This window comes from Diceros bicornis, chromosome 31 (assembly GCF_020826845.1).
Source record: "Diceros bicornis minor isolate mBicDic1 chromosome 31, mDicBic1.mat.cur, whole genome shotgun sequence".
Taxonomy (NCBI): Eukaryota; Metazoa; Chordata; class Mammalia; order Perissodactyla; family Rhinocerotidae; genus Diceros; species Diceros bicornis.
The window spans coordinates 17,028,790-17,100,878 of record NC_080770.1 but is presented as its reverse complement, the minus strand read 5'-3'; the positions used below and the strand labels follow the sequence as shown (position 1 = coordinate 17,100,878).

General features: G+C 39.9%; 1 protein-coding gene across 1 annotated transcript; it reads left to right on the top strand.

Moving 5' to 3' along the window:
• Window positions 1-33,756: 33,756 nt before the first annotated feature.
• LOC131395072 (fatty acid desaturase 2-like protein FADS2B) lies at window positions 33,757-66,911 on the top strand. Its single transcript, XM_058526877.1, has 12 exons — window positions 33,757-34,161; window positions 43,190-43,300; window positions 45,894-46,091; window positions 47,995-48,096; window positions 54,249-54,374; window positions 57,028-57,088; window positions 60,046-60,122; window positions 60,318-60,415; window positions 61,183-61,279; window positions 63,349-63,428; window positions 64,681-64,806; window positions 66,322-66,911. Exons 1-12 carry the CDS (start codon window positions 33,835-33,837, stop codon window positions 66,398-66,400), a joined length of 1,482 nt encoding a protein of 493 aa, XP_058382860.1. The 5' UTR covers window positions 33,757-33,834; the 3' UTR covers window positions 66,401-66,911.
• Window positions 66,912-72,089: the final 5,178 nt, after the last annotated feature.

Below are 72,089 nucleotides of genomic sequence, written 5' to 3'. Positions count from 1 at the left end.
TTTAATAGCTTTCTCTTTATGAAAAGAGAGAACAGATTCTTTAAGTCTCAATCCTGAATGAAAGTTCTCAAAGTTTCCTTTTTAAGTCAAAAAAAGAGTTTAATTTTGGCAGAAGTTTATCAAAAATATTAAAAGATTTTAAAACACTTGGTCAAATAGGAAACAATGCCTAGTTATTCATTTAATCAAGGTGACAACAGAAACAAAGGCAAACAGAGAGTTAAAACAGTCAAAAAACAAAAACAAAAACCTTAATAGAGAGACCTCAGTACTTGTGAAGATAGATTATTGTAACAAAACATAGATGTTCTTTCTTGTGCATAGACTTACTCAAAGGAACACCTTTTTAACCTCTATATAAAGAACAGACCAAAGTTTAAGAAAGTTACCTTTATAAGAGAAAGCCAAATCCTAATTTTCCACCAGCTTACTTCAGCCAACTTGACCATGTACAAAACTCCTTAGGGTTTTACTTCCATGAACCTTCTGTCACTTACTTGTTACGTTCAGAATTTGTCACATGCTTTCTTCCCTTTTTCTTTCCTAGTCCTTTAGGACAAATTTATCTTTCTTAACAAAACAACCAAAAATATCTCTATTCTTTATACCTTCTTTATGGACAACATGCATTTTACTTTCCTTGTATACAGACTTTCCAGAAATATGTACTTTCTCAGAAAATTTCTCAACATATACAAAACATGTTTATCAATAAACCCAAGCATCTTTCAGTTTCTCTAAGATAAGAAACCAAAGGCAGACAAATCTATGCTTAGTACCCAATTTTTTATGTTTTATCTTATGTGGAAATGACGCAGATACTCAACAAATTTTTATCAACTTAATTTAGCAAAACTCTAAAGTTTCAAGTTATCCAAAAGATTTTGAAAGCTGTTTTTCAAGCGTATATAACACAAAACATAATTATTGTTAAAAAGGTTCCTCAAAAAACTTTCGTCCTTTTCACATCTATTTTATTTGTTCCCAATGATTATATGTAGATTGCCTATACAAACCTTATGAGACATCAGACAGAAAGAGTTATTATTCTGTTACTACTTTTGCTGACTAATTTCGCAACAGAGCTAACATATTTGCATCATACCCAATGTTGATAACTCTGAAAACATATTTATTTCAATTAGACCAATAAACTTAAACAAGCTTTTCATTCACCAAAGATGATTTTATATCATGTTAACTTGAAAGACATCTGGGCTAGCTCTATTACATTTAGAAATAACTTGTAAAAATGTTTACTCCAAGCCAATTAAATAGAGCTCCTTTAGAAACTGTACCATCCAGAGGCAGACAAATACACACAGAGACAGATAAACACAAACAGAGATCCTCAAAATTTTAGCCAGGTCTCAGGTACAAAACTCAGAAGAACAGTTAGATCCAAACTATTTTTCTCGCAGGTGGATCTGCTCAGATGGCTAGAAATATTTACAAAAGATTCTTTTCTTTTTGCCATAAGAACTTTTTACAGCTGTTTTTGAAACAACTTTGTCTTTTAGAAGATTCTGTATATTAATTAAAGATTGCATCCCATCGTGAGAGCTTTTGAATCCTCTCTTTTAAGAGTGACCCTTAAGGTGGACTCATCTGAAACAGAATTTCTCCAGAATGGCCATTACAATTCCAAATTATCTCAAAAGTTTACTTATTTTCACTTGCTGAATTTTAGATGGAATTCCAAGGGAGTTGAAGTGGGGAAGCTCAGCAAGAGAGGAGACAGGGGCAGCAGATTTAGCTTCAGCTGCTGGCATGTTTAATTATTTAATTATTTTCTTTTAAAGAGGCAGTAAAGTATTCCTGATTTCATTTGGAAGCCTCAGAAGATTAAAATAGGCTTTCCATTGGTTGGTTAACTTTTTAGCTGGCTTTTCCAATTGCATAAGCAAATACACCAGTTTGGGTAAACTGAAATTGCCCCATTTTGGCGATTTTCTCTCTGGAGTCTATGGAATATTGTGGCCATGTGGTGTTACAAAAGAAAACTATTTTCTTCTTGGACATGGGCTCATAGCTGAAGTCAGCCTATTTAGCCAAGAGGTGGCCCAGTGGGCTTTTCTTGGGGACAAATGGAGTTCCCCCCCTTTCAGAATTACAACACACAGAACAGACAGCCAGGACGGGGTCTCAAACAGAAGAGACAGGTGCACCCAACAGATTCCGGGTAAAAGTCCTATGACTACTCCCACTCTGGTAGGGTGCCTTATTAAACAGATGGCCCTGCCTCTCAAAGAGATAGGACCCCAGATGGAGGGGAAGGAAATTCTCGGTGTACATCCGAGTGTGACTTACCCTACTCCAGATTGAGTCCAACTCACCAGAAGCAAAAACAAGCAAAGAAACAGTTCTAGAGCCTGTTACCTTGCCATAAGAAAATGTACCTAGGGTCAGCCGTGCCGGGTCAGACGGAAAGTACTGGGAGCAGTCCCTAGGGTAAATCACCCAGGCAGCTGGGGGACTGCTTCCAAGAAATCCCAGTCGGCCCGGGGCTGAGGAGCCATGGGCAAAGAACCTCCTGGCTGGCTCGCCAAATTGTTACCGGATACATACCCAGGTCCTTTACCCACCACACAAGAGGGGCCAAATAAAACTAGAACACCAGGCTTATGGCAAGGAAAGAGTTTTTATTTCAGTTGATGTCAGCTAGGAGACGAGAGCTCTCAAATTTGTCCAGTCTCCCCATAAGACGGGAGGCGAGGGTTTTTAAAGGTTGTGAGGGAGAGCATGTGTTGGGATTTTAGGTAAGGGGGGGTGGAGCATGTGGATGTGCTGGCTGGCACCTTCCCACCAGCTTGCATTTTACCATGAAAACTGAATTTCTATTCGTTGACTGTCTGGACTTGTTTGTTTTCATCTTCAGCCTGTGTTTGGGCTTTGTGAGGCTGAATCTTGATGTCTGGACCTTGATTTCCTGGGAAAGACAGCTCACTCATATACTAAGGAGGCACAGAAAGCCCTGGTTAGTTTGAAACAACAATTGATTATGCTGAATATGCACAGCTGCAGTTAACAAAGCTTATCCCAAAGTTGTTGCTCTCTTCCAGCGCAAGTAAGATTTTTTAACCTCTTCTGTCTCACATTGAATTGCTGGTACAAACAATGAATAACATTGTGCATATTCCATTGTGTGGAGGAGGTTCAAAGTACTTGATAAAGGTTGCTGTATTGTCTTCCTTTGGAGTAATAGACTTCTGCAGTGATCGGTACTTCCTTGAATATGTAAAAGATCCTTGGAGCATGGTTTATGAACTTTTGGCTTTTTACACATTTCATAGGTGAGAAAATTAATTTTTGAATTCATGTTTGCTGCAGTAGTTCTCTTCATGTTACAAAAATTGATCTTTTGTCAGAGACACAAATTGCAATTGTTTTCTCCATTTGTCATCTGCCTTTTGAATTTACTTATGAGGAGAGCCCTTTTGCCACATGGAAGCCTTAATTTAGCATTTTCTTATGCTTCTGTATGTTAAGGTGATCAAATGTATCATTACTTTTCTGGTGATGTATAGACACTTCTGTCCTAGTTACAAAGTCTTTCTCCAGTTAAAGATTATAAAAATTCACCCATAGATATTTCAAGTGCTATTTTGCTTCTAATTATATACAGCCTTATCATTCCACCATGCAGAGTCAGTCCTTTTGTATGATAATGTGGTATGGCTCTAACTTCTACGACTGGGATATGACTTCAGATCTGCCTACGCTCTCAGGCTGTACCCTGAAGTGCAGCAGTAGCCTCAACAAATCTACCGCTATGCTAAAATACGAATCTGATCCATTCAAAATTAGTTCAGTAGCCCTAAGTGTCACGTGTTTCTGCAGGGTTCCCAGCAGGCCTCTTTTCAGTGGCCCAGTTGTTCTCTAGCCAGAAGGCCTCTCACTCCAGCCCCACCACTACATACTTCAGCTATCTCTTTCATATCTTGGTTCCTCATACAGATTGATTTGAACCAAGGGCGCTATCACTGGGAAAAGTTAAAAACACACTGCAGCCCAACCACGTCACTTGATCTGAAAGGACACCAAAATCTCAGACACAATAAGTGGCTAGCACAAAGCCACATTTGGATAAGGAGAGACCCATTGAAGGAACGCCCGCCTCCTGATCCCATGCCATGGCTCTTTCGAGTATGCGATATGATACCCACCCCTGATCTCCAATCAATTCTCTTAGTTGATATTCTTTTAAAATGCAGCTTCATTGGAAGATGATTTCCAGAAACTTCTGTGCTCTACCCATCTAAGGAGACAAAGATAGTGACCTGCAGAACTTGCTCAGGGGAATAAATTCTCCATTTGCCTCAGTGGAAGCTGAGAAGGGAAAGGTAAATCTGTTACAGCTAGAATTCTAGCAACTGGAGCTTCCACTAGGAATAGTACTTCTCTGTACCTCAACAAGAGAGTTGAGGGATGATGCACGTGGTTGCAGTGAAAAGGCTAGGAGATGTCAGCCACCTCTGCCCTCCATTCCCACCACCCGCATCACTTTTCCAGTCCTCATTACCTCTTACCCTAGGCCATGGCAGGAATCATCTCATTGTTCTCTCTGCCTCCAGTCTTTCCCCATTCCACTCTGCCCTAATTACTCTTGTCTATTTCATCATCTTTCAAGTAAAGCTCTTATCAAAACACCCTCCTTCGCTACAGTCTGAGACTCTCCTACCAAGTAAAATGGTAACAATTCCAGAACGTTCAAGAATGTTGAGATCTTTGGCTTCCGTCTGATATGGAACAAAATCAGAGTGAGCTTGTAATAAGCTTGGGAGAAGAGCCCAAGTCTCACTAAATAAGAAGGGTCAATCTGGGGAGCAGGAGAATGACCTTTTTCTCAGGAAGACATTGGATTTTATTTAATTCTTGCTTGAAATGCGATCCACGTAAGTTGTCTTGCTGTTATGGTTAAGCAGAGAAAGATATTCTCACGCAGTAGGATTTGGATGTCTGAAGTGGGGAAATCATGCCCAGCATAGCCTGATCCCTGATATGTAGCCCATGAGAGAAAGAGCAAAAATCAACTAAGCCTCTTCTATGCATCTTGCATTGGGTACTAACAGTCATTCATTCGAAAAATATGTCAGACTTGAGGCGTGGTTCTGGGTTATTGGGATTCAACTATGATAGCAGCAGACAGTGCCCTCTTCTCATGATGTTCATAATGAAGGAGACCCAAAATATTATGGGGGCCAGCCTGGTGGCCTAGTGGTTGAGTACAGCGCACTGTGCCTCGGTGGTCCAGTTTCTTGGATCCTGGGCACAGACCTGCACCCTTTGTCAGCCATGGTCTGGTGGCGATGCCCGTACAAAGTAGAGGAAGATTGGCACAGATGTTAGCTCAAGGCAAATCTCCTTTTGCAAAAAAGAAACAAAAATGAGAAAACCGTTAAGTTAAAAAGAAATCAGAGAGAGAGCGTGTGTGCAGCATAGCTAATGATAACGTTATGAGGAAAATAAAAGAGAAAATTTAGCCAGAGGCTAAGTAGTGCAGCAGTGACTCTTTTACACAGAGTGGCCACTGAAGGATTTTCTGAGGAGGAAATTGACATTACAGCTAAGTGCGGGAAGGTCAAATACAGGTGTTCTCCAAAACCCCAATGATGGCACACTTCGCAGAGAAGGCAGAGAAGTGGAAGTGACTTGAGTCAAGAGTGAAGTGGATTTGTGCAAACAACTGAAAGAAGGCCTTAAGTCAATGCTGTTTTCCCCCGTTCTACAGGGGAGAAATTTGAGGCTCATAAGTTTAAACGACTGGCCCAAAGTACTTTACAAATATGTGCCACTGCTGGGAATTCTTTTAACTTGATTTTTATTCTGGAATAAGCAAATGGTTTACATCTCATCAAAGCTTAATACAAAGGCATACTTCGAAAGTCTCGCTTCCCCTTTTTCCATATCAAGACCATTCTGTCCCTCATCCCCATTCTCTTGTGCTAACTAAAAGTGGTTTTGTTTTAGGTTCTTAGATATCATTCAACTGTTTATTCAAATGCAAGCAAGTATAATTTTATATTCTTATCCTCCTACCTTATCCAAACACAATACACTACACAAACTTTATTGCATTTTCTTGTTAACTTTAACAATATCCTGGAGACCTTTCCATGACAGTACACAGAGAGAGCTTCTCGTTATGCCACATGCCAGTCCCCTGTAGAGGTGAACAATAGTTGATGTAATCCATCTTCTATTGATGGAAACCTAGGATCTTTGTAGCTCGTTGCTAGTACAAACAATGAATAACCTTGTGCATATTGTATTTGTGTAGGGGGTTCAGAGTAATTGATAAAAGTTGCTATGTGGTCTTCCATTGGAGTAAGAGATTTATACAGCAACGGGTACTTTGTTGAATATTTAAAAGCTCTCGCACAGAGTGTCTTATGAACTTTTGGCTTTTCACACATTGCATGCGTGAGAAATTTCGTTTTTGTATTAGGGGTTGCTTTGGTAGTTCTCTTCATGTTACCGACATTAATTTTTTGTCAGGGACACAAGTTGCAATTGTTTTCTCAATTTATCATCTGCCTTTTGATTTTACTTATGAGGAGAGTTCTTTTGCCACGTGGAAGACTTAAGCGTTTTCTTAAGCGTCTCTACTTTAAGGTGATCAACTGTATCAATCCTTGTTTCATGGCATAGAGACACTTCTGTCCTAGTTACAAAGGCTCTCTCCAGTTCAAGATTATCAAAACTCACCCATACATTTTTCAAGTGATACTTGGTTATGTTTTTATACATCCTTACCATTCCACCAGGCAGAGTCAGACCTTGTGTATGGTAATGAGGTACGGGTTTAACTTCTAAGACTGGGATATGAATTCAGATCTGCCTGTGCTCTCAGGCTATACCCTGATGTGCAGCAGTAGCCTCACCAAATCTACCCCCATGCTAAAATACGTGTCTGATCCACTCAAAATTAGTTCCTCTGCCCTAAGTGTCATGGGTTTCTGCACAGTTCCCGGCATGCCTCTTTTCGGTCGCCTGGTTCTTCTCTTGCCTGTTCTAAGGGCTAGCGCCCACATGACTGGGCTGCGTCAAAGAAAAATAAAGAAGGGACTGAACAACTGTTCCAGGCATGCCTTCTGTGGTGTATAACATATGCATGTGATGGTGTGCTTGAGAGTCCCTGCACTTTCTATCAGAAAACCTAGGTCTTAGTCCGAGCTTGGACCCTACCTAGCCAGGAGTTTAAGACAAGCCACTTCATTTCCCTTGGCCTTAGGTACATCAACTGTAGAAGCAGGAGTTTGGACCCTTTCTGCTTTGATGTTCCTAGTATTAGTAAAGTTCCCTAGGGTCTACAATGAGCCAACCAGAAGTTGAATCCAGTAAGATCTTAACTCTTTAGTCCGTTTCTAGCTGTGGTGGTGAGAATATAGTAAATAGACTTTTTCTGCATACGAGGCACTCACTGTTCTAAGCACTTTTCCCATATGTACATATTTTACCCTCACAACAGCACTGAGAAGTAGCTAGAGTTACTAGTCTCATTCTGGGGATGAGAAAACAGAGGCATGAAGTTTCAAAAGCTACTCTACATGAGGAAAAGTATGACAGGGGGAAGAGTGAGAAAAGAAGGACATAGGGGCCATAATTGCTTCTAATTGAAACATATTAATTTTCTAAAGTTCTCAGAGACATGTGATCAGGGCAGCACATTGCTGGAATCCTTCAGAAAGCCTTGGAATGAACCGAGTCAAGTCAGGAGCTTCGTGGCAAATCTGCCTCTACAAGAAGGACTCCTTGGGAACGTGTTGATTCGTACATTTAAATGATGAGACATAAGGAAATCATGCAAAAGAATGGAGAAATGATACCTTTGACAGAGTGAACCGCTGGTGCAAAGACTTCAGGCAAGAAGAAATATGAGATGTTTGCAGAAGTGAAGGAAAACCGACGTTCATAAAATGTAGCGTCTCTAACTGCTCCACCTTTCTAAAAACCACAGGAACATAAGAACGTTAAGGAAGTCGATATGTCACTTTCCTGGAAACTCACGTATCACTATGACGAGCTTAAAGGAACATCTGAGATCATCTAATAATCCACAATGCCCATTGGATTTCTAACAATGTCTCATGAAGCCCAAGAGATTGGGGTCAGGGGAATATATACACAGGCTGAGCAAGCCAGATTCAAGCTCCCTACTCCAGCCCTACACTTGAATACTTCACCTCTCTCTTTCATTTGTTGGGTTCCTCATACAGATTGATTTGAACCAAGGGCACTGTCACTGGGAAAAGTTAAAAACACACTGAAGCCCAACCACGTCACTCGATCAGAAAGGACACCAAAAGCTCAGAAACAGTAATTGGCTAGCACAAAGCCACATTTGGATAAGGAGAGACCAATTGCAGGAACGCCCACCTCCTGATTCTCATGCCTTGGCTCTTTCCAGTGTGCCATATCATACCCACCCCTCATCTCCAATCAGTTCTCTTAGTTGATATTCTTTTAAAATGCAGCTTCATTGGAAGATGATTTCCAGAAACTTCTGTGCTCTACCCATCTAAGGAGACAAAAATAGTGACCTGTAGAACTTGCTCAGGGGAATAAATTCTCCATTTGCCCCACTGGAAGCTGAGAAGGGAGAGGTAAATCTGTTACAGCTAGAATTCTAGCAACTGGAGCTTCCACTAGGAATAGTACTTCTCTGTACCTCAACAAGAGAGTTGAGGGATGATGCACGTGGTTGCAGTGAAAAGGCTAGGAGATGTCAGCCACCTCTGCCCTCCATTCCCACCACCCACATCACTTTTCCAGTCCTCATTACCTCTTACCCTAGGCCATGGCAGGAATCATCTCATTGTTCTCTCTGCCTCCAGTCTTTCCCCATTCTAGTCTGCCCTAAGCACTCTTGTCTATTTCATCATCTTTCAAGTAAAGCTCTTATCAAAACACCCTCCTTCGCTACAGTCTGAGACTCTCCTACCAAGTAAAATGGCAACAGTTCCAGAACGTTCAAGAATGTTGAGATCTTTGGTTTCCGTCTGATATGGAACAAAATCAGAGTGAGATTGTAATAAGCTTGGGAGGAGAGCCCAAGTCTCACTAAATAAGATGGGTCAATCTGGGGAGCAGGAGAATGACCTTTTTCTCAGGAAGACATTGGATTTTATTTAATTCTTGCTTGAAATGCGATCCACGTAAGTTGTCTTGCTGTTATGGTTAAGCAGAGAAAGATATTCTCACGCAGTAGGATTTGGATGTCTGAAGTGGGGAAATCATGCCCAGCATAGCCTGATCCCTGATATGTAGCCCATGAGAGAAAGAGCAAAAATCAACTAAGCCTCTTCTATGCATCTTGCATTGGGTACTAACAGTCATTCATTCGAAAAATATGTCAGACTTGAGGCGTGGTTCTGGGTTATTGGGATTCAACTATGATAGGAACAGAGAATGCCCTCTTCTCATGATGTTCATGATGAAGGAGACCCAGAATATTAAGGGGCTGGCCTCCTGGCCTTGTGGTTGTGTACAGCACTCTGTGCCTCGGTGGCCCAGTGTCTTGGGTTTGGATCCTGGGCACGGACCTGCACCCTTTGTCAGCCATGCCCTGGTGGCAATCCACGTACAAATTAGAGGAAGATTGGCACAGATGTTAGCTCAGGGCAAATCTCCCTGGGTACAAAAAAAGAAAAATATTAGGAAACTGTGAGTTAAAAAAAATTAGAGAGAGAGAGCAACATAGCTAATGATAACGATATGAGGAAAATAAAAGAGAACAATAGGCCTCAGGCTCGTAGTGGAGCCATGACTCTATTACACAGAGTAGCAACAGAAGTATTTTCTGAGGAGGAAATTGACATCAGAGCTAAGTGCGGGAAGGTGAATCACAGCTGTTCTCCAAAACCCCAATTATTGCACATTTCGCAGAGAAGGCACAGAAGTGTAAATGACTTGAGTCAAGAATGAGCTTGATTTGTGCAAACAACTGAAAGAAGGCCTTAAGTCTATGCTGTTTTTCCCCATTGTACAGGGGAGAAATTTGAGGCTCATAAGTTTAAACGACTTGCCCAAAGTTACTTTACAAATATGTGCCACTACTGCGAATTCTTTTAACTTGATACTTATTTTGAAATAATCAAATTGTTTACATCTCATCAAAGCTTTATAGAAAGGTATTCTTCGCAAGTCTCGTTGATCCTTTTTCCCTGTCAAGACCATTCTGTTACTCGTCCGCACTCTCTTGTGCTAACTAAAACTGGTTGTGTTGTAGGTTCTTAGATAACATTCAACTGTTTATTCAAATGCAAGCAAGTATAATTTTATATTCTTATCCTCCTACCTTATCCAAACACAATACACTACACAAACTTTATTGAATTTTCCTGTTACACTTAAAACTATATTCTGGAGACCTTTCCATGACAGTACAAAGAGAAAGCTTCTCGTTTTGCCACATGCCAGTACCCTGTAGAGGTGAACAAAAGTTGATGTAATCCATCTTCTATTGATGGAAACCGAGGATCTTTCTAGCTCTTTGCTAGTACAAACAATGAATAACCTTGTGCATATTGCATTTGTGTACGGAGTTCAGAGTAATTTATAAAAGTTGCTATATTGTCTTCTATTGGAGTAAAATATTTCTACACCAACTGGTACTTCGTTGAATGTTTAAAAGCTCTTGCACAGAGGGTCTTATGAACTTTTGGCTTTTCACACATTGCATGGGTGAGAAATTTCGTTTTTGTATTAGGGGTTGCTTTGGTGGTTCTCTTCATGTTACCGACATTAATCTTTTGTCAGGGACACAAGTTGCAATTGTTTTCTCAATTTGTCATCTGCCTTTTGATTTTACTTATGAGGAGAGTTCTTTTGCCACGTGGAAGACTTAATTAAGCGTTTTCTTAAGCGTCTCTACTTTAAGGTGATGAACTGTATCAATCCTTGTTTTGTGGCATATAGACACTTCTGTCCTAGTTATAAAGGCTCTCTCCAGTTCAAGATCATAAAAAATCACCCATACATTTTTCAGGCGATAATTGGTTATGTTTTTATACTTCCTTATCATTCCACCATGCAGAGGTAATCCTTGTGTATGGTAATGAGGTACGGCTCTAACTTCTAAGACTGGGATACAAATACAGATCTGCCTATGCTGTCAACAAATCTACCCTAAGGATTTTTGTCCCCTAATGTGCAGAAGTAGCGTCCACAAATCTAACCCCGTGCGTGTCACGTGTTTCTACAGGCTTCCCAGCAGGCCTCTATTGGGTTTCCCACTTCTTCTCTTGCCTGTTCTAAGGGCTAGAGCCCACATGACTGGGCTGTGTAAAAAGAGAGTAATGAAGGGACTGAACAACTGTTCCAGGCAGCCCTTCTTTGGTGTATAACATAAGCACGTGATGGTATGCTTGAGAGTCCCTTCACTTTCTATCAGAAAACCTAGGTCTTAGTCCTAGCCTGGACCTTACCTAGCCATGAGATTAGGATCAGCCACTTCATTTCCCTTGGCCTTAGTTACATCAACTATAGAAGCAGGACTTTGGACCCTTTCTGCTTTGAAGTTCTCCTTTTTTTCTTTTGTGATGAAGATCAGCCCGGAGCTAACATCCAAGCCAATCCTCCTCGTTTTGATGAGGAATACTGGCCCAGTGCTAACATCTCTGCCCATCTTCCTCCACTTCATATGGGTTGCCACCACAGCATGGCCTGACCAGTGGTGCATCGGTGCACTCGGTGTCCGAACCCGGCTGCCAGCAGCGGAGCTCGTGTACTTAACCTCTTCGCCACGGGCCCTGCCCAAATTTAACGTTCTTAATATTAGTAAGTCTCTTGGTCTAGCATGATCCAGCTTGATCTTGAATCCAGTGAGATGTTAACTCTTTAGTCAATTTCTAGGTAGAGTGATAAGAATAAACTAAATAGAGTTTTCCTGCATATAGGCCACACACTGTTCTAAGCACTTTTCACATATGTACATATTTTACCATCACAACCGCACTGAGAAGTAATTACAGTTACTAGTCTCATTTTGGGGATGAGAATACGAGGCATAAAGTTTCAAAAGCTACTCAACATGAGGAAAAGCATGACCGAGGGAAAAGTGTGATAAGAAATATATAGCAGCCATAATTGCTTGCAATTAAAATATATTAATTTTCTAAAGTTTTCAGAGACGTGTGATCATGGAAGCACATTCCTGGAGTCCTTCAGACTGCCTTGGAAACGACCGAGTCAAGTCAGTACCTTCCAGGCTAATCTTCCTCTAAAAGAAGGACGCACTGGAAACATATTCATTTAGGCATTTAAATGATGAGAAATACATAAATCATGCAAAAGTATTGAGAAATGATATCATTGACAGAATGAACCACTAGTACAAAAACTTAAAGCAAGTATAAATATGAGATGTTTGAGGCCTTGAAAGAAAGCCGTTTATCATATATAGCTTCACTAGCTGCTCCCTCTTTGTAAAAAACTGAAGAACGTAAAGATGTTTAGGAACTCCATCTGACTTTGCCTGGCAACTCATCTATCACTATTTTGAGCTTAAAGGAACATCTGAGATCATCTAATAATCCACAACGTCAATTGGATTTCTGACAGTGTCTCATGAAACCCCGGAGATTAGGGCAAGGAAAGTATACACAAATGCTGAGCAAGCAAGATTCAAACTCCTCACTTCAGCCTCACCACTACATATTTCACATTCTCTTTCATATCTTGGGTTTCTCATATGGATTGATTTGAACCAAGGGCTCTGTCAGCTCCACATTTCTGCTTTCTTTCATTCTGTGATGCAGAAGTTTTGAATGTTCCTCATTCCCAGACGATGCTCTATATTTTTACAAATGTAGATCTTTACTCCTCTTGTTACCTCTGCCTACATGTTCTCTGCTGACCAGTGGCATTGGAAAGCCAGTCTGTCTTTCATGGTCTCATTCCTTGTCATCTCCTTATGAAGGATTCCTTGATCATGTCAAGCAAGCAAAAAGTCATCCAACTTTGACACCCCATGCTGGATTGCTTTTACCACTTTCATCACAGTATTAAGATGTACCTTGTGTTATGGTTATAAGAAGTTATTTTGTTCCCATTATAGATTGAGAGCTCTCTGAAGGCAGAAATACACTATCGAACTTTATAACTCCTAAAGGTTCTAATACAGTGTCTGGGGCACAGTGAGCACTCAGTACCATATTTGATGAAAGGTCAGGGGTGAGAGATCCTCAGTATTCCATTCCTCCAGTTTAGAACCAGCCCATAGAGAATAGGTCAGAAATTGAAGAGAGATTTTCCTTTATGAAATATACAAAGGTTCTGCTCAAGCAGAGGGGAAAACATGGAGGGTCATTAGGGTGCAACTAGACAGTATATAGAGATCCAATAAAATTAGTCATAGCTGAATGACTTGCCAAAATGGAAAGAGCTTTAGCTATGAAGCCAGTTGCAACCATGTCCTAATTCCAGTGCTTTCACTTTCCAACTGTGTGACTTCGAACAGGTTCCTTCGTGTCTATTCTGAATCTCATCTGCAAAATGAGGCTAAGGGTCAGCTATAAAGACTGCTTGAGAAATTGCATTTAACAATTTGGAACATAGTCCTTATGCAGTAAAAAGGAAAAACCACAACTACAAGAATCAGAAAATCACTGTAGAGCTGAATGTTTATTACCGAACAGCAGCCTACAGAGGCATAAAACTGCCACTTACAGCCGCAAACACCTCTTACAAAAACAAACTTTGGGTCTTATCTTGTCATCTGAAGAGTTTGTTAGGCCTTCAGAAAGCATCTTTCCCCCTCCTTGAGAATTTGTTTTGCAGGCTTTGCAATTATCGTCAGATCTAAAGATGATGCAAATGACATGAGGGTGTAAACAGCACATCCAAAAAAAACAAAGTTCACCTGGAGTAAAAGACCTAAGGACACTTCTAATTAGGGTGGGAGAAAACAGTCAGGGATGCCCCTGAAATGAGTCACAGGGCCTGATACTGTAAGGTGAGAAGGGAGCTGGGGGGTTATTTTAATTGAGACTTGCACCCATCTGCCCTGCCCCCTCCATCACAGAGAACATATGACAGAGTAGAATGTGACTATTTCTGAGTCTTACTTAGCCATTGATCCATTCATTCACTCTGTAATCAAGTACTGACTGAGCACTCATTATTGCCAGGTTAGGGAAATACAGGATTAAAAAAGGCATAATCCCTGTCCTCAAACAATTCACAGTCTAGTGGAGGAGAGAGACAACAATGGTGACTGTGCACAGAAAATGTGACAAGAGCTAGAATCACATCATGCCCAATAGACAACGAGAACACAAAGAAGGAGTTCCATCTCTATCAAGGTTGATCATGAAAAAGTAAAAGTGCTACTAAAACCGAGTATCTATCGAAGAAAATAGAACAGTGTGCCTGAGCAAGGCACAGTACCCTCCTCGTGACTCCACACGTATTCTAGTGTAGAAGCACAGAAGATGCAAAAGGCTAGCAGAGAGTAAACCACTGGTGGGCAGAGATAGCACATTCCCCTTTCTTGTGTATCTTCTAAGAATGCCTAGTAGGATGTTTAGCACGTTTGTTTTCAGGAGATAAGTGTTTATTATGAAACCTCATGTTTTCTGTAGATCTACTCTCCATAGGTGATAGAGCAGAATCAGAAGTACACTTTGCTGTCGTAGGAGAAGAGGCCTGAAGAACTTATCTCATCAGGGAAATCAGACATGGCCTCCTTTCATCCAAGAGATAGAAGGTACCTCAGATATTATCTAAGGTAATTTTTCTTAACTTGGCATCCTCAATTACTCAATGAAATATTTTGTTTTCATTAAAATTGTAAAAATAATACATATATTAGGATGACCATTTTATTATCAAGTTCTGCCACGCAATCTTAGTACTCATGTTTTGTGTTTGTGACTTTGAACATCTAGACACCAAACAGTCAGCCAAAGTGATAGCTTTTGGCTTCTAATTCAGTATACTTTGGGATCCCCAAGTCCTCAAGTTCGAGAACAAGTTTATCTGATGCAATCTCTCAATGAGAGATGAGGTTATGGAGACCCAGAAGGGGGATATGGCTTTGTAATGCATCCAGGTAATCAGTAATGGGGACTAGAAACCCAGAAGCCTGGATCAATGTTTGCTTTATCACAGCTTTATCAGCCACCACTCCCTCTGAATAGGCAGTCATCAATCCCATGACTTTCAGGATCTCTAAGCACAGATAAATTTATAATTCACAATAATTTACCTTTATTGTCAGAGTTTCAGCTTCCGGTTTATCTTGGACTAGGTCTGTTCCCTACCTCTTTGACAAGCAAGCAGAAAGGGTCAGGATAAATGATTCCAGCTAGGGTAATAAAAGTGTCTTTTTAAAAAATGCACACTCTCTGATGCTCTCATATTACAGAATTCATGACTTCACACATATAGGAGGGAAGGATTATTTTTACATTTTGATGAGATGGTGTTGGTGGAGCTCATGAAGACATGACCACCAGTTTACCCATGAGCTGGTCCCAGGTGATACTCCCCACCCCTCCCCTGTCTTTGGAATGTGTGCTCTGCTTACCTTCCCCACTCCCAGAAGCTACTCCAAGGATATAGCCTTCAGATAGTAATGTGGTAATGAGACTCTCTGGACTGTTTGCATAACTGAACCCAGTTAGAGCCCCTGTGTATGTGCCTGAACCCAGTTAAGGCCCCTGTATAAACTTTAGAATTTGGCGAGTGGGTGCAGTAACCTACTCATCTTGCAGGTGCCCAAGAGAAGACTTGCGAGTAAGTTCCCTTGCTTGTTAGGCCTATCACCTACCAATCTGGAGTGGGCTGCCTCTCTTTTCAGTCTCTCCCTGCCCTTGACCTAAGGGTCCTGTGTCAGATAATACCCCAGAAGCTCTCGGGCAAGTTGCGCACCAACAGTTGGTACCCTGAGACTTCTCCCTTGCGTACAATGACATCAACTGCATCAGTGAGCATTTATGAAAAACAAGTTATGGGTTCAGCTCCAAGCCACACGTGTGTGGCCTATAGAGATATCTGAGAGAAGAACTTACTGTCTAAGAATTTTTAGTTAGGTGTGTTTGGGGAGAGGGATCAACATACAAGAAACAATAGAAGAACTGGCCCAGCAAATATTTAACACCTCCTGTATATATGCAAAACCACATGCTAGCCATCAAGTATAAAAATCCTTATTTTTTTCCTTTTTTTTATTGAGGTAACATTGATTGATAGCATTATATACATTTCAGGTTACATCATTATATTTCAACTTCTGTATAGACTGCATCATGTTCAGCACCAAAAATCTAGCTGCCTGCCATCACCATACACATGTGCCCCTTTACCCTTTTGGCCCTCCTCCCACCTCGCCATCCCGCCTGGTAACCACCAATCTGTTCTCTGTGTCTGTGTGTTTCTTTGTTGTTTTTTATTTTCCAGATGAGTGAAATCATATGGTATTTGTCTTTCTCCGTCTCACTTATTTTGTTTAGCATAATACCCTCAAGGTCCATCCGTGTTGTTTCAAGTGGCAATTTCATCTTTGTTGTAGTTGTTGTTGTGAGAAAGATTAGCCCTGAGCTAACGTTGATGCCAATCCTCCTCTTTTGCCAGGGAAGTTTGGCCCTGGCCTAACATCTGTGCCCATCTTTCTCTACTTTACATGGGATGACGCCACAGCATGGCTTGATGTGCAGTGCACCAGTCTGTGCCCGGGATCCGAACCTGTGAACCCCTATCTGCCACGAAAGTGGAGTTCATAAACTTAACCACTACACCACCGGTCCAGCCCCAATATTTACTCTTTTGTATGGATCAGTAGTATTCCGTTGAATATATATACCACTTATTCTTTATCCATTCATCCATTGATGGGCACTTAGGTTGTTTCTGGAAAGTAGGAAGCTTTGGAGGAGAAGCACAAGTCAGCGTCACAAGACCTATTCTTATGTTTTCACGTTAACAAGATGTGAATTTAGTCAAGTGTCTTCCTAAACCTATTTCCTCATCTAGAAAAGGTCACTAACGCCTAGCTCCAAATAAGATTAAATGTATGTGAAAGAGTTTTCTCAATCCATAACCCTTGATGTGACGATGATGATGATGAACAAGAGGATGAGGATGACAGGGAGGTTGTTATGGGACAAACACTGTGCTCAACATTTTAAATACATTATTTCAATTAATTCTCACCAATATATCTGTGAGTTAGATACTATAATAATCTGTATTTTACAAACTATGTTCAGAGAGCTGACAAATTTTTCCCAAGTCCACATAGCATGTTTAAGTGTGAAACTGAAATTTGAGCCCAGATCTAACTGCCTCCCTAGTTAACACTCAACTCCCATGCTATATGAACAATGAAACACCATCACCTTTGGGAAATACTTTTAGTAAAAGATCACTGACCCTAGGTTATAAACCCTAAGTACAGCCTGGGAAAATAACTTATTCCATATATGACATTGAGTAAGTCCCAATCTCTCTGTACCTCGCCTATTAAATGTGGGAGTTGAACTCTAAGCTCTCTTAGGTTAATTCCTTTTAGGTCATTTAACGTTCTATGATCTTTGTTTTAGTTGGTTTGCTAGACATAGTTCATTAGGTAATTAACAATCCAAGTCACCTTGGGTATATGCCAAATGAATGGAACAAACTATCGATACCAGAGGGTTAAAGGGGAAAGCTCGCTGAAGGCTGTAGGAGGTGGAGAAGTCTTTGTGGAGACGATGGGCATGAACCATTTGTTATTTTCCTCCATAGTGACTATATTGACAGAGGCTTTATTTTTACTTAACCTAATGTGGTGGCATGGCCTGGCAAAAGTGACCGATTACAGCCCCTTCAGTAGAGAAGAGTAATCCAGTAAGTCACAGAGAGAGTAAGGCAGGGAGACAAAGTTGGTGGTGGCATGCTTACTGCAGACCACCACAGTGTAGGGACAGCATGTTGTCATCAGCTATGAGACAGCTAGAAGTCATAGATAAATGCCCAAGAGTTGCTTGGAGTTGCCTCTTCTTTCCTATGGGAGCCTCATCCATCCCTGACGTCCTTGCCATTGTGGAAATGAGCATCTAAGGCAGTGATTCTCTACTAGTGTGATTTTATCCCATTCTGAACAATATGCAGATATCTAGAGAGCCAGTTTGAATGTCATAACTTGGCGGGGAGGAGTGTGGAGTTTGCTACCAACATCTGGTGGATAGAGGCCAGGAATGCTACTGAGCACACTACAATGCTCAGGACAACCCCCTCACCCCCAGCTCCAGCAATAAAGAATGTCTGGCCTGAAAGGTCAATAGTGCTAAGGTTGAGGAACTCTGACATAAGGGAACAGCAAATATAACAAAGAAAAAGCAGCTAAGTCACTAAGGGCAGCTCCGAATAGAAGCATCTTATTTCTCCTCTTTCCTATCCACTGCAAGATCAGAGGGAATAGAGAGGAAAGCACTTCCAGTCATGAGACCAACTCAGGCAAGGTCTTTGGGCAGGGTGGATAGAGCTTTAAACTGATTATGAGGTTGATATCTTACTAACTTGTTATTTTAAAAGAGTTTGACTGACAGGTGTTGCAAAAATTATAGTATAGAGTTCCTGTGTACCCTTCACCTAGCTTCTTCCAATGATGACATGTTACGTAACCATCCTCCATAGTCAAAGCCAGAATGTTTACTATGATACAATACTGTTAACTCAGGTGCAGACATTATTTGGATTTCTCCAGTATTTACATGCACTCTTTTTGCTCGTTTGCTTGTTTTGGTATATGGTTCTATGCAGTTTTATCATGTGTGTAGACTGGAGTAACCACCTCCATAATCAAGACACAAAACTCTTCCATCACCAGAAAGAAACTCTCTCGTGTTACCGCACAGTATTCACATCCTTCCTCTAGTACTACCCTATGATAATCACTGTCTGTTCTCCATCACTATAATTTTGTCACCTCAATAATGTTATATAAATTGAATCATACAGTCTATAGCCGTTAGAGGGTATTATTTTTCCACTTGGTATAATGCCCTTGAGAGTCATCCAAGTTGCTGTATGTTTCAATATAAATTATTCCTTTTACTGATGAATAGTGTTCTATTGTGTGGATGTTCCACAGTTGGTTTAACCATTTACTTATTGAAGGACATCGGGGTTGTTTCCACTTTCAGGCTATGGTAAATAAAGCTGCTATGAACTTTTGTGTTCAGGCTTTCATGTGAAAATAAGTTTTCATTTCTCTGGGACAAGTACCCAGGAGTGCAGTTGCTGCAGCATTCGTATGATAAGTGTATATGTACCTTTATAAGACTGTAACAAACTGTTTTCCAATGGATCTATACCATTTTATATTCCCATCAGCTATGTATGCGAGATCCATTTATGAGACAGATGTTTTAAAATGGAAACTGCTTTATCTTAATAGCCCATTGAGACTATTTTAATAACTAAAATGACTGCACACAGCTACGGTATATAACTCCAATCATATTAGTAGAACTCACTGCCCACCTGGGAAGGGAAGTCCCAAACAGCACAGGATGTAGCAGTTATTAAAGAAAATAAAACCATTTATCTTTACATCTCAACAAGTAGAGACTCCTCAATCAAACATTCTACTAGTAAATGTCATCTTCGTTGAAAGGCAATTTTCTCTGCCCAGTTTTTATTTCATAAGGACATAGCTAACTGCCACTTGCAGCTTCTGCTCACCACGTGATAACTCACAGTATTATCCAGACGTCAATGAATTCCAGCCAACTGCAAAGAACCTGACTTCTTAGTGAGTCTGGTTGACCTTATGTGAAAAATTAATACTTTTAATAAACCTGGAAACAACTGGATCTGCCAATTCATGAGTATGATATCCCATAAGGTAAGTTATTTGACTCTCCAATCTACTGCAAATTGTAACAAACAATAGTTCCCACGTCATACTTTTTGTGCAGTTTGATAGTGTACAGAAAGCAGTTAACGCAGTGCCTGAGACATAGTGAATATTTAATAAACGGTTACTAATTTTAGAAGAAAATGGTATGTAAGAGGGTGAAACAAAAGTTGAGAGAGGTTTTGGTTCCTGGTGATGAATAATGCATTAATATTAAAAAAGATGTCAGGATAACAAACTATTTTGGAATAGGGTTCAATTCGTTATCAGGAAGATTGAGGATAATTTGCTAACTGTGTTATCCAGCATATATGAGGAAATAAATATTTAGATCTGAACTTATCCAATGTGCTAGCCACTAGCCACATGTGGCTATTAACATTTAAATTTGAATTAATTAAATGAAATTAAAAGTTTAGTCTCACTAACCACATATCAACACTAGCCACATTTCAATTCCTCTGTAGCCACATGGAGATAGTGCCGACTGTCTTGGACAGCACAGCTATGGAACATTGCCATCATCGCAGAAAGTTCTATTGGAGAGAGCAGCTAGATCCTCAGACCTTTAATCATATTCCTATTTAATGGAACTTTTTTGTAATATTATAAATCTTTGTGTGTGTGTTTAAGAAAATCTATCCAGGAAGAATTCCATGGGCTTTACTAGATTGTCAAATATGATTTAGAGCCACAGTAAAAGATCAGAACTAGAGGTAGAGACCTTGAGACTCCCTCGGGGTGAAGTAATGAGAGTCAACGCTGTTGTACAAGGACAGAAGGTACATGCGAAGGAGGCAGAATCTTAGGAAATGCTCACCTGATGGGAGGAAAAGCTGATGAATAATTGGAGAAGGCAAAGAACTGAGAGAGTTCAGTGTCCAGAAGCCAGGAGAGGAAAGAGTAGGTTAGCTAACTGGGCCAGATGCTACATAAAGATCAAGAGGGTGAATACTGATCAGGAGCTCCTGGTTTGAGCAGCTAAACAGTTGTGGTAACCCAGGGAATAAGTTTCTGTGGTTGATGTGGTAGTAGCCAGCTTATGTGGAAGTAAGCAGCTCTTAGGAATGGTAGCAGGACCTGAAGACAGTTCTTTCAAGAAGTTAGCAAGGAGGAAGGAAAAAAAAGAAGGTAACTTGAGGATACACAATAAAACATTTTTTAATGGACTTTCAGAGACAAAGGAAAATGAGTTCATGGTCATGGAAATACCAAGAATGTTCTGTTAGAAGTTAGAAAGGGCAAGAAATAGCCAGCATTTCTCCACTTGCCCTTCATCTCTCTGTAGAGGAAGCCTCTGACCTCGGGGCCATCCCTGGAAGATAGATTAGGCTAGAAGGTAGTGATCCTGTCCCAGTAACAACTTTGCAGGGAAACTCTTTCATTTGGGAATCTCCACGTCCAAAAAGTCTCTTTCTGGGGCCATTTAATTCTTCAAAACCCAGCTTTGTGTCACCTCCACCAAGGCTTCTCTGATTTCCCAAAGACAGTTTTGGGCCCACTCTTTTCTTTGATATCATAGCATCCTATAAATACTTCTTTCTCACACTGAACCAAGACACTTGAGGGTTAGTGTTTTGTCTTCTTCTTATTGGTATCCTCAACATCCAGCTTATAAAAAGGATTTTGCCAAATACTTGTTGAATCAATAAAATAATGAACATTATGTCTCTATATTGCTCTCTTTAGCCTTTCAAAAAGCCTTCCTAAAAAAATGTATTCCATCTTTGCCAAGGGGAATTCCCATTACCAGTTTGGAATTACTAAGTCCAAGAAGGGGGAAACTAAGGACACTCACAACCACCTGAAATGACTGACAAATCCAATCAAACACACTAGGCATGAATATTTAATACTGTCCATACAGAATTACCTATGGTAAAGTTAACAGAGCCCCTTGGATTCATACAGACCAGGGATCCAATCCCACTTCAATCTCTCTCAAAAGATAAGATGCAGAAAGAGGTGCTTAACCTCGCAGACCTTCAATTTCCTCATCTGTAAGATGGGAGTGAAAATACTTACCTCTCTATTGTGAATAAAAAACAAAATTACAGATGTGAAGCACATAGCCAAGAGCAGAAACACCACCAGTGTTAGCTGATTGTATTTGTCAGCTTGAGTGTCCAATCCAAGAGGTACCCCTTGTGAATAATGCTGCAATGGACACAGGATTGTACATATCTTTTTGAGTTTGTGTTTTTGTGTTCTTTGATAAAATGTGGAAGTGGAATAGCCAGATCGTATTAGATTATATTATAAAGGCAGGATTTTGTCTCAGGCCTTCTGACGTTACATACTTTTCTCTTCCACAAGCGACCATGCTGCTTTTACAGTAAAGCAAATTTCTCCATGCCCTTGTTAAATAACAGAAAAAATTTAGCAGGATTTTCAAGATGTTTGTGAAAGCAAAGTAATAATCACACCTGTCCCATGTTAATACTCTTGTGGAAATAATCAGTTTTGAGAGAAGCTATGATATAAATTTATGAATAGGGTAAGGAGTAGAGATCATGGTTGAGAAGGGAATCAGAAGGCTATCAGAGGAAAATGGGAGATGCTAAAGCTAGCAAAAAGGTCAGAAAATATAGATGCTGAGGGTACGGAGGAGATGGTGGTACTTAAGATCTCTGTCCTCTGAGCTCAACATTTTGATGATCACAACTTTCTCCTTGTTGGAGAAAACCTATATTCATCTATTCATATAGATGATCTATATTCATCTTTTCCATTATTCATTCATCACATGCTATATTCCAGGCACAGCGATAGACAATAGGTATAATTGAATCAATAGTGCATGGTCCCAGTCTTCAAAAAGCTCAAAGAACACTAGAGAAGGGAGTGAATATACAGATTCATTAGAACATAATTTTAAAACTACTAGGAACAGTGTGTCAAGGGAGCCCAGAGGAGATCATGAAAAACTTTCCTGAGTGACTTAGGGGAAGCAATATTTCATCTGGATCATAAAGGGTGAGGAGCAGCTTTTATTTAGAGAAAATGGAACAGGGTAGTCAAGGCAAATGAAACGGTATGTGCACAGCTTCAGACCCATAGAGGGACATGGAATGCTTATTGAATGGAAGAGATCCAGTGGACAAGATGGTGCATAAGATGAAAGGTCAGCCCAGAGAGGTAAGTGAGAGCCAGAGGCAAAATGATTCATGTGATTAAATCCTAAGATGAGGAGACACCATTACTATATGGCCAGCAGATACATACTGATTTTTACATCATGCCAAAACAATCTGCCACCACTCCTCTCTTGAGAGGCCTTTCAGAAAAAGAATTATCCATGTGAAGGCTGGAGCGGACCTTCACAGCTTCATGGCTTTAGAATCACATAGGCCTGAGTTGATATACCGGCTCTACAATTTCCTGCGCCTTTTCTGGCCAGCTGTTTCTCCACTCTGAAACATGGTATCTTGATCTGTGCAGCACAAGTGACAGAATCTCACAGAACTAAGGTCAAGATTATGGTGGCCCATAAGGTGCCTCGTTATAGGAGGTTCTCAGTAAATGTTAGCACTATTCCTTCTTCTTTCAGCAGAAGGAATACACTTGCCCAGAATGTTAAGAGAAGCCATTCTTGCAGGTCTTTCAAGGAGATTCAACAGCATACTCAGTATCCAGACTCTACTAGGAAATTCTCTTAAACCTAATATTCTAAGGTTACCTAAATTTCTTTGTTGTATTGCCCATTCAGTAAAATGAAAAGAGTTCTGCATAGCAAGTCAATGCCTGCTATTCTGGAAAAGTCTGCAGGTCTTCAATAACCATTGTCGTAGTATTGATCTGTGGATCAAAAGAAACAATGAATCCAGAAGAATATTATGGTCATCACTCTGTTCCAGGACTCTGGATGATTGCTCAGAGTAAGATGAAATTGCAGTAGCTATCCTTTCCTCTACACTCTCACCTTCATCCATCAGACCTAATCTGATGCATTTTCCCTTCTAATCTTCTCCTAAACAACAAGGAGAACATGACTGTTCAGTATGGATCACCCTATAATTCTTTAATCACCTTCTTAATCATTGACTGACTCTCTTCCTAGTTAGGGAAACTAAGCTTTAGAATTGTACAATGTGATAATTTAAAAACACCTTTGAAATTATATACGGTTCCGTGTTTCCCAAAGATGTCAGAAGAGGTATGCAGAAGCAGAATGGACAGTAGAGCCTGGACTGGTTCTAGCAGATACAAAGCCCTTTTTACCTCATTGAATCTAAAGACCATTAGGTGAAGTGAGTTTGAAGACTGATATTGCACCCCTATAATTAACTTTGTTCCATATATAAGCACCTTCTAATGAGTAGGCTTCGATGTAATTCTTGGATATATCTAAAGTTGCCATAGGATTTGAAGATGGACGATTCATTATATTCACTAATTCAGAGCTCACTCCACATTAGGCATTGGGGTATAGGAATAAAATCTCTGAACTGCTGTATTGAAGAGAATGTAGGTAGTGAATTCTTATCACTAGCGGTATAAATATAAGAAAGGTAGGTGCCATACATTGGGAATTTGCTGCATGCCAATAAGATTCTAATTAATTCACTTAATCCTTACAGTAAATTTATGAATGGAGTTGCTATTATCATCAAGCCCATTTTGGAGAACAGAAAAAGCAAGCACGGACAGGTCAAGAGACCTGTCTAGGATTACACAGCTAATAAGTGACAAAGCAGAATTTAGATGTAGGAAGGCTGCTCCAGGGTCCACTTTCTTATTACTATGCCACACCAGCACTCCAGAGTAATGTGTATGGATTCCCTGAATTCATGTTACAATCTTGGTTATATTTCATTTTTAATCACTCTCGTCCCCAATACCATAACAGCACAAAGTCCAGCATCTTTCTCTTGGAGAATCCTTCCCAAAAATATGTTTAAATCCCTAGGAGGGAAGAGAATATCTCTACTTTCCAAAGATAAGCAGGATATAGGAACCACCACTGCTTGTTATAGCCACTTGGAGTTTTCCCCTAACGTGGGACCTGAGATGGAAAATACAGATGGTCAACTCTATTCAGTGCCTGGCTGTCACAATCCCTGACAGAGACAGCCATGGTGCTTTTCAGGAAGACTCATGAGACTCCTTCAGTGACAAACTTAGCCAAGAGTGTGCTACTTTGGACCACCACCCAGAGCTAAAGGGCTGTGCTTCCATGCTCTCTTATGCGTTTGTCTTAAGCTACTATCATCAACTTTAACCTGTCCTTCTTGAGAAAGAACTTAATTCAAAGGTCTTATTCCCCTGGGCCTTGGCCAAGAACCATGAGGGAGACTTTGGTGGGAGAGATGATTTGCATAGCCAGTCTTGGTTGCTGCATGCTCAGATAGTGTGAGAAACTTCCACACCAAGGCTGATGATGGATATTAAAGATTCATCGTGGCCCATTAATTCAAGCCAACTCTTTCTTCTGGTTCTCAGAAAAATAAGCAGCTATCTCTTCTAATGCTTGGCGATAGATTGGCTACATTGGGCTTGCCTAGTGAAGCAGTGCATTCAGTGGATCTCCAGCATGTGGTTTTCAGTGAGGGTTCCAAGGGTAATTTTGATCAACATGAAGCAACGATCTGGAGATAGGAGTGAATTCTCTATAGCAGAGTTTGTGCTGATTGCGAAGATGGGCACAGGATGAGGTAAGGAAGGGCACTAATCTATGGATAAGTATTTCTCCTGTAAGCCTCTAATAATTCTCTCTGATTTACAGGATGCCTTCAGAGCCATGCACGCAAACCTTGAAATTGTGCAGTTGTACCTTAAGCCACTGCTCATCGGAGAGCTTGCCTCAGGAGAGCCCAGCCAGGAGAGAAAGAAAAACGTGAGTGAGGACTAAGGACTCAAGAGCATGTAGAGGGACGGGGACAAGGTGTATTTCATGGCCAACTTAGCATTTTCTATGAGAAACCAGCCATCATGCCTGGGTGGACCTACACTAGCATGAATGGGTGGATTCCTCCTATTTCAAAGACAATGGCATCCTCCTTCAACCCTCAGAACCATTAAACCTCTGTAAAATAAAGGAATGGAATTTTTGGTCTTGCACCAAACAGTTATTCCATGTCTCTAAGCACATACTTCAAATCAGGCAACTTACGCCTATAATTTTTTTCCCATGATTGCTTGTCATTATTTGTTTGATATCTATATCTCTGTTCCCTGTGAAACTAAGTTCTTGAGAGCAAAAACTAGGTAGTTTTCTGTGTCTGTGTCCTCAGGGTCTGCCTGCATGAGATCAGAGATGCATTAAGAACTCTATAAATAGCTGTAGAATGAAAGATGTGAATATCTTTACTACAGCCCTTTTTACATTTGGGAAAATTATAGTTCAAGGAAAATAAATTACTTTCTGAAAGTACCACAGCTGATGTGTCAAAGAACTGGGATGCCAAGTCACTTCTTTCTGGCACAATTCTTTAGGAACTCTTTAGGAAGCCACTCTTTCTTCTCCAACACTTTGGCTACCTGAAATACTGTCTTCCAAAGGATAGGGTCTATATAAGTCTAAAAATTTACTAGGATAGTTTTACATTAAACTCAAAGGGACTTTAACAAGTATTGAATATTTCATTTTTTTGCAATGTTTTTTTAAAACAGGTGACATTTGTACAATTCTTTTTAACTAATTTGTATGAAGTGCTGATCCATATATCACTATGAGGCAGATAGAATAAGGATTATATTTCTGCTATAAGAAATGAGGAAACAAACTCACGGAAGGACTGGAGATATCTTAGGCCACAACACTGGTTACGTGGAGACCTGAGATGAACACTCAGGCTTGCTCCTTAGGTCCACCTGCATCCCGTGCATCCTGCAATGTTGTGTGTCTGGAAGCACAGCTCTGTATTTAGTAGAGTGGGCTCTTGGGTGGACAGCCTGGAAGTTTACCAGCTAATCTGCTAACCGCTCATATACTCTCTGACTTATACTCCATACTTTTCTTAGGTGTACTTTTAAAAAATATACATAATTGTGACACTTAAAAAGCCAAGATGTTTCTTAAAGTATATGCTGCAACATCAATAAATCTCACAATAATTCTGTTGAGTGGAAAAAAGTCAGACTCCTCCTCTTCCCCCCAAACAAATACATAGTTTTGGTTCCATTTATATGAAATTCTAGAAACAACACAGAAATCTGATCAGAGATTACCTGGAATTGTGATGGGGCTTCAGGCAAGGAGTAAGACAATGATTACAAGAAAGCGAGAGGAAACTTGTGAGTGATGGATATGATCACCATCTTGATTGCGGTGATGGTTTCACGGGTGTATATATATATATATATATATATATATATATATATATATATGTCAAAACTTATCAAGTTGTACACTTTATATATGTACATTTTAGTGCATGTCAATTTTACCTCAATAGAGCTGTTTGAAAAGGAAAAGAAAAAGAAGCCAAGATGACCATGCGATCTAGTCTTAGCACAATAAGCAAAAATGTTATACAACTAAAAATTAATTGTTGAAATAGTTCAAGTTCTTTGTGTTTCTTAAACCCTATAGCAATAACTCTCTTAAACAGCCCTAATCTCTCTTGTTCTCATGTCTTCTGGGTCCCTCACCTGCTCCCCCATCTCTTTATTTTATTTTATTTTATTAATTTTTTGTTTATTGCAGTAACATTGGTTTATAACATTGTATAAATTTCAGGTGTACATCATTATACTTCTATTTCTGCATAGATTACATCATGTTCACCACCCAAATACTAATTAGAACCCATCACCACACACTTGTGCCAAATTATCCTTTTCGCCCTCCTCCCTCCCTCCTTCCCCTCTGGTAACCACCAATCCAATCTCTGTCTCTATGTGTTTGTTTATTGTTGTTATTATCTACTACTTAATGAAGGAAATCATACGGTATTTGACCTTCTCCCTCTGACTGATTTCACTTTGCATAGTACCCTCAATGTCCATCCACGTTGTCACAAATGGCTGGATTTCATCGTTTCTTATGGCTGAGTAGTATTCCATTGTGTATATATACCACAGCTTCTTTATCCATTCGTCCCTTGATGGGCACTTAGGTTGCTTCCAAGTCTTGCCTATTGTGAATAATGCTGCAGTGAACACGGAGGTGCATGTATCTTTACGCATTGGTGTTTTCAAGTTCTTTGGATAATTACCCATCAGTGGAATAGCTGGATCATATGGTAGTTCTATCGTTGATTTTTTGAGGAATCTCCATACTGTTTTCCATAGTGGCTGCACAGTTTGCACTCCCACCAGCAGTGTATGAGAGTTCCCTTCTCTCCACAACCTCCCCAATATATGTTGTTTCCTGTCTTGTTAATTATAGCCATTCTGACAGGCATGAGGTGATATCTCATCTTTATTTTAAATTCCCTGAAAATTTCACCTTCAGCCACCAGTCTAAGTGAATATATCCTTTATTTTTCTAAGTTGAATTAAATCTAGTTCCAGACCCCAAATGTTGGCAAGAGTGTCCCAATTTAAGCATTTTTAGTGCTGCCCCTTGCACTTATGGTATAACAACCTCAGGGTTTCCTTGGTACTGAGGGAAATAAAATGATAGAGGATGCCACATCTTCATTTCGTGGCGGTCACCCATGTTACTGTTGAGCCTTTTGCTACACAGAACTATTTTTAGCAGTTAACATTTATCGCTACTTCCATTGAGCCATACATTGAGCTAAATGCATTTTCTTCTCATATCAACCCTAAGAAAGGTGCACAGTTTCCCCATTTCCCACCCACTTGCTGTATAACTTAGGGCTAGTCACTTGCCTTCTCTGATCATCGGTTTCCTCTTGTAAGGCAATAGGAACCTAGGTGTCTCTTCCAACTCTGACGTTGGATTTCTCTCTTTGTTTACTACAGAAAAAAATGGCAAAAAAGAGATTGTAATAAAGGAAGTAGGAGGATTCCATGCTATAAATTGGTCCCATTTTTCTCTACTGACCTTATATGGACATTTATTTGCCTAAAGTAACTTTATCATTTGTGCAACATACTGTAACCCTCTCAGGACAGATTGAGACCACAAAGAATTCTCTGGAAACATAGACACAGTCAAGTTCTTGGAGGCTTTCTGATCACTCCAAGAGCTTGGTTTCTACATACAGTTTCCTATTACCAAGAAGCAAGTGGCTGGTTCCAGGGCTGGGGCAGGAAAAATGAACCTAGTATGTCTTTGTATGGCAGGAAGTAAAGATGTGCTCAAAAGTTGATGGGGATATATCAACAGATCAAGAAGTCAGCTTCAAAGGGCTTCCTTTTGCCATGATTGGTAAAATTTGCAAGATGAATAGTGATAGGAATCGATAAAAGTCCATTTATTTAAAAAGTATCCAGGAGTCCTTCCTCGTACAAAGAAATTAGATATAGATATGGATGGATGGATGGATGGATGGATGGATGGATGGATGGATAGATAGATAGATAGATAGATAGATAGATAGATATACAGACAGACGATAGATACATAGTTAGAGATGTACTTACACATGCAGTGTGGAAGAACTAATGCAAATGTGGTAAGATTTTGACAATTGGGGAAATTGGATGATAGGTGTAGGAGTATTCATTTCCCTGCTATTGCAATTTTTATGTAGGTTCCAGACTTTAAAAAGTAAAAATTTGAGGAGAAAATTGAACCATTTAAGATTTTGTTCTTAAATGATTGTGAACTATGGACTTCGAAAACTCCCTGGAAAAAATAACATTTCATCTCTCTTTAAAGCCAAGAGATGCAACGATCGTCGATCAACAAAATCTCACCCTGATCATCCACAAGTCCATCCTGGAATTTATTCAATGCTTTTACACAGACAGCCTTCACGTTCCACTTTGTCAGAACGTTCAATTTTGCCGTCCTTAATTCTTATAAAAGGTCAGTTCTTTCGTTATGATATTTAGAAGATGGAGAGAATGTATCTTAACTAGTAAATTTACAATTCTGTGCTCAGGGCTTATATAATAGAGGTGCTGAAAATGAGGTAAAAATTGTTGAATTCAAGATAACCAGTAAATTTAATTTAATACATATTTTCAAAAAGCTCTCACATACCATATGAATCACCATAGTGGATTCCTGTCTTTACACATAAAGACCTGTCTAGACTTTGCCTGCAGAGCAGCTTACTCTGGCCAGTTAAATCTTCCTTCTTCACTGTGAAACACACACACACACACACACAGACATATTACACATGCACTTAGGGGAAGTACCTTTGAGGTCTTGAGAAACACAATGCTGGTTTTCTCTTCACCTGGAGAGACATGGTGAAGGAGACATACTGTATTAATCGCTGAAAGGTCCAGAGGAGGGATGAGAAAAAAGAAGGATGAGGAAAAGAGGGAGAAGGAGTAAAAGAAGAGAGAGGGTGAGGTGAAGAACGAGAGAAGAAAAAGGCGAGAAATAGGAGAGAAGAAGAATCAGGACTTCAGTTGTGTGATGGAGTCTGTTTCAATAAATTATGATGTTACAACAATATTTCCCACACACTTGACCCAGGCATCCACAGTGGATATGTAGGAAGGGTGTGTAAATACCTCTAAATGTGGCCTCCAAGTCCTCGAGGCCAAATGACATTGTGCAAGCTTCATCAGACCTAGAGACCATGAGCCAAGTGTCTCATGAAACCACAGTATCTTCCAAAATTGAGATGAGTCTATACTGGATATTGCTAAACAGGAATCAAAATTGCCATGAAGTTTTAAAATAAAACTGAATTAACTAGTCATTTGAAGCTACTTGAAGCATGACCACCAGCGCATGCATTTATTTTCCGTGAATATGAGAGGGTTTTTAGGAAAAAATTTTTAAGAGGCCATCTCCATCCCACCACTTTTGAGCAATCTAATCCCTGGCACAATATTTAATCTCTCTCTGAACCTGATTTCCCCTGCCTAAGAAATGGAGCTAATAACACTAATCATACACCTCTATCGTGAGAATTAAATTAAACGAAGGAAGGAAATATGACGGATGCATGCAAATGCTTGACAAATGTCTCTTCTCTTCACTCTTTCTTTCTACACATGAAGTACCTGAGAGATCGCTAAAGGTCACTGGCAAGCCTGAAACTCGGTCCCATCAGCCTGGTTGTTCATTCATGTATTTATTCACTTATTTAACAAATATTTCATGAGGACCTAATCCTAGACCAGACTCGACAAATAGAGTGATGAAATAAACAGGCAAAATCACTGCCCTCCTGGACCTTAGAATTTAATTTCCCGCTCTATCCTCTAGCCATTCTCATCTGTTCTTTGACTAGTTGAAGACAAAACATCTTGGCTGTTCATGTTTACCTTTTCCTTTCCATTTCTCCATTCTCTCCATGAGATAAGGCAGTAGCTTAGAGACCCCAAGAGTAAGTGATCATGATGAGTCTAAATATGAGGCCGTGCTGCCCCACTTGAATCCTGCTCATGGCAGGGCCAGCCAATCACACACTATCAGGAGACCAGGCTCCTGGGCCTACAGAACAATGGTCATTTAAATGACAACATTTCCTTAAAAAACAAATAAAATGAAATGAGGCCCAGGGAGCTGAAAGAATAACTATCAGATACAGGTAACAACATTCCTGAGCAATAAATGAAACGTGTACAATAATAATAATAGTGTGTGGTACATCTAGTGAGTAACTCCAGGTATTAGGTGTTAGACTAGATTCTTGCCGTATATAATATAATTTAATGCTCTCTGCAAATTTATGAGTATAGTTTTTGTTCACTTCGTTTTATAGAATAAGATAGCTGACATACAGAGATAATAAGAATCTGAGCAAGAATACTCAGCTTAGGTATTTGTGGCTAAGTTTGTGATGTTTCCATTATTGTAAACAGCCCCCCGTCCTGCAGAATATAACAAGTACAAATGTTTTAAAGGAATGAGTAGGTATATTTATAGCTTAATGTCCAAGCAGGCACAGACAGGAAACTAACAATTTCAGAGCCCCTGCTATGTACCAAGTATTTCCAATGGTAATACCAATGGAAGGATGTGAAGGTCTTTAGCTATCTTCCTCAACACACACACACACACACACACACACACACACACGCACGCACTTTCTACCAGTGTGTCTGTATTGTCTGAGAAGGCAAAATGACACTATCGCAAGATTACATAAAGTGCCAACTCTTCTGGACAAGCCCCTTACCTGCCCCAATAAATTTCTAACCAGAGTGTTGCCCTCAAACTTCACTTACACTGAAATTCTGGAGCTATCTTGAACTTATGTTTAACATACCAATTGTACCAAATGTATATATGTTGGATTTGTGAGACTCCCATACAGAAACTACTGAGGGTTTCTGTAAATACCAAAGCACTTACATTCATTTAATGTAATCCTGAGAATTGTGCTTATTCTTTTACTGTACAGATAGGAAAACAAAAGCCCAAAGAAGTAAGGTAATTTGCATGATGTTCTACAGCTAATATATGGTAGAGCTGAAATACGACCCCAGAACCACCTAGCTCCAAAATCCATGCTTTTTCTTTCTTTCTTTGTTTCTCTATTTTATTTAAATAACCCTGCTTTTTCTAAATTATATAATAACATGTATACATTTGTAGAATATTTGGAAAATATCGTAGAGAATGAAGAAGAAAATCACTTCAATAGTACTGTAATCTAAAGACAACTAATACCAACATTTTTCCTTCTAATCATATACTATTCAGTAAATAGAATATTATTGACAAATTTTTTCACGTTATATTGCAAACATGAGTCTACGCCATTAAAAATGCTATAACAACTCCTTTTTAATGGTTATATAATATTCAAAATGTACATAATAAATCAGCCTTCTTCCTTATTATTTGACATGTAAGCCATTTCTGATTTTTTACAATTAAAAATAACACTGGAAGAAAACTGTTACTACATGAATCTTGGGCTGAGTTACTGATGATTTACTTGGGACTAATTCCCAAATGTGAGAATAGGATTTTTCTATTATTTCATGCTGCCTCTTTTCTTAAAATTAAGAACCACCCCCACCACCTCCACCAAATGACCCTGTAATCTCTTCTTCTGCCTCCTTTCTAACCACTGAATCAAGTTATTAATACACGCATATGACTAGACCCTACGTTTGGAGAATAGAGTAGAAAGAGTTTGGGATTTGGAATCAGAAAATATGAATTCGTGCACCTGTTTACTTCTCACTGACAGGATGACTCTGGCACTTATCTGAGGCCTTCAGCCTGTTTTCTCACCTGGAAAATGGGACACCAATAGCACCTCCCTGAAAAGATCGATGTGAGAATTAAATAAGATAAAGCATGTGACAGGTGCTGTGTAAATCATCATGTGTTCCAGCAAATGTCAGTTGCTGTTATCTTTAGGCATGTTGATAGGTTTCATCGGCTTTCAAAGGGAGAGAGAAGAGAAAAACTGGTTTATCAGTGATTTTCTTTTTTGGTAAACCTAAACCTTTCTTTGAAAATATGTTGTAAAAACAGCTTAAAAACCCTCACATGTTGAATTAACTGATCTAGATGTCCTCATTCACACACACCTCAGAGAGCTGGTGAACCCTAACCAGAATGATGTGAATCAGGGGAGTCATGTGACCCAAGCCTAGCCCCTCCTCTCTGGGACACGCCACAGAATTCACCCTGACTGCCATTGGCCCCCAGCTCTACAATAAAAGACGTTTACTGGTGAAGGAGGATGCTGCTATGAGATCAGCCAGGAGGGAGAGGAGAAGTGAGGAGAGAAAAGTCATCTAACCTCCCAGGAAAAAAGGTGGCCCAGCCTCCATCAGGGCAGAAAAGATTCAGGACAGACAGAGAAGTTACAGGCTGGATAAACACTTCCAGGTTTGCGAGGAGACAACTAAGCTACAAGGTTTTGTGTTCGGGCATTATACTGCAGTGAAAGAAAAGGAGAGGAAAGGGTCATTTGATAAGCCACTCAGAGGTGAGAATTAGACATTTCAGGAGTCAACCCAGAAATCCCAGGGCTTCAATGATGATGAAGTTTGAAGAAAAACATGAGGGCAGTGAGCGCTTTGTAGGAAAGAGTCAGCCCTACCTAGGTGAGAAGCATCAGGCAAACTGGAAACCAGGAGCAAATGGGAAAGCCGAGGCTTCTGTAAAGCAGGAGGCAAATGGCAATTGTGACATGCCCAGGCAAAGCCTCAACACATACAGCTGGCAGGAGATCCAGAAACACAATCAGAAGGCAGACCAGTGGCTGGTGATCAATCGCAAGGTCTACGATGTTACTGCCTGGGCCAACAGGCATCCAGGTGGGCGCCGAGTCCTCAACCACTGTGCTGGGGAAGATGCCACGGTAAGGAACTCAAAGCTCTACCTCTCTCTCTTCTAGCCACTGATGGCTGGGACCTTGGTTCTCTTCCCAAAAATATTTCAAGAATGTGTTCAAGCTCCATAATCGCTCCTCTCCTCCCAAACCAAGTTTTTAAGATTCTTATTCAGCAAGAATTTGGAAGCAAATTAAGCCTCACAGTCTAGCTGTTATCTTCACCAGGTTTGGGATGAACTCAGACCTTGACAGGGGATACTATGTTTGTGTGTTCTGGGTTTTGTTTTGTTCTTGGTCTTTTGTTTTGTTTTCAAATGGAGTCACTCTCATGTAAGAAGAAAGTTACAAGGTAAATAAAATAAGTGAGTAAAATCCGGAAAGGTATGTCTGCACACAGGTAGGAATTTGTCAGACTCTTATAATTGGAGTATCTAAAGAAAAACAGCAATTCCTAAGTTAGGCATCAAACTGTTGTTAATAACAATGATGAAAACCTACAATGACATAGGCTTTTAGAGTTTGCAGAGCTCTCTTGCATCCTGTAGCTCATTGAGTGTGATACAGGTAATAATACAACCCACTTCCACAGAAGAAGAAATTAAAATCAGAGAGGTTAAATGACTGGCCCGTGGTCACCCAGCAGCAGAACTCAGATTCAAAACTTTTATCTTTCTTAAATTCTACTCTTTCCACTTTTCTTCACTGCTTCTCTTCTCTACCCTCCCCCACCAAAATGGCTAAGTAAGAAAAAGAAAACTGTAACATTTACGGGATGCCTAGAATACCCTAGACATGTTAAAATGAATCACCTCACTTAAAGCTCACCATGAGGAAGGTGAATATTATCTCCATATTACACACGAGAAAATTAGTGTTGGAAGAAGCAAATAATGTATCACAGAGCCAGCAGGTGATAGTGCCACAATTTGAAATCGGGTAGGTTTTTGACCATAAAGGCTTTTATAACTGAGATCTTAAAAATTAAAATTGCCTTTTAATATTTGATAGAGAGATCTCTCAAACCCTTAAATGCATTTAGGAAGCCCTTCTAAAGTATTTTATAGGGAAGTTTCTTTTATCCCAATTAGAAATTTTATTCTATACATTGTACAGATAAAGAAACAGTGAATAAGAAGAGCTAAATAAGTCACCCAAGATCAGAAAATTAATATGTGGTGGAGCAGACATTTAAAGCCAAACTTTTCTTGCTTTGTTGCCTTTGTTGTTTTCACTGTTTAGTATTTAAATTCTCCAACTGGTTTGAAAACATTGATTCACTAAGCACCACTCTGTATATGGTACTGTGCTAATAATAACAGAATAAGCAAGCAACTGGAAACTTTGCAAAGTAACCAAGTTTTTTCTTTTGATACTATCAACGTGTTTTTCTCCTAATTTCTCATCTCCCTTCTCTGACCGGGTTCCTCTTCTACTAACTTCCTGTCTTGATTGTGCAGTGAGATGAATTCCTTTATGAACATACCCTGCTACATTCTCACCACTTGTGTCTGACCTGATATTTGTTAAACAAATTTCAACCTTTTCTTGGGAAAATGAGCATGAGCTTGTAGCAAGGGATGGGAGTATTGTGTGTGTCAGGAAGATACCTGCTGTGTAGGAATCCAGGGAACTGAGGGTAGAAGCAGCAAGGTGGAAAGAGTTTGTGCACAAATAACAGGAGAGAGATGAACAGAAATAAAAAGAAAAAAATACTACAGATCCCTATCTAGTGCAGCCCCTCATTCCCACAACTCAGAGATAACGTGGATAATGCTTTTCTAACACAAGTCAGAGAATTAGCTCAGAGGATATGTTGGCAGAGACACAGACCTTCAACCACCATGAAAATAACTCATAGACTCACTCCTCTTGAGGCAGCTCCGGTGATAAATCTGTAATTTTATGATGACTTTTATCTCCCAGAAGTTAGGAAAAGATCGTGGTTCTGCATCCAAGATTAGCCAACAAGAAGGAATTGATTAACAAAATAGCAATCATCAGAACCTTAGGGAAAAATATCCATGCCATCTTAGGATTCGTATTTTTAGAAGGAAAATTCTCAGCATGGTCGGCCGTATACCTTAGACTTTAGGAAAGTAAACCCAATAGTGACCAGAGAAAATGTGTTCCAAAGGAAAATGGCTCAAGAAGAATGGGAAGGTGCCAGGAGAATTGTGACAGCCACCATACTCCATGGCTACTCAGAGTATGGGGAGCCAGAGCTTGAGAATCCGTTATGTGAACCTGGGAAACTTATTGAAATGCTCTGAACCTCAGCTTCATCATCTGCAAAATGGGAATGACTTACCTATCTAACTGGTTTATGGTAAATAAAACTAATGCTTACAAAGTGCTTAACACAATGTCAGACACTTAATAAAGCTTTATTAAATTGTAGTTATTGTTATTCATACCACTGGCATTCATCACCTCAGAGATGTGATTTAACTTCTTGTTTACCACCAGCTTAGAAATCTGATTATATTTGATGACATCTGATTGGGAATAGAGGAGTCCATGAGGGATGGAGAAGCATCATGCTTTCTAGTGAAGGGTAGCAGAACATAAAGTCAGAGGACCTGAGGTCCAATGCTTACTCTACAACTTAAGATGTGTTTACAGGTTGCGCCGTGAAAGGCAAATATGGACCAAAGTATGGTCTCTGTGTGCCAGCCCTGGACCCATGGTTGCACTTGCCCGGAAGGGGCACCCTTTTCTTATTTCCACAGAAACTATTCTCCAAGCCTCCATCCTCATAAAAGGTAAAAAATGGTACCTAAGTAGTCTGTCCCATAGGGTCATTATTTCATTCACTCATGTAGTCAGCCATTCTAAAACCCTTGTTAGGGTTCCAGCCTATCGATTAAGAATACTTGTTTGGGAATAAAACAGGTCTGGTTGCATCTGGGCTCCAGCGCTTACTAGGAATGTCCTGAGGAGGTTGCTGAAGCTCTTGGAGCCTTGGATCCCTTATGTGGAAAGTGGGAATAATCATACCTTCATCTTAGAATTGTTGTAACAGTCAGTGGATATAAAATAAAGTGCTCCCTGTGGTGCTTGGCCCAGATTAAATACTCAAAAGATGCAGCTCTTGTGTTTTATTATTACTTACTTCCCCTGAGATGAATTGGAATCTTCTCCAAAGAACTTTACTGAGAAAAATAAGTCCATAAAACAAAAATGGCACATCAGCTCCTATTATTGCACATGTGAGTTATCTGATTGTTTTCAAACTATATGATGTAAAACTAATGACACATTGCTAATAACTAGACTCTAGGCGAGGCCTACCCACCTGGAAGTGCTCACTCCAGGAAAGCCAGAAACAACCTATTAGTCCAAGAACTGATTAGATTGATCACAATATATCCATAAGATGGGCTATGTTGCAATCAAGAAAATGAAGATTACACTGCATTTGATGACAGGAAATGCACATGAGTAGTTAGCCACAAGATTTTTTTTCCCAGATATACTGGAACTTAAGCAAAGTTTATTTTTTATAAAGTACAATATTATAACATATACACAACAATTGCAGTTTTGTTTGAGTCACTTGCATACATATTTCTTTTGCCTTTAAATTATTTTATTGACGTCACATTGGCTTGTTATATTATGTAAATTTCAGGTGTACATTATTGTATTTCAGTTTCTGTGTGGACTGAATCATGTTCACCACCAGTAGATAAGGACAGCAGGTAGGTGGTTACAAGAGGTGAAGGGGTGGGGGGAGGGTGGAAGGGATAAAGGAGCACATGTGTAAAATAGTGAGAAGTTTGTTTTTTTTGTTAACTCTTTTTTCTTTTTTTTGTTGAGGAAGATTAGCCCTGAGCGAACATCCGTTGCCAATCCTCCTCTTTTTGCTGAGGTAGATTGGCCTTGGGCTAACACCCATGCCCAACTTTGTCTTAGCCCAATATTGGCAAATATTATGGACTCGGTTAATGTCAGTGACTGCCATGGCCTGAGGATGAGAAGTGGAGGAGGAGGAGGAGAAGATGAATGGAGGGGAGAGAAAGGAAAGAAAAGTGGAGGAGAGGGAGAAAGGATCTTGGATCCTGAGCTCAGGAATCTGCATCTTACCCTCACTGTATGTTTTCCTCTCCTTCTGCCACACATGACGCTTCTCTAGCACAGCATCCCTTCCCACCCAAAATGGTGACAACAAAATCCACCCAGGTTTATAGCTGTTAGTGAAAGGAAATTAATAATCAGTGCTAATTACGTCTCCTCAGGGTTGTCAAAATGTCTTAATTAATCCAATTCTCATTTTAACGACTATTCAGGTTGAAAAATAGGTAGGGGAGTAGAGAGAGAAATGCCAAAGTGCGGACAGGTGGAAATGGGCCATGAGGAGATGCTGCTTTTCTGAAAGCCCAGCGAGGCAGTTAAGTGAAGGATGAAATCAAGAAGAGTCCTTCAAAAGGAAGGAAGGAGTCCAGGGAACATGTTGAAGGCCTAAACAAGGCATTGAGAACAGGAATAGAGAAGAGAGGATAAGTGTTAAGGATATCTAGGAAACATAATTTATAATATTGGATAAGTGACTCGATGAGTAAACAGGATGAAGGAGTTTAAACTAACTTTTGGATATCAGGCTTCGATAACGGGGTGGTGATATCCATTACAGGATACAGGAGCCAGGACGATGAGCAGGTTTGGAAGGGAGAGTGGACAGAGAGAGTTTAGGCTGAAGCTCAGCTGAAAGTATTATAGGAAAAAAATCTCAGTATGAGGATGAGCTTTCAAATGGTGAAACTTCCCAAAGAATAGAATGAATTGCAGTGGAAAAATAACCCTCTGCTTCTCCCTGTGGGTGAAGGGGAATCTGAGTGACTTCATGTGAACATTCTCCACTCCAAAGCTGCTCTCTCCCAGGACAAGGGCAAAGACTGCATGTTCCCCACAAATGGGCCCGTTCACAACTCATGCTCTACCCAAAACATGAGAAGACTTGTTGTAGCCATTGTCTTGGAGCAGATGAGATCTGAGAAGTGTGAGCAGAAGAGAAATTACCCAAAGATGTGGGAATCGGTATCTATGATTGGGTATTGAATATACTAGTGAGCTTTCTTGAGGTGAGTAAATCAAGGGCTATGTTCCAGTTATGTTGTTTTGTGACTATATACATATATTCACTATTGATGATTTCTTTCCTGTAATTTGGGAAATTTCAACCCACCTCAGATGAACTGCTAAAAAATAATAATATTAAAATGTGGTCATTTATTGATGTCTGATTCCAAATCACAAGCTCTAAAGCACTATGCTGGATCCTCAGTAAGGTTTTAGAATGACTGAATAAATGAATGAAGGAATTAATGAACCCATAGAGTAGACTGGGTATTGTTATCTACATTTAGAAAAAAGAGAGAGGCTTGAGAAATTAAGTAATTTTACCAGTTTAAAACAGCCTTCTTGCCTGCTGCCCTATACTTTGCCTTCGTGTGATTTAGGAAGGCACATTCTGGGTGGTTGCAGCTAAAGATTTGGCAAACAGAATGCCCACTGGATTTCAGCTCATACACACCATATTGGCTGGGTACCTTCAGCCTGGACACAACTTCTATACAGTTCTTAAAAAAGTTGTAAAGGCAGGTTTTTTTCTCAGGCCTTCTGATGTTACATACTTTTCTCTTGCATGAGGGACCGTACTGCTTTTACAGCAAAGAAAATATCTCCATCCCCCGTTAAACAACAGCAAAACTTTAGCAGGATTTTCAAGATATTTGTGAAAGCAAAGTAATAATCACAACAGTCCTGTGTTGATGCACTTATGGAAATAATCAGTTTTGAGATAAGCTATGATATGAACTTATAAATGAGTTAAGGATTAGAGACGCTGTTTAGAAGGGAATCAGAAGGCTAACAGATGAAAATGGGAGGTGCTAAAGTAGCAAAAAGGTCAGAAAATAGAGATGCTGAGGATAGGGGGGAGATGGTGATACTTAAGATCTCTTTCCTCTGAGCTCAACACTTTGATGATCCCAAGTTTCTCCTTGACCAGAAAGCCCCTATTCATCTGTTCACTTACCCTTTCTCTTATCCATTAATCACATGCCGTATTCCAGGCACAAAGATAGACAGTAGGTATAATTTAATCACTAGTGCATGGTCCTAGTCTTCAAAAAACTCAAAGAATACTAGAGAAGGGGATGGATATACATATTCATTGCAACATAATTTGAAAAGTGCTAGGAACAAACTGTAATGGGAGCCCAGACAAGATCATGGAAAGCTTTCCTGAGTGACTTGGGAGAGGCAATATTTCATCTGGATCTTGAAGGGTGAGGAGGAGCTTTTATGTAGAAAAAGTGGAGAAAGGCAGTGAAGGCAAATGGAACAGTATGTGCAAAGCTTCAGAACCATAGAGGGACATGGAATGTTTATTGAATGGGGAGAGTTCCAGTGGACAAGATGGTGCATGAGATAAAAGGTAAGCCTGGAGAGGTAGGTTGGAGCCAGAAGCAAAGTGATTCACGTAATTAAAACCTAAGGTGAACAGACACTATTACTATCTGTCCAGCAGATACATACTGATTTTAACATCATGCCAAAACTATCTGCCACCACTCCTCTCTTGAGAGGCCTTTCAGAATAAGAATTATCCATGTGAAGGCTGGAATGGACCTTTACAGCTTCATAGCTTTTAGAATCACATGGCCGTGAGTTGAAATCCTTGCTCTACCATTTACTGTGGCTTTTGGGGCCAGATATTTCTTCACTCTGAAACATAATGTCTTTATCGGTGCAGCAAAGCGATGGAACCTCACAAAACTAAGGTAATGATTATGACTCGGCCCATAGAGTGCCTTGTACATAGGATACACTCAATAAATGTGGGCACTTTCCCTTCTCCTTCCTTCAGCAGGAATATACTTGCCCAAGAATGTTAAGAGAACCCATTTTTGTGGGTCTTTCAAGGAGATTTCACAACCCACGCAGTATCCTGACTCTATTAGGAAATTCTTAAAATCGAATATTCTAAGACTACCTAAATTCCTTTGTTGTACTACCCATTCAATACAGTGAAAAGAGTTCCACATAGCAAGTCAATGCCTGCTATTCTGGAAACTCTGTAGGTCTTCAGTATAGGTTGTTGTAGTGATGATCTGTGAATCTTGTTGGGGATCAGAAGAAACAATGAACCCAGAAGAATATTACTGTAATCACACTGTTCCAGGACTCTGGATTATTGACCAGAGTAGGATGAAATTGCAATAGCTTACCTTTCCTCTACACTCTGATCTTGATCCATCAGATCTGGTCTGATGGATTTTCCATTCTAATCTGCTCCAAAACAACAAGGAGAACATGATTGTTCAGTATGGATCACCCTATAATTCTTTAGTCACCTTCTTAATCACTGACTGACTCTCTTCCAGGTTAGGGAAACTAAGCGTTAGAATTGTACAATGTGATAATTTAAAAACACCTTTGAAATTATGTACAGTTCCATGTTTCCCAAAGATGTCAGAAGAAGTATGCAGAAGCAGAATGGACTGTAGAGCCTGGACTGGTTCTAGCAGATACAAAGCCCTTTTTACTTCATTGAATCTAAAGACCATTAGGTGAAGTGAGTTTGAAGACTGATATTGCACCCCTATAATTAACCTTGTTCAGTATATAAGCACCTTCTAATAAGTAGGCTCCGATGTAATTCTTGGATATATCTAAAGTTGCCATAGGATTTGAAGATGGAGGTTTCATTATATTCACTAATTCAGAGCCCACTGCACATTAGGTGTTGGGGTACAGGAATAAAATCTCTGAACTGCTGTATTTAAGAGAAGGTAGGTAGTGAATTCTTATCACTAGAGGTATAAATATAAGAAAGGTCACTGCCATATATTGAGAATTTACTATGTGCCAATCGGATTCTAATTAATTCACTTAATCCTTACAGTAAATTTATGAATTGAGTTGGTATAATCATCAACCCCATGTAGGAGAAAAGAATAAAGAAGCATGGACAGGTCAAGTGACTTATACAGGTTTACACAGCTAGTAAGTGGCAAAGCCAGAATTTAGATGTAGGAAGGCTACTCCAGGGTCTACTTCCTTAGCACTATGCAACACCAGCACTCCAGATTAATGTGTATGTCTTCCATGTATTCAAGATAGAACCGTGGTTATATTACATTTTTAATCACTCCCATCCCCAATATCGTATAGCACAAAGTCCAGCATCTTTCTCTTGGAGAATCCTCCTTCCCAAAATCTGTTTAAATCCCTAGGTGGGAAGAGAATATCTCTTCCTTCCAAATATAAGCAGGATATAGGACTACCAATGCTTCTCACAGCCACTTAAAGTTGTTAATTAACGTGGGACCTGAGATGGAAAATACAAATGATCAACTCTATTCTGTGTCTGGCTGTCACAATCCCCAGCAGACACCGCCCTGGTGCTCTTGAAGCAGAGTGATGAGACTCCTTCAGTGACAAACTTAGCCACGAGTGTGCTACTTTGGACCACCCAGAGCTAAAGGGCTGTGCTCCCCTTCTCTCTTATGCATCTGTCTTAAGCTACTATCATCAACTTTAACCTGTCTGTCTTCAGAACTTAATTCAAGAGTCTCATTACCCTGGACCTTGGCCAAGAAGCAAGAGGGAGACTTTGGTGGGAGACAGGATTTGCAGAAGCAGCCTTGGTTACTGCATGCCTCGGAAAAGGGGAGCAGCTTCCACACTAAGCCTGATGTTGGATGTTCAAGATTCATCATGGCCCATTAACTTAAGCCAACTCTTTCTTCTGCTGCTCAGTAAAATAAGCAGCAATCTCTTCTAATGCTTGGCAATAGCCTGGCTACGCTGGAGTTGCCTAGTGAAGCAGTGCATTCAGTAAGTCACTCTTCCAGCGTGAGCTTTTTCAGAGGGTGTTCACAAAGGTAATTTTGATCAACTTGAAGCATCAACCTGGAGGTAGGAGTGAATTCTCTATAACAGAGTTAGTGCTGGTTCCCAAGACGGGCACAGGATGAGGTAGGTAAGAAGATTATTTGTAATTAAGCAAGTCTCCTTTAAGCCTCTAATAATTCTTTCTGCTTTACAGGATGTCTTCAGAGCCGTGCACCCAAACCTTGACATTGTGCAATTGTACCTTAAGCCACTGCTCATCGGAGAGCTTGCCCCAGGAGAGCCCAGCCAGGAGAGAAACAAAAATGTAAGTGAGGTCTAAGAACACAAGAGCATGTGTAGCCTATAATGTTTTTCCTATGATTGCTTGTACTTATAGGTTGATGTCTATATCTATGTTCCCTGTGAAACTAAGCCCATGAGAGCAAAGAATAGGTCTATTTTGCTTATGTCTGTGTCCTCAGGATCTACCTGCACAAGATCAGACATGCATTAAGAACTCTATAAATAGCTGTTAAATGAAAGATGTGAATATCTCAACTACAGCCCTCTATACATTTGGGAAAATTATACTTCAAGGAGAATAAATTACTTTCTGCAAGTCCCAAAGCTGATGTGTCAAAGTCCTGGAATTCCAAGTCATGTATTTGTGGCCCAATTCCTTAAGTATTCTCAGGGCAGGGTGCCACTCTTTCTTTCTCTAACAATTTAGATACCTGAAATACTGTCTCCCGAAGGATAGGGTCTATAAAAGACTAAAAATTCACCAGGATAGTTTTACATTAAGTTTAAAGGGATTTCAACTACTATTGAACGTTTCATTGTTTGCCATGTATTTTTTTTAAACAGGTTACATTTGTACAATTCTTTTGAAATGATTTTTACAAACTGCTGATTCATATATCACTGAGAGGCAGATAGAATCAAGATAATATTTCTGCTTTAAGAAATGAGGAAACATACTCACAGGACAGGAGGAATCTGAGGCCACAGCACTGGTTACGTGCAGAACTGAGATCAACACTCAGGCTTGCTCCGTAGGTCCACGTGCATCGTGTGCATCCTGCAATGTTGTGTGTCAGGAAGCACAGCTCTGTATTTGAAAGAATGGGATCTTGGGTTGACAGTCTAGACTCACAACCCAGCCCTGCCACAAGTTGTATGAGTTTAAGCCAGTTACCAAACCTTTCTGTGGTTCAGTTTCTCTCTGTATAATAGAGCAAGAACAATAGCATCAACCTCATAAGAATTATTGTGAGATTATTGAAAGAGTTAAAGACATTTCAAGCATAGTATCGGAACAGAGGAAATGCTAAATAAATTTTAGGTACTATCAATAATGTGAACTCCATGGTCACACTAGTAATATGTCCCCATCATTTAGGCCAGGAAACTCCAGATTTAAAAGGGAAGATGATGCAATGCGTAATTATTTGTCCTAAAAATTTACTCTAAGGAAAAGTAAATCCCACAAAGACTGAGAGTTAAGAGATAATCATTCATTGTCAAAATGAGTGTTGTTTTCTGGCTGTTAAAGTCTTCCATAAATTTTCTTTAGTATATCTGTATGTGTGTATATATATATGTATATATATATACATTTAAATATGTATAAATATATGTGTGTATATATGTATATACTCTATATATATAGATACATATACAATATATATATTGATACTCTCTCTATATATAGATACATATAGAATATACATATCTACATTGGATATAGTTACATATACTATATATATATTGATACTTTCTCTATATATAGATACATGTAAATACAATTTCTATTTGAGCACTAAACTGGGTATCAGGAAGTATAGGTTTAAGTCCAGCATCTGTCACTGTCTTGCTGATGATTTCATACCTGTCGCTTTTCTGGGCTTTGGTGACCCTTTGCTCTTTTTACAATAAAGGGGTTGGAAAATATGATCAGGCTGGGAGGCACTCTAGAGTTGACCTCTTAAAATTATCTATGGCTATCAGAATTCCAGGGTTGATGGGGACTTGAGAGATGAGCCCATCCAGACTTTTCCCAGAAGTGAATACTTAAAATGTTGCATCAATAAAGTTTTAATAAAATTTTTGGCTTCTAGAACTATGTTCATAGCTCTTTCTTTTTTTATTTCAGATTTCTGCCCTTACTTACATCTGAACAATCCTGCTCTCTTTCTTATACCCTGGTCACTTTCTCAACTCTCCTGATTTTAAACCCATTATACTCATTAAGCTAAGAGAGATTTCTTCTCAGCCTTTGCAGTGACTCTCCACTATAATGTGGCAAGCTTGTAAACCAATGCAAGCCTTATACAGACACATACATGAATATACACACAGTACATGTACACAGGACAAGGACCCCACCAACCAGCAGGCACAAACTAATGTCACCAGAGATCATGTGTTGTTTCTGGAGATCCATATAAACAGCTGATGGCACTGAAAACACTTTTTGAACTTTACCACTAACTACAGTAATGCAGATCCATATAGACAACAGGGTTCTCGAAAACATAACCAGAGAAATCAACGTCTGATATAATACCGATGGTTTAAAAGATCACTATTAGACTTACGTCTCTCTTTACTGACCACCCCTCACTGAGAAAAAGAAACTAATACCAACTGAATTCCCTAACACTTTGAGGACAGTTTACAAGTCACTACACATCTTTCTCTACTCCAGAGGGAAAAACAATTCTCATAAACTCTTCAAAGGTTTGTTCACTGTTTATTCATTTTTAATTCTGCTCAATAAATTTATTAATGTGAAGAAATTTCTATTCATAAAATTAAGGCATTAATAAGTTAATAAACTATATTATTCATTATGTTAATTTGTCCTCCCTTACTCTTGAGGGAACTAATTCCTTGCTTGAATATTTATTTTGCAGTTCCAGTTGGTGGAGGATTTCCAAGAATTGCGGAGAAAGTTAGAGGCTATGAATATGTTCAGCACCAATCTGGGGTTCTTCTTCCTTCACCTCGCCCAGATCTTGATTTTGGAAGCCCTGGCCTGGCTAATGCTGCGGTATTTTGGCAGTGGTTGGCCTATTACAATATTTATTTCCTTTCTTCTCACAATTTCTCAGGTAAGCAGGTATCCTAAGCCCCGGGCAGGGGCTTCTGGGGAAGCCTCAGAATTTTTTCTTCTCTCTTTGGATTGGTGTCAGCTGCTCCCTGACACTTCTTGGCAAGCTGCTCATCAGTGACTCACGAAAGCAAGTTGCCAATCCTCACTGGGCCCCAGTTCTCTGGTCTGCAAAATGTGGATAAAAAAATTTTTCATGGAAATATTCTGAGGAGGGTGAAGCAAGTTAAGGTGTAAAACACCTAGGATATATGGTCAATATTTAGTTTGTGACAGTTGTTACTCTTTGCCCAATTTTACCCATACAACTTCAGTAACTGAAGTTCTGTTCTCAGCCAGGTAACATTCATTGTTATCTTTCATTCATTTACCAACCAACATTTATCAATGCATCAAACCACGAATTCTTCAAGAGTGGAGACTACACCTTATTATATGAGGATTAAGAATGTATGGATTTGCCATAAGTGACAAGCAGCAACTGACACATATCAGGGCATTTGATAAATCCTTGTTGAATAAAGTATGAATCTCTGAGCATGGCCTTCTGTGAACATGATACTGTGTTGTAGACATAAAGACAAATGCATCTGGTCCCTGCCCTTGGAAAGTGAGTCATCCACTGGAGGAGACTGTCATTCAAATATCTAAATGTACTGTAAGACAGAATGACACTGATGCTGAGGAGAGGAACAAGCATGCACTGTTGGAGCAGAAAGAAGCATTTAATTCTAATTGGAAGAGTTGGGGAAGGTTTTATGAGAATTAACATCACTGTTAATTCTCGAATTTTATACGTTAATTTTTTTCTTGAAACGCTAACTTGCTTTATTCCTTAAAAAGCAACTTTTGGAAACAAGAAAGAAAACAAACGTTTGTTTGGTATTGAAGGGGAGGAAGACTATCCTCTACCCACTCTGGGTCCTTTCTGTCTGGGCTACAAATTAAATTGACATGAGATCGAATAGCAGGAGAAAATCAAACAAAGCTTTATAACATGTATACATGGGAGAGGCCCACTGGGTAACTGAGTATCTTGACAAAATGGCAGATGTGCTCTTTTTAAATAGATTCAGGTAAGGACAAAGGAGGATGTTGGGGGTGGGGGAAGTCAGCTAGGAGAGATTACCAGAAAGCACAGTAAACAAGAGTATGCAGATTTAAGTCCTCACCTTCATCACTGATAAGAGTTTCTAGAGATAAGGTCATCCCCCTTTCTTCCTGGTACAGAGAGGGAGATATCTGTACAAATGGAGATTTCCCTTATAAATGTAAATGTCTCTTACAAAGAATAACTTCTACTTTTACATGGAATGGGCATAGCAAGGACCCTCCCAGTCTATCCATACCTAGAGTCAAAGTCTTGTAGGCTGTTAGTGGGGGAGGAGGTCAAAGTTTCTTTCAGAGAAAATAATCAAGGTAAAGAGACACATTTTGAAGTAGCCAATTCTGATCTATCACAGTATTTAGCATAAGCCAGATGCTTTACATTTATTTAAGTTGTGTAACAGCTCCATGAGTAAGGTGTATTATCCCTGCTTCTCAGGTGAAGAACTGAGGTTCAGAGCTACTGATAATTTGCCAAGAGTCGTGCAACTCGTTAGTAGTGAAGAACAGTTTAGAACCCAAATCTGCCTGACCTCACAGCTATGCTCTTTCCACCCCGCACTGCAAGATTAGAGAGTGGTAAGGAGAGCATGCTAGGTTTAGAGAACCACCTTTACAAAAGTACAGAAGTGGGAAAGAACGCAACATGTGTGGGAAATAGAAAGTAAACTTAGCTTGAGGTCAGACGAGATTTCCCACTGTTCTTCTCAAATGGGCTCCTGAATCTACTAGCAGGCTAATTTATTAATTTATTATTGACTTCCCAATTTCTCTAACAAAAACTTTGTCTTTTGTAGGCTCAAAGTTCCTTTTTGCAGCATGACGCGGGCCATCTATCCATATTTAAGCAATCCAAGTGGAACCACCTGATGCACAAATTTGTGATGGGTCATCTCAAGGTACGGGATGTTCAGGAAGTACGATGAGATTCTTGAATGGCATTTCCTAAGGTAGTGGTTTCCAAGTTTTTTGACTGGGCACTTGTATCAACACAATATTTATACAACCCCACAAATAAATGTAAATATACTAGCAATGTAGATATTACGTATATACTAATATGTAACGTTATAATATATATGCTAAAATTAGAATTTTATGAGGAAAATATTTATTTTTCTTTAAGAAGTTTTACCCCAATAAACTATTTCACCCAATCCCTGGCACCACATTAAGGAATCACCTCACGAGAGAAGGATTGTGTCTTTAGGAATGAAGATGTATCCTGTAAAATCATGAGAGGGAATATTCTTAGAAGGGGTCTGGACATTTATCATTGGAAAACTAGGGGAATCCAGCAAGCCTGATTAGTTCTGGAAGGGTGGAGCTATGAAGAAATAAAGGAGAAAATGAAGGAAGATATATACAAGTGAAGAGAAAGAGAAAAAATGGGCAAGGTCAGATGGCTCTATTCAAGAGTCGAGGTTGCAATACCTAGACTACTGGAAAAACCAGGTGAGGATTATGGTAGTTGATCTTATTCTCCCGTGATTTAAGCTCCAATAGGGCAGGGACACTGTCCTATAGACAACTGCAATGCAGTACCTAGCAGAGTGTCTGGCACACAGTAGGCCTTCAATAAGTATTTGTTGAATGAATGAATAAAACAAGGTAACACTACAGGACTGCGCCAGAGTGGCTTCTACCCCCGGCTCTGATGATGCTCACTATGTGACCATGAGTAAGTCACATACTATCTCTGGCCCTCAATGTTCTCATCTCTAATATTAGGAATTAAATTGGATCTCTGCTTTTTCTATGACATTCTAGGACTTGGTGACTGTATACTCTGGCCCAGACAGGGGTGGAGTGGGGGATGAATACCTCTGAGCCTTCCAGTAAGCCAAATCCTTACATTCAATCCAGACTGTCTTAGGAAAACTCATAAGCACTGACTCAGAATATATTTGATTTTCCTTAATGTGCTGGTTTCATAGTGAATTGGAAGACTCTTTGAATCACCTAGTCTCATCTACCCTGTTTCCAGTTGAGCAAATTGAGGCTTAAATAGATTAAATAACACAGAGTTGGATCTAGATTCAGATTTGAAATATGTCTGTCCCTCAAATGGGTAGAATGGATAATATATTGTCATTTTATGTGAGAAGTTTCATTTAAGGAGAAAATAGATATATTCATGGTTATCTGGTTCCCTAGCCTCTAGTGACTTGAAAGTGGCCAACTAATAAGAGAGTGAAGGAAATGCTGGAGTCAGACCAACAGAACAGTGAGCAGAAACTACTGACAGCAAGTGATGAGGAAGGCAGACGGGAATTCACAGTAGACGAGAGCCTGCCAAGTGCCAGGTTCAGAACCAGCCCCTTTAGGCAATTGTCTCATATGATGCTCATGAGATGAGGGATTGTAGCACCCACATTTTACAGCCAAGACTGATGCTCAAAGGAGTTAATTAACTATTTAAGCCAATGTCCATACGCTGATGAGTGGGAGAAATCAGAGCACAGTATTAAATCGCCAGGCTCCAGAGCAGTCATTCTGGCTTCTCAATTCTGGTTGTCATTTACAGTCATTGGAAGAGCTTTTAGAAAACACTGCTGCCAGGGTACCACCTCTAGAGGTTCTGATTTAATACATCAGTGGTGGGTTCTGGACGTCAACACTGTTTTGAAGCTCCTCAGGTGATTCTAACCTGCAGCCAGGATTGCGACGTGTTGTTCTAATGACAGACCTGCTTTCTGTGGGAACTCAGCCACTAATTAGCTGGGTCACTTGCAAGAAGTTACTTAATGTCTATGAACCTCAGTTTCTTTAGCTCTACAATGGAGACAGATGATGGCTTCAACTCGATAGGGATGTTGTTAGGATTATATGTGTTATTCATGTGTTGTGCTGAACACAAAGCCTGACATATGGGAAATGCTCAATAACTGTTAGATGTTACCGCTACTAGGAACAATCTTTCCCTAATTAAAATGAGGACCCAGAATTATTCAGAAAAATGTTCAGTTGTGTTCTTTCTAAGAAGATAGGTAAGTAGACCATAAATCACAGCATCATTAAATTGGAAATATCTTAGAATCACCTAGTCGTCTTATCTACTCTTTTTGCAGTTGAGCAAACTGAAGCTTAAGTAGATTAAATAACACAGGGTTGGATCTGGATTCATATTAGAAATATGTCTGTCACTCAAAATGGTTAAAATGAATAATACATTGTCTTTATACGTGACAAGATTCATTTAACCAGAAAATTTCTGCAGGCACACTATTCTGCCCTCTATCCACCAGTGTTGGATAGATGAAGCATGTCTGGATTCACTCGGAAATCATTATCAAAGAAATAAAGCAGAGAGGGTTTCTTATGTCATTGTGAGATTCAGATAATGGACACTTCTAACCTCCCTCCCCTGTTCTGAGGAAGTCAGTGAGATTCATCTGCCCTAGAGATAATTGGCAGTTGTTTGGGACCAGTGTATAGAATATTTCAAATCAGCTCTACCCTTGCTGATGCTGTTTAAAAAAATCAGTTTTGCTACTGGTTCAAATTTGTACACAGCCCTATCTATACAAATTGTGTCTCTAGAAATAATTTTGCACTAGTTGAAATAAATATAACTTTAATGACTTGTGAACAGAATAAATAAATGGGAAATAGCTCTGAAAGCAAATCAAGTAAACTCTGCCTTTTGCAGACACAACCAGTAATTCGTGAGCAAAATTAATATAAGCTTCAGCTATGTGCAGGAGAGAAAATTACCTGTGGGAAGGAAAAGTGAGCAGGAGGAAGGTAACAAAGAAAATTAAGACATAAAGATCAATATCTCCACCTTATACATGCATCTCAATTGTAAATTCCAAAACTTGATTTCGTGTCAATTTACTCTCGCCCCAAAAAGGCACAGATATTGGGATTCTTTAGAATTTTCATTCACTAGTGGTCCAAAAATACGTGTTCTGATCTTTGCAATGTTTGCACAATAAAAGAGCCCTTCTGAAAATCAACTACAAAATATCATACATTTTGGACCTGTGTGCCATGTGAAAATCAAAATGGACTCCCTGTAGCATATTTATCAAGCTCCCCCCCAGTGTGTATATTTCAAAAACTGTAAGAATCAAGTGTTATCATAGGGATAAAGAGGAGAGTAGTTGAAATTAAGCCTTTCCGTGTACATCTGGCCAATACTGTTTCCATGACTACATCTTAAAACATTTTTGGGGGGAGGAGTGTCAAGAATATTATTTCCCATAATCCTTCCAGTAACCTCATCCATTTTACAGATAAGGAAATTGCCCAAGGCCACACACCTAGTAGCAGGGATTTATTTTTTTGTAAATTATTGTTTTAGTCACTTACTCTTCTTTTTTTTTTTTTTTTTTTTGGTGAGGAAGATCAACCCTGAGCTAACGTCTCTGCCAATCCTCCTCTTTTTGCTGAGGAAGACCCGCCCTGAGCTAACATCTATTGCCAATCCTCCTCCTTTTTTTTTCCCCCTTTTTCTCCCCAAAGCTCCAGTAGATAGTTGTATGTCGTAGTTGCACATCCTGCTAGTTGCTGTATGTGGGACACCGCCTCAGCATGGCCAGACAAGTGGTGCATCAGTGCGCGCCTGGGATCCGAACCCGGGCTGCCAGTAGCAGAGTGCGTGCACTTAACCACCAAGCCACAGGGCCGGCCCCAGTAGCAGGGATTTAAATTCAGGATGGTTTCAGTCTAGAGTCTGGGATTCTTTATACTGAGCCAAGAAAGGACCTACTGTGGAAATAAGGAATGACTTAGGGTAATTTCTGTATGGAACTTGGTGCAGGGGCGGCCTAATTTGCATGTAGCTGATAATCCATACTTCCTTGTAGATCACTCTCTCTCTGGTCTCCAGTAATAGTGGCTTCCAGAGAGAGGGGCCATGGTGGAGCCAGTGGCTTTAGATCATACCGATAATTACTCTGACCACTATTCTAAGCTTCAAGATCGTGACCTGTCAAGATCTGCTCCCCAACCTATCATGAATCAAAACCTGGCGCTCACATTAGCAATTTCCACAGTTAGTCATTAGCAAAAAGGGTCCTGTCAGCTGGTGGAAGAGGCCAAATGATGGCTCTCAGAGGATTTAATTGAAAAAGAGAATCACTGCTTATTACAGTGTCCTTGTTTAATTGCCTACTACTCCCATTAGATTGTATGTTTCATAAGAGTGGGAACACCATTTTATCATGTCTATCTCTATATTCCAAATGCCTAGCTCAGTGTCTGACACATGGGATAGAATTCAAAATAAATAATGAATGGGTGAATAAATGAGTGAATACACAATTTTAAGAGTGAGTGGGTGGTATGCAATTTGATTGGAGAAGTACAGAGTGTGGAGTGCGGAGCCCCAGAAGGGGGAATAGAAATTGAGTAGCACATGTTGAGTTTGAAATATCATGAGACATCCAAAAGGAAATGTTTGGAAAGCGACTGCCCATTCAAGCATAAGATTCAAGAGAGAGATCTTGGATGGAGACAGATTCCACTGTAAGGATATTAGGGTGTGCTGGATGTGAGAAGATACCTCTCCTGATGGACTGGGGTAGGAGTGTGGGTGCTAAGTGAAGACTGTGGAAAGTGAAGACTATGGAAAGGTAATACTTATAGATTTTCAAACATACTCATTACCCCTCTACCATAGATGAATAAGTCAACATAGTCCAACAGAAATATAATGCAAACCACATTTAAATGACGTTAAGTCACTTTAAATTTTCTAATAGCCACATTTTACAAGGTAACTTTATTAACCTTTATAGATTCAAATATTATTTCAACGTGTAGTCAGCATAAAAATTATTAATAAGATATTTTATATTCTCTTTTCATCCAGAGTATTCACAATCTAGTACATATTATACACTTATAACCCATCTTAATTTAGTCACATTTCAAGGGCTCAATAGCCAGATGTGGGTAGTGGCTACTGTTTGGGACAGTGTGGATCTAAAACATGTATAGGCCAGTTATTGAGAGATGCTAAATACTCAGTAAAAAACTACTACTGGTACTTATTCTTCTGTAAATGATTAACATAATTGGAGAACGGAGGGGGAATTAAATATTTCAATGTGCCAACATTTAACATAAGCCTCTCATGTGTCCCCAAACGACCCATGGAGGTATATGTCCTTATACTATATTTACTGGAGATGAAATGGAGCCTCAAAGAGGGTGGATAATTTGTCCAAACCACACAGTAGTATTTACACATCTACTATATGAAATTGGGATGATGTGCCTCTAAATCATTTGCTCTATTAAGACCTTCAGACTTTCCTTAAGAGAAATAAAACCACAAACAATCTCATCAGAGATGATTCAAGCTTGGCATCAGCTGAAATATTTATATTCTCATTTATTTTTTTTTCATAGTTGTATATCATAGTTGTAGAGTTGTAGCTCTTCTATGTGTGATGCCACCTCAGCATGGCTTGATGAGCGGGTAGTAGGTCTGCACCCAGGATCCCAACCTGCGAACCCCAGGCCTCCATAGCGGAATGCATGAATTTAACTGCTACACCACCGGGCTGGCCCCTCATTTATTTTTATATGAGAGCATTGAAGCCTTTTCATGCAATGATCTGAGCCAAGCCCCCATAGGAGATCACTTCAGATGTATAATTCTTTGAAATATTCATTGAAGTAGGATTTTTAAATATTACGAGTCAATTTTTTTCTCCGGAACTAATTAAAGTCTTGGAGCTGAGGTTTCTTTATGTGTAAAATAGGAAGAATACTCTCTGCCCCACCTACCTTCAGATTTTTTAAAAAATGAGAATCAAAAAACAGAAGGATGGAAAAGCATTTTATTTCAACAGGTTTTAATGATTTTTCATTATCAAGAGTTGTTTTAGGTTGAATTTATCTTCCTGAATCAGATAATTATTTGTTTGTACACTTTGAAAGCCTCCATCCAGTGAGTCATTCTGTGACCCGGCTGTGGGGACAAGTTTGAGAAGCTCAAATATCTTATTTTGACTCTGGAGATGCACGCAGAAAACTCTGAGAGTGGAGGAGATTTCAGGAGAAACTGTGAAGCTAATGATCCCTCTCTTCTCAGGGCATGTCAAGAAACTTGTGGAATCACGAACACTTCCAGCATCATGTAAAACCGAACATTGACTCCAAAGACCCAGATGTTGATTTGAGCCCACTTTTTCTGCTTGGAGATGTGCAACCTATCGAGGTACATTTAGAAATCATGGGCAGCAGAGAAATGTTCCTGGAAGTGGTTCTTGGAATAGCCTACAGCCTTGTCTTAGAAAGATCAAGCTGGAGATTCCAGCGTCAAGCATATTCTGAGGGCACCGCTCCTTCTTTTAAGCCCAGGTTACAGATTTGAAATAACTGAATCTGGAGTTGTAAGAATAGAAGGAGATGTGGATTGCATGTCTCTATGACCTTAAAGGTCACTTAGTCGAACCTCCTACAGTAGGAAATAGGATAACCCATCACTCTGCTTGAGCTATCCTGGTGACAGAGGGATCCCTGCACAGTGCCTGCCACTACCTCTGAGACAACCCAAGCTAATGTTAGATAGTGAAACTAGGTGACTGAGGTTGGCAATGACTCTCCAAAGTTTAACAAGCATATGGAGACACTCACTCAGAGAACACAGGTCAGTATATTCAATAAGTGCTAAACCAGAAACAACTAAATATCTAGTTATCTCAACTAATTCCAGCTCGGTTAGAAGAGACTGTGCTCTTATAGTTCATGTACATTTTGGTTTATTTATACACGAACCACAGCCCAAATGCCTTGTAAGTCACTTAGAGACCCCACCTCCAATTTGTACTTCTGAAACAAGAGAAAATGAAGGGGAAAAGTCAACTCCAGAAATTTTCACTTTTTGATTGTTTTTAAAACCTCAACTTAAAGTCATCACGTAAAGGACAATCACCAAGTTTCTTAGGAGGGAGAATTCTCAAACAAAGGAGGTATAAGGACAGCCACAGAAGTGTCTCTCCTCAAAGGGAAATGATGAATCTTGAGAATCAGGTACTTAGGAAGAGGCTGCTGTCTCTTTCTAGAAGAATTTAGGAGTCTCATAAAAATAAAAGAATGTAGTTTTGTTAGTTGCTGCCCAAGCCTTATGGTACAGTAACCAAAAATTGTGCAACTTTTTGAAAATAGGTTGTGCCAGATTTGAGGAATTCACCCTCTTCCTCAGCTGAATTAGGAAACAAAATGTCTTGCCTAGATTTAAAAATAAAGTCTTTGGCTGTGATCACAAATCACTTGCTTTAGACAGTGGTTCCACACACAACTTGGACCTCTCTGATTTCTGTGGACTGCTGTGCCCATCTCTAAAACTACGATGTTTTGATTTCTCTGATCATTCCCCCGGAGCAAGGGAGATTTGTGTCCCTGAAGTTCATGAAGCAGCCTGACAGTCTCCAGGAGTGCCTTCTTTAGAGCCATGTTCAATATGATGCTGTCTCTTCACAAATGATGGAGGCCACCTCAGCCAAGTTTTACAGCTGCTCTTGGCGTGTATCCCTAGAACCTTAGAGTTTTATATAATATAGTTTCAAAACAACCATACAAGACATTACTTAAAATTACTTAAACTCTAAAATTGCGTTATTTCCCATCAAAAATAGTTCTGGTGAGTCCTGAACTTTTCCTTTCTTCTCATTTTACTGCCAGTAGTTCTATCACTTTCTTCAAACATTCGTTCCTTTGACAAGCATGAATTAAATCTTCTACGTGCAAGATCTTGGGAAACTGGAAGACTCAGAGTCCTCCTTTGCAGTGATACTCAAAGTCAGTTCTTCACCTAGGTTTGTCAACTCCCAAGCATTTTCTGCCTACTCTGTCTTCCATGTTTCCCACTACTTCAGTATTTGGAAGTTTGAAGTAACTGCAAATAGCTATTATTAATTTGTCACCATGATATCTTTTTATTTATGACAATAAGAGAAAGAAGGAAAAACACTACTATCCAAATAAGAGATTAAATCTATATGTAGGAGAGAAGGCATCAAAGGAATGAGGAAAGCAAGAGTCAGACACCACCCATGGTGTTGTAACTGAGTGAACACAGCAAAAGTACAGAGCAAATGTGAATTACTATTTATTCATTCATTCCTTCAATTAAACATTGATTGAGTGTCTGCTAGTTACTGAAGATATGATCATTACTTCGATGCTTTCTCTCAGGATATTTGCTGCTGTCTTTGCGTACTAAGCACAAACTGAATTAACTAAGGAGACCCCTAGAAAATGAATCAAATTCCCAGTAGTGAGATTATATATAATATCATCATGCCTTATAAATAGTAAATCACAGCATGAGATCCATGATGAGAATATAAAGGAGGAAAGATGAGACAGATAGGAGGGGCCATGCCTGTATATTTTATCACATGACCATACAATAATATCTGTTGAACAAGTGAATATAGATGGAGACTGAGCTTCAGGCAGAATTCTAAACACCACAGTTAAGAAGAGTTAGAACATCACCAGAAATATTTCTTCTCCATCACCACTGCACTCCACATGAGGACAAAAAATTTCAAAATGGTTTTCATGGGAATAAAAAAAAAAATGATTGCAATCCGCCTAGTCAAATGGAGTAAACCATCCATGCAAGAATTTTCCACATTTAATTAAAATGAAAAGATGTCACAATATTTCCTCCAATTCCAGTTCTGGTTCATCTAGTGCCAGAAATTTGACTGCCAGTGAACTCTGATCAGATAGCTCTTTCCATAGAGATTTTAGACACTCACACACACACACACACATACAAACACACACAAACAGATGTCCTTATGTGTAATAGCCCGAAGTATTGTCTGTTATCCAACTTTTATTCTTTCTCCATTCAGTATGGCAAGAAGAAAATCAAATTCATCAACTATGAAAAGCAGCACCTGTACTTCTACATGAGTAAGTCTCCTTGGAGCCACATTCTTTGTCATCCCATTTCCTTTTGTCAAGCCAGAAGGCAGACTGGAACACTCCCACAGACACCAGCCCATGTCTTATTGTGACCAAGAAAAGCAATATCTCTTATTTCAGACTTCCTGGGGTGAACATCTGAAAAGGAAAATGGAAAAGCTAATAGGAATTTTGAATAGGAACCGCATCACTCTGGGTACTGGGCATGGAAGGAGATGCTCCAAGAAGGGTGGAAGGCAGGATGCCAATCAAGAGGTTTTGCATCTGGGACTCTAATCCTGGAAAGACTGAACACCTGTCAAGAAGGAAAGAATAGTAGTATTTGAGTCAGGAGGAAAGAGAGATTGAAAAAGAATGCCAAAGCATTGACAGTATGATGCCAGAAAAAGTAGAGGCCCAGGAATAAAAGGCACCTATAGAGCTTCCATGTGGAAGAAAGCTGGCTGTTCCCATGGCTTACATGCAGATGTAGAAGATATTTTGGTATATATATAATAGGTCTGATATATAGATAGATAGATAAGGTATATACCTGTTATATATCTTTATGTATATCTATTGATCAATCAAAAAACAGATTGATAGGGGCCGGCCCGGTGGCGCAAGCGGTTAAGTGCGCGCGCTCCGCTGCGGCGGCCCGGGGTTCGCTGGTTCGGATCCCGGGCGTGCACCGACGCGCTGCTTGGTAAGCCATGCTGTGGCGGCGTCCCATATAAAGTGGAGGAAGATAGGCACAGATGTCTTCCTCCAGGGCTGTCTTCCTCAGCAAAAAAAACAAAAAAGAGGAGGATTGGCGGATGTTAGCTCAGGGCTGATCTCCTCACAAAAAAAAAAAAAAAAAAAAAAAAAAACAGATTGATACATATAGATATAGACACATATAATGAATGTGGTCCAGGCTGAAAAGAACCTACAGTAGCTGAATAATGCTGGTACCAATAGAAAACATCAGAAGCAAAAATACTTTGTTCTTAATCAAAATCAAACTCATAACATCTCTCAAAGAAAGTTCATAGAACGCAAAAATATACTCTTCTGAAACATTTGGGAAATAAGACAAAATCAGGGAAAGTCCCAAACATTTCCTATAGATTGGTGGTTCTTGACCAGAAGCAATGAGCAATGTTGCCCCCAGTGGGACATTTGACAATGTCTAGAGATATTTTTGGTTATCACAATGGAGTGGGAGGGATGGTACTGGCATCTGGTGGGTAGAAAGCCACGGATGCTGTTAGACATCCTACAACACATAAGACAGCCCCTAACAATAAAAATTATCTGGCCCAAAATGCCAACAGTGCTATGGCTGAGAAACTGTTGCAGATGATCTGATTTGCCCAGATGTTTGTCACCAGTGGACATCTGTAACTATGCCTGACCAGAATGGCCCTTGGGCTCATTTTTCTGAGGTATGGGGGTCAACTGCCACTACTGCCTGTGCTGGAATTCTGCAGCCTCATCCTACTGTAGTCACCTGCTCCTTTTCTTGCATGATCAAAAAGAGGAATGAAGACATTGGTACCCCATTGTGAAAAGTACTGATCTCCAGCCTAACTAGATGTGTGCACGCATAAGAAAAAGCTGTTGGAGTTTGTTTTCTGAACTCACCTCCCCTGTCTGTTGTGCTGCAACAAGCCCTTAGCTAATAAAGAATGAATGAATGGTGTAGAGTCACTGCAGAATGCCCACTTTGCAAACCACACAGCCCTCAGGAGCTGTTGCATTGTGTTCTTTCCCTTCAAATGACAACTTAGCAACTTGGCCACAAATGAGTCATCCTCAAACTGTCAGAGAGAAACAGAGCTGGGCATTTGTTAAAAGTGGCGAGACTGAATTTATTCAAGCTACTGCAGTAGGAAAGAGAGTCTTCAGTATAAACTGAGCTCAGCTCTGCTGAAACAAAAAGCATTAGACTGTTTTAAACACTGGGGCATGGGAAACATAATTACTGAAAGTCGTTGAGGGGAAGGGAAGCTGGTCAATGTGATTGGGCCACCTGTGTTAGGCTCCTATGCTCCCACAGAGACATGGAGACAGGGCCCTATCCTTCTTGATGAATATATTTCGAAGTGATGACTCTCAGATCCTTGAGAAAGACATTTCAGGGTTATAGAAGCTACATCTCAAAGGGACATAGAAAAGATTTGCAATTGTAAGTTTTCTAACCTAAATATTCTAAGAATAAGGGAGGTCAGAGGCCTATAGTCAAGTTTTGGCTTAAACAAACAGTGAATTCTTTTGACTGTGTTGAACATTCTCAGGCAAGAGCTTTAAGGGAGCTGGGGTCATCACAGAGTCATGGCCTTGAGCTGTTAGAAATTGTTCTAGTGTTTGTTCAAGTATCTTAGTGTGGAGCGTGGATGAAATCATGTGTGCAGAGGGTTTGACAGTTTGTAGACCAATGCTGAGGCCTAGATAAGAAGAGGATTGAGGGCTTGACTAAAGTTTGCTCAAGGAGAACAGTATGTCAAATCCCCAAAAGGTCTCCATAAGATCCTTGGTGCTCTAGGCAGCCTCACTGGTCTTGGGGGAGAAGCAGGTAAATGACTCTCTGGTTAGGAAATGAGTACACCTTCTTTATGTCTGCCACCCTGACATATTGTGACAGGGCCAAATCCGAAAAATTGTGAAGGACTCAAGGATTCCGTGGACCTTGAGAAAACATGAGGGCTCACAGCAGAAGCTCTTCCAGGATGCTTGCATCAAGAATGACTCAAACCATCACAGCTTCTCTGGGCTCCTAAGGGAGCTTGAACTAAATTCGTAGTTCAGCCTCAGAGACTCAAAAAGCCCAGTGGCCTCGAGGATGTGGTTGTGGAACTCCACCTTGCATCCCTTCTCAGGGGCAACATTCCAAGGGTGGCATGGGAAGGAGATAGACTCCTGCTGATGTGAGGTTACAATCTGCTCATTTATTCACCATCTCTTCTTTTGTTCTTCTTCAGTTGTGCTTCCATTCTTCATGCCTATATATGCCAACATGGAATCCATGCGAGTGATGTACATCCGAAGGTTTTGGGGGGTGAGTACTTGACTCATTCTCTGAAGCTAGATCAGGTAGAAAATGGGAAATAAAAATGCTTGATCCTTTCCAGATATAGCTTCCTTGAATAACAGGACATAAGATTTAACCAGTACATGAAGGGACACTAGGCCCAATGAAGGGAAAATGAAATTGTGTTCAGGGCATCTAACTTTCAAGCACTTCTCTCTGCAGGATTTTGCCTGGGTCTGCAGTTTTTACATCCGCTATTTCATCACATTTGGCCCTTTCTATGGAATCTTTGGAACCATGTGCCTCATATATTTAGTCAAGTAAGAAATCAAGAAAATCCTCGTATTCCCATAACCCGGATGGTCCACTTACCTTCCTTATCTAATCTATTTGTGATTAGCAGAAGATTATGACACTATGATCCATTCTCTATAAATGAGACATTTCCAAGAAAATGTGAAAAAATATAGTTGGAATAGTTGATTAAGAAGGGTTCCTTGGGAAAAAAATTTACCCACTCTTCTCTTTTTTGTCCACTTACTTCATTCACAATTGCAATTTTCCGTCTGGTCACCAAGTGCTTAAAATTATAATCCAGTAGGACATCATCCTCCTTGCCAAAGATAGTGGAAGGACAGGAATTTTTTAAAGTTATTTTATGACTGGAAATTTTCCCAAAATCAAAGTCACAGAGATTAAATCACTTGCCCAAGGTTACAGAGCAAATAAAGGCAGTGCCAAACCAGAAGTTGGAACCCAGCTCTATCTGACGACAAATCCCAGGCTGTCAATCACTTTGCATATGCCCTGAAGTTCCCTAGCTTCTTTTGATACTTACACCAATCCTACAGCAAACTTTTGGTGGTACTGTTGCCGCTCTTTAGGCAGCAAGGCAGGCTACGTGACCAAATGCCTAGAGGGTCATCTCTAGATATAAAGGGCCTCCAAGGAGGAAAACAAATGACCACAAATTTTAGAACTTGTGAGTCTCTTCCATTTCCTCCAATGCTCAGCCAGCCCTTTCAGCCCAGTGTTTGGAACCAAAGCACCCCAAGGAGTATCACTTCCTCTTTTTATTCTCTGAAAGGTCTCTTGAAAGTCCCTGGATCGTATTTGTTACCCAGATGAGCCACATACCAATGAAAATGAGCAGAGAAGAGAACCAGGACTGGCTCAGCACTCAGGTAATAATGGAGTTCCTGGAAGAGGATACTTCAAACCATACTGATTTAGAGTCTGGTTATGTCAAATAACAATAATTCATAGTTATTGAATGCTTGCCAGAGGACAGGCACTGTCAGCTGCTCTGCATGTAACTACATGAGGTAGGTTCTATGGTTATACCCATTTTACAGATGATAAAATTGAGGCATGAAGAAGTTGAGTAACTTGCATAAAGTCACACAGCTAACAAGTGGTAGAAGCATGTCTTAACCTAAGAAGTTTGATTTCAGAGCTTTGCTCTAAACCAAGGGTCAATACGTTTCAGTCCCAGGGCCAAATCCAGCCCACTGCCTGTTTTCTTTTTTGCTCTTGTTGAGAAAGATTCACCTTGGCCTAACAGCTGTTCGCAATCTTCTCGTTTTTGCTTGAGCAAGATTCACCCTGAGCTAACATATGTGTCAATCTTCCTCTATTTTGTATGTGGGTCACTGCCACAGCATGGCCACTGACGAGTGGTGTATGTCTGTGCCCGGGTTCCAAAGCAGCAGACCTGGGCCCCCAAAACAGAGCACATAAGACTTAACCACTATGCCACGGGGCTGGCATCACTGCCTGTTTTCATAAAGAAAATTTTCTTGGAACACAGCCATGCTCATTCATTTACATATTATGTATGACTGCTTTTGTGCTATGACAGCAGGATTGAGTAGCTCTGACAACGAATTAAAACATTTACTGTCTGGCACTTTATAGAAAAGATTTACTGAGCCCTGCTTTAAACCTCCACATGACACAGCCTTTCAAGTGAATCTGAGACTCCTAGAGTTACAGAATCAATTTTATACCTAGAAGGACCCTAGAATTCACCTCATTTCATTGTGTAAATAGAGAGGCCCAGAGAGAAGACATGACATGCTCTCCAAACATGCCGCTAATGATTAACAGAGTTGTAACTAATGTAGAACAATCCTGCCTCCTAAGGCTTTCATTGGCCATGCCGTGACTAACTCTGGAATTCAGTCATTATCCTGCTTCCTTCTCCAAGCTCATTCCCAAACTCACTGGACCTTCCTTGGAGCATAGAGTAGTGGTTCTCAAACCTTTTGGTGACAGAACCACTTTACATTCTTAAAAGTTACTGAGAACCTCAAAGAGTTTTTGTTTGCATAGGTTATATCCATTGTTATTTACTATATTTGAAATTAAAACAGAAATTTTAAAATTTTAATTAATTTTAAAATAAGAGTAAAACCAATGTATGTAAATATCAGAGTCACGATGCCACCCCACGTTTAGTAACTTCTGGAAAAATCCACTGTGCATGGATGAGAGAATGAGAATGAAAAAGGCAAATAATGTCTTAGAAGAATTACAGAAGTAATTTAGAAATGGCAGATCCCCTAAAAGAATCCAAGGGAACCCCAAGTTTTTCTGAAGTATACTTTGGGAAAAATTGACATAAAACAACCACAAAAAATAGCCTTCAAAATAGCAACAAGAAACTGGAATTAAATCCAAGAAAGGCATTGAATAAAATGATATTTATGACTTCTTAATCTTGGCAGTCTAGAGAAGCCTATGAACTCCTTCTCAGAATAATGTTTTTCAAGTACATAAAATACATTAGATTACAAAAGAAGCCACTTATATTGGAATGCAAATCTATGCACAAAATAATTGAATGCCTTACTCCCAATTTAGAAGTCCTTCAAGTCCACTCGATGGATATGGTATTCTAACCCCTACAATCTCTACCAGAATCTTACAATCCCACTTCCATCTTCCAAAGTCTTCATTCACGACACATTCGTCTTCTGTATCCAAGCGCTGATAGCGACTTATCCCCCTCAAATCCTGCATACTTTTTCATATCTATTACCTTGTATAGACTTCTTAGTAAAATGTCTTCTTGCCTCTTTAAATTGTAAGCTCTTTGAGACCTGGGACTCTGTATCTTTTCTATCCCTCATGGTTTCTTACACAAAATAGGTACTCAAAAAGCACTCGTTGAATGATTGATTAAAAGAATAAACATTTTCTGTTTGACACCTGGGCTCGTTTACATCTAATGTAAGCTTTCTCTTTACAGGTCTTGGCCACCTGTAATGTGGAACAGTCCATTTTCAATGACTGGTTCACTGGGCACCTGAACTTCCAAATCGAGCACCAGTGAGTGATAGAAACAGTGATAGTAGTGAACATAGGGGCAAGAACTTTCACTTGTAACAGCCCTCTCCCCCCCAACTATACAGTCCAGAGCAGAGCCATAGGCTTTGGATCTCAGAGGGAAAAAATGAACCAGAATTCTCTAAAGGCTGCTATCTTTCCATTAACATCAATGGTAAGAAAAGGAAGAAAGAAAAGAAGGAGGTATAAAAATTGTGAGTAAATGGAGTGAAATCTTAGAAAAGTACCAGTGTTTCAGTTTCCAGATTCCTAGGGGCTTAGGAATTGGCTATTGTTTTCTTTGCACTTGGTTTGTTGGCAAAACGCAGAAAAAATTATGCTGCTTGGGTAACTAAGTTGTGTTGAAGCTGAATTACAGTTTAATTGATTATCAATCTATGTAGCCTTAGAGCCAAGTTTACAAAATAATCAGTAATAGAATCCAATCCCTGCTGAAATTTCAAAATAATATCTGGAAATAATTTACCAATGGATTGGTTAGGTTGACATGCCCTAAACAAAGAGAAAATGATAATACTTGAAGAGTCACTCTCTCCGGAGAATTCAGGGGAGGGACTTTCCACATCCTCTTTGTCTAAGCCTTATCTTTGATAGTCAGAGACAGAAAGAGATCTTCTGTCTACTCATGATATTTTCTAATCATTTCTCTCACATTAGTCCTTTAAAATATCATCAAGAAAAGAAAGGCTTGTTATTCATATTTTGCCAAGGAGGAGGTTTAAACCTAAGAAGGTCATCTGGTGTTTAGTGAAAACCTTGGGTGAAAATGCACTTCTTATTTCTCATTTCTTACTCCTTTCTTAGGACTTTTACCCATATATCATGACTAGAGCTTACTGAATACTCATCTATTCATGGTGCAGGAGTTAGATGGATAGAGAGAAACAGAGACAGAGATGAAGGTTGGATATCTCCAATTCTCTAGGTCATTCAAAATGGTAGAAAACCACAAACTTTCATTTGACCTGGCCAAAAATCAACATTTTCAATGCAGCTAATATTTATTCTCTTACCTCTTCCTAAACATTTGCCATGAACGGGGATCACAGAGGATTAAGAGATAAAATGAGAGGGTCTTGGCAAGAGTTTTTGAACTTCCCAGAACAGAAGTACTGTGCAAGGTCAAGGTTGGGTCTGCAGTGCTGGTATAACTTTATTTAGTAATAGGGGAGAGACAACTCTCCAGATTTCACTTCAGGTCCAAATTTTTTATCTCCTGTCTCTGTTTCCCTAGTCTGTTCCCCACAATGCCGCGCCATAATTATCACAAGGTGGCACCGCTGGTGAGGTCACTGTGTGCCAAGCATGAATTGCCGTATGTGAATAAACCCTTGTTGGAGGCATTTGGAGATATCGGCAGGTAATAACAGAGCCTCTCTCAACTCATAGCTCGTATTTCCCTTTGCTGCCTGTGCTCAGACTCTTCCCTGCCCTTGAATCATTCACCCAACAACCATTCATTAAGGAGCATCTGTATGCCTAGGATGGACATGAGACTCTATAGGGAATAACATCTACAACAGCAATGATAATAACAATCCTTACTTTTTACCTACTGCATTCTAGGTACATTTTAGTGAAAATTCCTTGCTGCCCTACTAAGTTTCAAGCTTCGTAAAATCAGGGCTCTGTATTATTTGTCTTTGTATCCTCTACAGAACCTCTACCTACTTTAGATTTAAGTGGTGAAAGGGACTCTCAAATTATGTGATCCAGGTTTACAAACTTAGATACCTGCAAATAGTGTGAATCAGGCAGAGGTGACTGATCCGCTATAACTGATCCCAGGACTGACTGATCAAGAGTGGTGAGGCCTACGGAAACTGAAAATCCATACTCATCCCGAAGGATTCACAATTTGCTAGAGAACATTGTGCTGGTCAAATTAACGGCTAGTGATCTGGGTTGAATAACTTTCTTATAAGATTGAGGGAAAAAAAAAAGAAAAAAAAAACCACAGGGTCTTGAATAAGGCCAACAAGGCCAGGCCCAGTCTGATCTCATCCCTGATTAGTGGTCCAGATTCAGACTCTTTACCACTCTCCGCCTCCTTTTCTGCTCTCCAGATATCTGGCTTCCCTTCAGTTGCTACAAAACCCCTTGCCCCTGGCCATTTTACTTCTTTTGCCACATTTCCATCTGCCTAGAAGGCTCTTCAGACCCGCCACCTGCCCTCATATCATCTTGTCAACTTCCATTCACTGTCCAAGGCTCATGTCAAATGCCTTTTCCTCATCTCAGTCTTTCCTGGTTCCCAAGACTAATTCCATCGCGTGCTATTTCAGCACCTGGATCTCTTTATTCAAGACCTTTATCACAATCATGATTAAATAACATATTGGGTAATAAACTTTTCAATATATGTCTCCCAAGCTACACCAGGAATTCCATGTGGACAAGACTCACATCTGTCCTACTCATTGCTATATCCCCAGAGCCTAGAAAAATATCTTTCACATTATAAAATAGGATGGGGAGGTGACTGTAGGATGGGGTAGTTTATGAGTATATGCCTATCTTATAGTGACTCAGAGGAGCTTTTATTTAAATACTAGAGAAAATGATAGGTGATGATTTGCAGTACAGAAGAGAATAAAATGAAATTATTGAGTGAATAATTCAATAATTATTGGATAAAGAATAAAGAGAATAAAATGAAATTCCTGCTCCATAAAGGAAAGGTGAACTCACCTGCTAAAAAAAACAATTCAGTGTATTTGACTCCTTCTACTGGGCAACAGAGAAAGACATTTTGCGGGTAGAGTTGAAAATGACAGCGTTGCCCTGAACCAGGTAAAAGAGCAACAGATCCACAGAGTAGCTCCTTTTACATTAGAGTCTCACTTCATGGTGATTTTGTTTACCTCTCCCACAGGGCCTTGAAGAAGTCTGCAGCCCTCTGGATGGATGCTTACTATGAAACATGGAAACATGATGCAGAGTGTCAGACTTAATATGCATGTCATTGCATCTCTCAAGGGGGTTGGTGAATGTGCAAGAGTTCTTTCCTGGTTAACTGTGAGCACCATTGGCATACCTGAGTGTGCCAGGACTGTGAGTTTTGAGGACACATGATAACCCCTTCTCTGAAGATTTTCCTCTGCAAATAAGAACCAGAGGAAACACAAGACGGCCTTGGCCAGGGTGACAAAAGGGAAATGGGAGCCAGTGTTTTCATTTGTTCGATAGGGTCTTGAACTTAGTTCTACCAGTATAGCTTAGTCACATTATCTGAGTCACTGGGCATAAGTTCAGGAACCAGGTAAAAGCTTTCCTGATGAAGAGGGCATAGGCAGAAGTGGGCCTAAGGAGATACCTCTAATGGGGTACTTTGGAAACCAGTGCAAGTGCTCTTCGAAGAGAATAATGTATTTAAGATGTTCCCATCGAAATACAAATTTTTGCTTATTCCTCATTCAAATGTGTGAAACGCTTTTTGTTTAAAAATTGACTATAATAAACATTAAAGTCTCTTTAAATATTTCAGTATTCACTTTAGATTTTCATTGTTGTACATGCATGTGTGTAATGAACATGTAAATATGTATTTTGTTCCCAAATAATAAGACCTCTAAAGGAGCTTTCTACATCCAGGCCCAATAGCAACTGATCAAACAGGTTAAGTTTCAATATTTAAAGTTGACTGGTGTTCTGCTAAAGAACAGACTGTCCCTGAGCGTAAGATTTGTTTACATAATCTCTACCCACCAGATCAAAACTACCATACCTCAGTATTGGGTGATCCTAATGAAAGAAAGAGACTTGTTTTCTATAATGTAGACCCAAGGACGTGACAAGGCATTTTTCAAGCTTGGCATCGAATTAAGCACGTCTTAGGATGAGAAAGTTTCAATGCTAGAAGGATGAGTGGACATTCTCAGTACTATACTGATTTCTAGTGTCTGTGCTTTTGCGCATCTGTTCATGGGGGCGTGTTATAGCTGACCTCAGCTGCAGGGAGGGAAAGCACAAACACACAGGCTTTCATCATCAGCTTCAAGTGAGTCAGCATTATGGGTTTATCTGCGGTCCGATATTCTACCAGGAAGCATTTCCTTCCCTTACTCCAAACCCTGCAAAATACCCTTTTGTTTGTTTCATGAGTAAATCCTTAGGTTCAGGAGCAAAGGACCTGTGGCAGAGGGAGTTTGATGACTTGAAAGAAGCCACTGGGGCTGAGGCAGAGGTCAAAAGGGTCAGAGTGGTACAAGGTGGAGCAAGGAATGACAACACATTAAATTACTCACCAGTCCTGGAGTGTTAGCCATGCATGTCAAAGTGAACAAAACAACAGGTTGCCTAGGAGAATTGGGCATTGAAATGGTAATAATATCAAATAAAAATATCAAATAGAGAAATTGGGCAGGGAATGAGAGAAAAGACTGCTTCCTTAACTTCATGAATCTCATAATACAGCCAGGCACTACCTAGTGATGTTTCAGTCAAATACAGACTGCACGTGACAGTCGCCCTATGAAATTACAATGGAGCTGAAAAATTCCCATCACCTGGTGATGTCATAGCTGTCATAAAATTGTAGCCCAACATGTTACTCATGTGTTTGAGGTGATGGTGGTGTAAACAAACCTAATGCGCTACCAGTCATATAAAAGTATAGCACGTACAATTATGTACAGTACATACTACTTGATAACAAAAAGGAACGACTATGTTACTGGTTTACGTATCTACTATACTACACATTTTATTATTATTTTAGTTATATTCTTTCTACTTATTTAAAAAAAAAGCTTACTGTAAAACGGTATGCCATGTTACACCAGCAGCAGCTTCATACACATCATGTTGCCTAGATGAAATAGGCTATGCCACATAGCCTAGGTGTGTAGTAGGCTATACCATCTGGGTTTGTGTAAGTACACTCTATGATGTTCGCACAGAGATGAAATTGCCTAATGAAATTGTCTAAATTCTCAGAACGTATCCCCTTCATTAAGTGGTGCATGGCTGTATAAGCCCTGGATGGATCTGGCAAGAGCCCAGATTCCTTCTGCTAGTAGATCTACAGATGATTTGTCTTGCCTGAGATCAGCGTTGCCAGTGGGAGTGAGGTACAGTGGTTGGTTTTCTTTGTCTCATCTGGTCCAACTCCCAGAGATGCTCAAGCATCATTTTTCTCCTGGTCACTAGGAATATCAACCAGACCTCTCCCTGGACAACCTTACCACCTCAAAGGTATTCCTCCCTCAGTGTCGAAACTAACTGACTTTGTAGATCCCCAAACAGAGCAGGTTATGTGGAACTAAAGAAACTTGGGAGACAAACAGATTATGTAGGGGAAATATGTAAAATCAGTCCAAAAAGTGCTAGGTAAGAATAAAAATTCATGATGGAGTAAATTTTAACTTGTTTTGTGCTAATCAGTAAAATAGTCACTTTCCTGAGTTCAACATCTCAACTAATTTCTCTCTATCACCCTGTGGTGACTGGTATTTACACTTGGTGAGGCATGTGACTGTATTTCTATTGCTAGTTCAATAAGCCTCCCAGAGGAGGAGAACCAAGGCCTGTTACTTTCACAACTTCCCAGAGCACTGACCACTGAGTTAGAATCTGGATAATCACCATACTACAGGTCATTGCATTTCTGCCCTCTGGACTGTAGGGCTCTGCTCTATGGCTGTATGAATGAAGGTAGCTTAATCAGCCAGGCTTCTGCCTCTTTAAACTAAATGACTCCTGAGAGTTATGTCACAACCCTACCTGAAACTCTTCAATGGATCGCCATAGCTCTGGATGGACCAACCTTGAAGATTGCTGACAGAGTTTGCCTGCATTGGCCCTTCCCTATGCACTCTGCCCACCTTGTACCACTCTGGCCCTTGGGCCCTCTGCATCGCCCCAATGCCTTCTTTCAATTTGTCACACTCTCTTTTGCCACAGGGTCTTGACACCTGAACCCAGTATCTGAACAGCTCTGTCATCTTCCCTGCCCCCACTTCTTGTCACTTGGTTAGCTGGTACTCACCTGCAGATCTCAGCACCATTATCATGTCCCCAGGGCATCTTCCCCACTGAGGCAAGCTTTCTCCTGTGATATGCTGTGTAGCACTTACTATAGGTATAATTTTACATTCATTTGTGTGATTCCTTAACTAATTTGTCCTCCACTCGAACAACAATTTCTTCACATTAGGGACTGCCTGACATGTTAGAGACACTCAATAAAGATGTACATAAGGAAAGAATGAAGGAAGGAAGCAAAGAAGGGAGGGTGGGAGGGAGGGAGGAAGAAAGGAAGGAAGAGAGGGAGGAAAGAAGGAAAGAAAGGAAGGAAGGAATAGATGTATATGAATGTAATTCTTTCTGGTTAGATATGAAGGAAAATTTTATCAAATTTATGAAAATAATTTCTATATTCTAACTCTGAAGTATTAAAATTCTTACTAGCACTTAAGAGCATCTAACAAGCTACATGTACTGAGCTACATACTTCATGGGTATTATTCCATTTAATCCTCATAATAGCCACACGGGGCAAGTCCTATAATTAATCTCATTTTATAGATGAAAAACTTGGGGCTTAGGGAGGCCAAGCAATTTGCTTGATGTCACAGGTAGAAAATGATGGAGTAAAGGTTCAGACCCAGTGATGTCTGACTCGATAGTCAACACTCATTAATTTCCATGCCAGGAAATTCGAAGTAAAGGGGAATTAAGAGGCATTAGAAGACATGGGCAGTTGGTATTTCTGGAATATCTCTAATAGCTTCCTAGAAGCTGAAAGAATAAGCATTAAGGTAGTTATCTTTCCACCTCAGTGAGAACAGGTGCCTGGGGAGGGGAGGAGCACATGACAAGCACAGCAGAAACTTAGAAAGAGTCCCTGTTGACTAACTTCTACTCAGCAATCCTAAAAGAGTATCCAGCTCAGAGAAATTTCATTTGAGAGTAGTCAAGGTATGATTTAAACTCCCAGACAAGACAGACACTGCATTAAACATGGAAGAACAGGATGAAGAAATGGATTTGAGATTTTGTGGTGACTTAGCATGAATTCAACCCAAGGGAAATTCGCCTTCCCCCAGACTATCTTCATGAGGCCATGCCTGAACCCTGTTTCCTCTAAGCCTCACTCCTCTTAGCAAAATTAGGCTGTGAGAAATTGCACGCATTTTCAGTTGGGCATTAAGTAAGGGTGACTGGAGTGGAAGTCAGGACCCCAGATTCTTATTTCAGCTCCTTCACTTAACACCCTACAATGAAATTGACTAGATCAGTTATACACTTCATACCTCAATCTGTATTATAGGTATTGGGTATGATATTATCTGGCCTCTATGCATCATAGCATGGTTGGGACAATCAAATGAAGTAAGGCAAATGGAATCGTTTCATAAGCTAGGAACACTCATTCAGATGCTGGTTATTGTTGTTGTTATTATAATGAGGGTTTCTCCCATGCTAGACTCACCAAAAGCAAGAGAGGCCATAGAGTCACACAGACGCAAAGGATGGAACGACACTGAATCATTGTAACAATGACAGGAGCACTTTTCCCCAGATGAGAGGCTTATGAATCACAAGTGAAAAAATAAATTATCCTGTTACAACAAGTAACACCAAGAGTCACCTTCCTTGTCTGACTGTATTAAATCCCCTAGGCCCAGCATGCACATCTCAGGCTGGAGGTATAGTAGAGAGCCAGGGGTTCTAATTGTCCAAACTTCTGGTTAACCATGTGAGTGCACAATTCTTACTGTTGGAAACAATGCCAAATATAAGTGCACCATTTATTGCTTAAATGGTATATAATAAAGGACTTTCTTGATGGTGTCCCTGCTAGTCACCAACCCTAAAGATGCAGAAAGTTTAGGAGATTGAACTTCAACTCTATTGAGAGCAGGACTATACTCAGAATGTACTTGTTCTTTCTCAACATGATTTATGAAACTTAGCAAATAGACAGCAATGTTGAAAGAATTTTACAGTGAACATCTCTATAGCCATCACCTAAATTTCAACTTCATCATTTCCATATCTATCCATCTACTCATCTTTCAGTGCATTAATCCCTCTTGTTTTTTCATGCACTTCAAGGTAGCTTTACAGGGGCTTACTTTTACAAATAAACCTCAGATTATGCAAACAAGAAAGTATATTTCTCCTTTTCAATAAAGAATTGGTGAAAATTGTGTAGCAGCTTGATCCCTAAGGGAATTTTGCTATCTTAGGAGAATACAACGTAGTTAACTTTCTGCAAAATCAATTAATAACTCAAAACAGAATCAACCTTCTCGTGCGTACATTTATCTTTCATTCTTATCCAAGTATTTATATACATATTTATCTTCATCATTCTCTTTCATTTGGCAACATTTATTAAGCATCTACCATGTGGCAGACATGGGGCTAGGTGATGTGAACAAGAGAGGCAGGAGCCTGGCCTTTTGTAGTTTACATTCTACTGGAGAAGAAAGTCAATAACAAGCAAAGGAAAGAAAAATCAAGACGATTACATATAAAGAAAATGGGGGGCCAGCCCGTTGGCATAGTGGTTATGTTCGCACACTCCTCTTTGATGGGCCAGGATTCAAAAGTTGGCATCCTGGGCGTGGACCTATATGCCAAGCTACAGGCCATGCTGTGGCAACATCCCACATACAAATTAGAGGAAGATTA

What these genes read in the sequence shown, in the direction of transcription:
- LOC131395072 (XM_058526877.1), top strand. Translation starts at nt 33,835, where the DNA reads ATGATGATGAAGTTTGAAGAAAAACATGAGGGCAGTGAGCGCTTTGTA. An exon ending in GCCAGGAGAGAAACAAAAAT is followed by an intron (nt 43,301 to 45,893) that starts GTAAGTGAGGTC and finishes TTTATTTTGCAG; the next exon opens with TTCCAGTTGGTGGAGGATTT. An exon ending in TTGTGATGGGTCATCTCAAG is followed by an intron (nt 48,097 to 54,248) that starts GTACGGGATGTT and finishes CTCTCTTCTCAG; the next exon opens with GGCATGTCAAGAAACTTGTG.